Below are 71,458 nucleotides of genomic sequence, written 5' to 3'. Positions count from 1 at the left end.
GCTGCTAGCGATATGGTGTTGGGAGTAAAAACCCAAAAATGAGAGTTCAGGACAATATCCCAACTCTGGGCAGATTTTTAAAGTAGTTATATCTAAAATTAAACCATATTATGTAATATTTATTTCTTTTCCACAGTCTCTGTTCTCATGCCTCGTTCACATTAGCTAATTAAAAGTTCCCTGACTATCATCATAACCCGATTTACAGAAGAAGGCATGGTTGCAATGTAACATAGCTAACAATCACCCTCTTCTGAATGAGACAGTACAGTGTGAAGGACAGCAAAACTCCACCCCCATCCTCTTAGGGCTCTGGCTGGACCAGCAAATTAAATTAATATAAAACAGATTAACAGGAGAAAGGTATATGCATTTATTTAATACAGGTTTTATGTGACACAGGTGCTCTCATAAGGAAATGAAGGCCCAAAAAAGCAGTTAGTTACTTATATAATGAATTGGACAAATAGTAAAAGTGTAAAAATGCGCTAAAGCAAAGGCTAGAATATGTAATTGGGTAGAAAAGCAACCAGCAAGTGCTAGTGCAAGGTTTGTACAGCATTCTCTTGGCCTTAGCCTCCCATCCTTGAGAAGAATGTTGCTTTTTTTAAAGTACAGTGAGAACATCGTTCATATGAGAATCTCAGCTACTGCTTCTAAGAAACAGGTCAGATTTCAAGAAAACAGGAGGCCAGAGTGATCTTTTCACACCTGCTCTTTTAAGTACCTTTAAATAGTCAATATGTCTTCAAGCACTTGAAAGACTTAAAAAGTCTACCACTCTGGCATATTAATGAAAGTTCTTAATATAAGCCCTTATTAAAATTCTCAGTCGAGGGTATAGCTTCAGATTCAAATAGTAGTGTCGTAAACGGGAGTGAAAAACTAAAGGCATTAAAAAGTGAAACTATTGTGTTGTCTCTCACAGTCCTTAGGTCACTGCCCCACGAGGGGCGGAGCAAAGGGTGAGGCAGCAACGCCTCCTTATCCTCGCTCCCGCTTTCAGTTCTCAATAAGGTCCGATGTTCGTGTATAAATGCTCGTAGCTTGCTTTGTTTTTGTACTCTTCTTTCTGTTCAGAGTTGGTTGACAATGTCTGGTCGTGGCAAAGGCGGTAAAGGTTTGGGTAAGGGAGGCGCCAAGCGCCACCGGAAAGTGCTGCGGGATAACATCCAAGGCATCACTAAGCCGGCTATTCGGCGCCTTGCTAGGCGTGGTGGGGTTAAACGGATCTCCGGTTTGATTTACGAGGAGACCCGAGGTGTTCTCAAGGTTTTTCTGGAGAACGTGATCCGGGACGCCGTGACCTATACGGAGCACGCCAAGCGCAAGACTGTCACTGCCATGGATGTGGTTTACGCGCTCAAGCGCCAAGGACGCACTCTATACGGTTTCGGCGGTTAATATTTTAGTCAGTTTTCTGTCCAATGGCCCTTTTCAGGGCCTCCCACTCCCTCTCAGAAAGAGCTGTGATCGTATTCTTTGGGAAAATCTCAGCTTTACTCAATCACTTCGCCTAGTATGAACAACTTATACAGGCCGGTTGGGAGAGACCAGGTTCTTAGGTCTGAGCGGCTGCTAAAACAGAAGTCAGCTGAGCAAACGCGGTCTCTGGGATAAGCGAGCTATGAAGTTTAATGCTATGGTTTTGACACTAAAGGAACTTAACAGTGCAGCGCGAGTCTGATAATGAGTCGTTCAGCTTTTTAGTTTTAAAAACATAGCATTATTTGTATGGGAGTCTAAGATGCCAGCCGGCTGCAAGTGATTAAGTGGATTAAAATATATGTCAGGTGTTTCCCAGGCGTATCTGACTTAAGCAACGTCAGCAAGATCTGTACATTTAGCCTCCCTAGTAACACCTGCCCTCAACCGCCCCCCTGCCCGTAGCGCCAGTAAGCCTTTACTTCCATTTTTAGTTGAGCTTGGCGTCGTGCTGAGTGATGTCACCTACCCTTTCCCCCGAGTAAGACTGGCAGTTAAAGCTGCTTTGCTATTTTCAGTCCTCAGGCTGGAGGCTGTCCTAGGCAGGCTGCCTACGCAGTTTGTAAATTCCCACTTAGTAGACTAAGGGAGTCTGTTTTATAAATAAGGACTCACATTTTCTCTGACTCCGAGGTCCGTGGCAGTAGCTATAAAATGGAAGCCGCTTCTGATACAGGATTCTTCGATGACTCTTGCATATTCACAGTACCTGTCAACCCAACGGTCTTCTATTCCTGCCTTAAATTGGAAATTCCAAAACTGATTTTTTTAATTGTGCAAGTTTCAAACTGTACGACCTAGGAAGTGTTTCAAAGTTAGGTGACCAGATTTAGAAGTCAGCCAAATATTCAGCATCTTTGATTTAATAACAAATACATAGAGGGCTACTTCAGCAAAAAAACAACTTTGTTGTCTGGTTACTTTGCTAACAAGCCTCTCCCCACAGGAGGACATAGTGAATAGATAGTTGAGTAAGTGAGTTCAGGTGAGAGGTCTGAGCTGGAGATAAAAATGTGGGAGACATCAGCAGATAAATGCTGAGACCGGATGAGACGGCTAAAAACTGAAACATAATGTAGTACAGCATTGTTTGCAGTAGTAAATGAGTGGGAACTGTAAAGTTTTCATCAGAAGGGACTAGAGTGTGATCTGTATATCCATAAAATAGAGTATCTCTACATAGCCCTACTAAAGAATGAGAAAACTGTACTCCACTACACACTCTGGTGTATTCTGGCTCAGTTCTTGGACTCCTTTTCTCGGCTAACTCAACTCGCCTCACCACTTACAAGCTCTGTGTTCTGTGAAATAGTTTATGTTCAACAGAACACCAAGGCCTAGCTGTAACTGTCACGTTAAGTTCTAGCAATGCCAAAGCCTGTGATAGTGGCAGCTTCCGGCTGTTTCTCAATCCCAGGTTGCCTAACCACCTCTCCAAATTCTATCAGTTTGCTTCCACCCGCTTCAAGCTTCAGAAGGAAACATAGAGCTTAAGAAAAATAGGCCCGGCACGGTGGCTCACGCCTGTAATTCCAGTACTTTGGAAAGCTGAAGCAGGTGGATCACCTGAAATCACAGGTTCGAGACCAACCTGGCCAACAGTGTGAAACCCCGTCTCTACTTTAAAAAAAATTAGCTCGGCATGGTTGCGGGTGACTGTAATCCCAGCTATTCGGGAGGGCGAGACAGGAGAATAGCTTGAACCCTGGAGGCAGAGGTTGCAGTGAGCTGAGATCGTGCTATTACACTTAGGACTGGGAGACAAGAGTGAAACTGTGTCTCTAAATAAATGTTTGCAATTATAAACCATCTCCCTGACCTTAAATCTCTAGACTTATATACAACTGCATATTTGATGTATCTATTTGAATATCTAATGGGCATCTCAAACTTGTCCAAAATAAATATGTTTATACATAAACACCAAGTCTGTTCTTCCTCTGATATTTGTCACGTCAATCAGTAGAACTCCATTCTTCAAGCAGCTTGGGCCAGGAATTGTGCAATCTTGTTTGTCCTGAGCTGCTTAAAACTTTCATCCAATGCAGTCAGCTCTGTCGAAAATCAATCAGAATACCTTTCATTGTTTCCTCTGCTGCTTCTCTAGGAGCAAGCTGCCATGGCGGTTTGTCTGAACCACCACAGTGAGCCCTGACTGGTCTTTGTTTTCACTTTTAATCCACCTATCATACAATTTTTTCTCTATCCAGCAGCAACAGTGATCCTTTTTAAAGGTATTATGTCCACTGTCTGCTGAAAACATTCCAGTGGCTTTCCATCACCTTCATAATAAAATCCAGCATCCTTATCATAGCCTACAAGTAAGATGACCAATCATTACAGTTTGCCTGACTCTCAGGGGTTTCTCAGGTTGTAGGACTTTCAGTGATGAAACTTAGAAAGTCCCAAGCAAACTAGGATGAGTTTCTCAACCTACTTAGGAGTCCCTACTAGATCTGTACTCTGGCTACCCTCTGACCTCATTCTCTTCCCAATTCTTTCTTTTCACTGACCTCCTAGCTGTTTCTGGAATGGACCAAGCATTTCCAGCAACAGCACCTTTATATTTATTTTTTCTCCCTAGAAGGGTCTTATCCTGGATATCTGAATAGCTCTAGATCTCATCTCATTCAAGCCTCTCCTCAAATACCAACCTTAAGAAAGAGACCTCCCATAATCATCCTTTGTAAAATAATGTGCTTTTCTGCTCATTTAGCATATGGTATATAACTATCCTCAATAGCATATATATATATATATATATATAAAATTTCCCCACCTGTAACTATATATGTAACAATATATTTAACAAACAGAACAGGGCTGACATTTAACAGGTAGTTTATAGAGGTTTGTTGAATGAATGAATGCTTGAATCTTCTATGTAAGTCTCCAGGCTCCCCACTAAGCCCACTAGAATGCTAACACAATCAATTCCCCATCTCTCATTCCTTGACCTGCCACTGCCTGAAGCAATCAATGTGCAGTTTCTCTTTAGAAAATCTGGGGGGTTAGTCTAGGGGCTGCAAATTAAGCAATATTATCTTCGTTCTGAACAAGGACTGCATGAGTGTTAGGATTGAAGAAGGACCAAGGTGGTGGTGAGTATGCCTAAGATGAGTATGACCTATCAGCAATGCTATGAGCTAAAAAGGCCAGGCAAAACATAACAGGAGCTAGTCATGGCTATTGTTACAGCAGCTATAGCTCCCATATCGGTAATCTATATCCACACACCCCTCTACATTGACTCTGGAATTCAGGAAAGGGAATTAAAATTTGCTAACTTATGTACCCCAATGTCTACAACAATATCTGGCATACAAGATCAATAAATATCTTTAAAATACCAGCTAAGAAAGGCATAAAATGACCCACACTCCATACTAGGCTCATTTTTGCTCCTCTGATTCCAGGATGCAGCTATGAATTCTCTCCATTGTCAGTTTTAAATTAAACCAAGCTGGGTACTCAAGAAATGCTGGATGAAAACTGTCAGGTGGAAAACAGGACCTCAAAATACAGAGGAATCCATCACTGAAGCTAACGTAGTGAGGCCGAAATCAGTCCTATAACAATGAGCACAATGAGAGGCATTTGTGAATATTTACTCAGATGAGAGTAAGATATTTCCCTATTAGCTAATCTCAAGTTCACATCTGTTTTCCAGCTGAGTTCTGAAGCTAGATGTACTACTGAACACATAACTGCATCAGGAACATCGTTTAAAACTGTGGCTACAATGACTTAACTGGACAAACCCCAGGCTTCCAGGTTTAGCACAGGTGGCCCTTCACAGACCAACATTGCCTATGCTACCAACCTCATGTCCTGCCACCCTGCCTGCATCATTTCTGTCTCTGCATATATAAAAATATGTATGTATATAAAGAAATCAGCTTTATTGATATTTAATATACCATAAAATTTGCCCACTTTAGGTACAATTCAATGAATTTTACCATGTTTACTTAGTTGTACAACCATCATCACAATTTAATTTCAGAATATTTCTATCACCCAAATTCCAATTTCTACGTAAAGGGGGGGAAAAAGGCTAACTGCTGAAGGCCCGGTAACACTGAAAAAGGTGACTTTTCTCTCTAAAACAGATTTTAATCGCCCCTGAATTTAGTGTCCTGGGTATTCCAGGAGTCTAAATGGGGTTTCAATTTTCAGGATCTTTTAAATCGAGGCAAATTGTATTGGTGGCAATAAATTGAGTATTGCTCTCAGTACATGATTGAGGGATACTTAAAAGTCTCTGTGATTTCATTTCCTAATCGCTAAAAAATAAAAATTAGTAAATATATATATATATATTTTACTAAAACAGGGTTTTGTCCTTTCTCAATAAGCTTTTTAGCTTCCCCTCCGACTCTCTGGCTCGCCTCAGGAAATATTAGCTTATCAGTTCTGATTGGTTGACAGCTACGAATGGCGCTCACTGATTGGGCAGCGCTTCTCTTTTGTCCCTTGGAAACTAACACAAATTTTTAACTCAATGTTTTTCCCACTCACTCTTCAGAGTTGGAATATCTTTGCTCCCCTACCCATATCTAGTGAGTGAAGGGCAAACTTGCAGTTCCAGTAATCTTTCCTTTCTAGTATGTCAGCTCATTATCATTCACATTAACTATACATTGAGCTTCTTGGCTTAATGGATACAGCTCTTCTTTTGTTTAGTTGGGCGGCCCTGAAAAGGGCCTTTGGTTCAGAAACGCAAGCTGGGGAGAAAGCAGCAACCTTAGCCGCCAAAGCCATAAAGGGTGCGTCCCTGGCGCTTGAGCGCGTAGACCACGTCCATAGCAGTGACCGTCTTGCGCTTGGCGTGTTCCGTATAGGTGACAGCGTCACGGATCACGTTCTCCAAAAACACCTTGAGCACCCCGCGAGTCTCCTCGTAGATCAGACCAGAGATCCTCTTGACACCTCCACGCCGGGCCAGACGCCGGATGGCCGGCTTGGTGATGCCCTGGATGTTGTCGCGCAACACCTTGCGGTGGCGCTTGGCACCCCCCTTACCCAAACCCTTCCCGCCCTTACCACGTCCAGACATGACTTTGTAAGAAGTGAACCAAGAGCAAGTGAGAGAGAACAGGGGAACCGATCTTTATATATCTACGTTACCCCTCCCCCATCCCCAGCGGACACAGAATGAAAAGCGCGCAGGCGGGAAATGTGACGCCTACAGTCCCCTCCCTCAACCCCTCCTCCAAGCCCCAGGAAGTGGCGGGAGCAGCGGTTGGGGGAGGGTGGGGAGACGGGGGTGGGACCAAGCTGGCTTGACCAGTGACTTTTATTTTCTTAACAGAACTACAGGCTTTGAGGAACTGGGTTAAGAATTAACCAGAGAGAGAGAATAGGGGAACCGATCTTTACGTTTAGGGGTAACCGAACGTTACCCCTTCCCCCACCCCCAGCGGACACAGAATGAAAAGCGCGCAGGCGGGAAATATGACGCCTACAGTCCCCTCCCTTACTCCTCCTCCAAGCCCCAGGAAGTGGCGGGAGCGGCGGTTGGGGGAGGGTGGGGAGACGGGGGTGGGACCAAGCTGGCTTGACCAATGGCTTTTATTAACAGAGCTACAGGCTTTGAGGAACTGGGTTAAGAAATACAAACCCATTCAGACTCCAGAACTATTTTAAGTCGAATGTTTTTCTTTTGAGACTGAGTCTCGCTGTCGCCCAGGCTGGAGTACATTACCGCGATCTCGACTCCCTGAAACCTGTGCCTCCCAGGTTCAAGCGTTTCTCCTGCCTCAGCCTCCCGAGTGTAGTTGGGATTACAGGCGCTCGCCATCACGCCCATCGTGTTATTGTATTTTTCGTAGACTGGGTTCGGCCATATTGGCCAGGCTGATCCCAAACTCCTGACCTCTGGTGATCCGCCCGCCTCAGCCTCCCAAAGTGCTTGAATCACAGGCGCGTCACAGTGACCAGCCAAAATCGAATGGTTTTGAAGCCTTCAGTGGCAAACATCAAAACGAAAAGTGCTCCCAATGCATTCCCTTTCGTCTTAGATTGGCTTCTTACAGCTACCTTACTTGAAAAGGTGGTGGCTCTGAAAAGAGCCTTTGATTGGACCGTCAGAGCTGCCGGAGTAATCATGCCCGCTCTCCGCGGATGCGGCGAGCGAGCTGGATGTCCTTGGGCATGATAGTGACGCGCTTGGCGTGGATGGCGCACAGGTTAGTGTCCTCAAACAGCCCAACTAAGTAGGCCTCACACGCCTCCTGCAGAGCCATCACAGCAGAGCTCTGGAAGCGCAGGTCTGTTTTAAAGTCCTGCGCAATCTCGCGCACTAGGCGCTGGAAAGGTAGTTTACGAATCAGCAGTTCGGTGGACTTCTGATAACGGCGGATCTCGCGCAGAGCCACAGTACCGGGCCGGTAGCGGTGGGGTTTTTTCACACCGCCGGTGGCCGGAGCACTCTTGCGGGCTGCCTTAGTGGCCAACTGTTTGCGCGGCGCCTTGCCACCAGTAGACTTCCGAGCAGTTTGCTTAGTACGAGCCATGGTAGGAAAACGGCACAACGTAACACCCAACACTAGCGCAAATACATCCGCGAGCTTCTCTGCTATTTATAGTCAGTAAAGTGCAGTGATTGGATGATAGAAGACGCTAAATATGACGTTACAAGCTCTGATTGGTCTATCTTTAAGCCTCAACAATCGTGCAGTTTCACTGGCTGCTATATTCTATTCCAACTCTACAGATTATTATTTTTAAAGTGGTATTATTATTACTATTATTATTATTTTATTTCACTTTTGCTTTGTTCCCCAAGCTGGCTTTAACTTGGGCTCAAAAGATCTTCCCGCCTCAGCGTCCGGAGTAGCTGGGATTACAGGGGAGCGCCACCGCGCCGGCTTGCACTTTAGTTTTTTAATCTGTTGTCCTCTTATACATCTGGTTTTCATAACCTGAAGGCTGTGTTTATTTTCCATAAAACAAGGCATTGATTCCAAAGGTATTATAATTCTCCAATTCTGTATAGCCTTCAGCTCTTTAGGAGAAAAAAAAAGAGGGAATTCTCCTCTCCGGAAATGTACCCTTTACGGGAATTTCTGAAACCTTTCACAAGAATTGCATTCCTTTGTAATGCTTTAATTGACTTAGTAGCGCTATTGAAATCTACAAAGCATCTCAAACATAGTAGGATTACACTATTCCTCATAGAAACATTTTCTATAAGACGTCTTTCTCTTGATTATGCTCTTTGAATCCTAAATTTGCAGTGTTCTGCAGCTTTTGTTTTCTAAGCCTAAGTGTACTCTGCCAGTCAATAAATGGCGTTTCTCCAGCACTGCCGCCAGGTACCACCAGCTGGGAATTGTTGCTCTTGCGGAGCAGGAGGTGGACTTGGCCCAAGAGAAACTGGATGGTAGTCCGCAAGGAACATAATTTAGCACTGCCAAGCGCTAATGTAATCATTTTAAAAGTCTCAAAACACTAAAAAGTGGATTGTGACCTTTTTAAATTCACAGGAGACAGGCCACTTTCTATCTTTTGATTGGTTTACGCTATTTTCTTGAACAGCCATTTAGAAAGCAGATCTATCATCCTTTATTTGCATGGAGCGTTCCCATTTTATTTGAAGCCAGTTTAACCCAATGGAAACAAGGGAGGCAGAACCCATTATTTAAAGTGGAAGCTCCTGAATCAGATAATTCGGAGTATTTCCTTTTTAAAAGTTGCGTTTTTTTCAGATACCTCGCTTATCACATTAAGAAAGGTTTATATCTTTCATAAAGGGTTTACTTACAAAAACCTTCCAATTTTGTATACCTGTGTTTCATAACTGACTAGCCGTCAAACCAAGATGTATAGTTTCCAAATGTTATTTTCCAAATTTTAAGAAATTACGTGAAATATTTGAATGCGTGACTTCTCAATAAAATAGACGTAGGAAACACTGGTAAAGAAGATGGGTACAATAGTTATCTGGGACTACTACATTATTTGGTTGACACATTGTTTGAAGAAAAAGGGAAAAAGCTCAGGTTACTTAGCACAGTTCGGACTTATTTAAAAACTACAACAGCACGAACGGAAATAGACCGCATTCCCTCACTCTCCGCTGTGTTAGGGGGTTATCCAGAATAGGATTGTAGAAGTGGATGTCGATTTAATAGTTTTTTTGTTCTCCCGTTAGCTGAGTCTCTGATTGGCAATGTGAGATCGTTTTAGCTTATTGATAATTTGAAATGCTCTTAACAGCCACAAACAAGCTAAAGAGAGGTTACCATAAAATCTTATCCCCAGGGTGTGCTTACACTTACCGTTTGTTTTCACACTAAGGAGACTTAACTCCCCAGCAGAATGCCTGTCGGGGAACCAGTTTCTTGGACCCAGCATTTAACGCCTTTCGCAGGTTTGTGAGGCCCATAAATCTTTGTTGAATAAAACAATGAGTTGACCATGTCATGGTGCGCTCATTGCATGTGCTGACATGGAACACAGGTTGTAAACCTTAACACCCATTTGGGGCATGTTGTATGGATGAAAAGGGCATTGGAAATTCCTGAAGTGCATCCCACATTGGACTGTGGAAGTAAGTTACAAGTGCAGAAACGTTTCCACACTTGCAGTTTGAGTATTAATTGCAGCGTTAGTGAATTCTGGTGTTGTCTACGATTCATTCTTCTTTGACGTGAAAGGTATTCGCGAGACACATCGCTCTAAAACATTGCCAGAAAATGTAATCGAGTTGATGACTACTAGCCCTAACAAGGCCTAAAACCCGCACTTTCCTCTTCCTCCCCAACTATTCAAACACTGTATTTTACATTTCTTGCAAATTAAAAACTAACATCTCTGGCAACGGACCTCTAAAAATTTCTAATAAAACTCCTTGGATGCTTGTGGGGCTGCATTTGCAAACCGCTCCCCATCAACCTACTCCCTAAAAAAGAGCTGCTTTTTGAGAGACAAGCGGCACCCTCTGATGTTACTGGGCGGCAGTCGGCCTACAATTTCCTTCACAATGAGGCAATCGGAGCGGCTTTTTCGGTGTGTTTGCTTGCGTTGAGGGGAGCGGGACCATAGGCCTTAGAGGCCCCCAGGTGCTCTCTGAGACTGGGGGAAACTCTCTGCAGAGCGCAGGGGGCGCTAGGGTGCGAGGGGCGGGCACTGACGGGCACCAATCACTGCGCAGTCCCACCCTATAAATAGGCTGAGTCGGGGCCTTTTTTTCCGCATCCTGCTTGGTCAGGTTTATACCAGTTTACTTGGTGTGCTGTATTAGTCGCCATGTCCGAAACGGCGCCTCCCGCTCCCGCCGCTTCTGCTGCTCCTGAGAAACCTTCAGCTAGCAGGAAGGCAAAGAAACCTGCTAAGGTTGCGGTGGCCGCTAAGAAAAAGCCTGCTGGCCCTTCCGTGTCAGAGCTGATCGTGCAGGCTGCTTCCTTCTCCAAGGAGCGTGGTGGTGTGTCGTTGGCTGCCCTTAAAAAGGCGCTGGCGGCCGCAGGCTACGATGTGGAGAAGAACAACAGCCGCATTAAGCTGGGTATTAAGAGCCTGGTAAGCAAGGGAACGTTGGTGCAGACGAAGGGCACCGGCGCCTCGGGTTCCTTCAAACTCAACAAGAAGGCATCCTCCGTGGAAACCAAGCCTGGCGCTTCAAGGGTGGCTGCAAAAACCAAGGCAACGGGTGCGTCTAAAAAGCCCAGAAAGGCCACGGGGGTTAGCAAAAAGAACGTCAAGACTCCAAAAAATGCTAAAAAGTCTGCGGCAACAAGGAAATCCTCTAAGAGTCCCAAAAAACCCAAAGCTGTAAAACCCAAGAAAGTAGCTAAAAGCCCTGCTAAAACTAAGGCCATAAAACCCAAGGCGGCCAAGGCTAAGGTGACGAAGCCAAAGACTGCCAAACCCAAGAAAGCGGCACCCAAGAAAAAGTAAATTCGGTTGGAAACTTCTACTAACCCAACGGCTCTTTTAAGAGCCACCTACACTCTTCGGGAAAAGAGCTGTAGTACACAGATGAAATTCCCCAAGCAAATGCAATACGCCCTCATTTATATTAGAATCACTTGGAGAGTCAATAGGAACTTTAACATAGGTTGAGGAGTAAATTCTTGCCAGATGAGGCTATCAACGATAGCAAGGTGAATTCAAATGCACCGAGTTAAAGTCGAATTTTAGATCACCTGTTTTTTGCTTTTTTTTTTTTTTTTAAAGTAGCCCGAAGTCCCGCATCTCACGACCCCAAGCTAATTAGTCATAACTGTAACGAACCAAGGTTGAAGCCTAGTCCCAGGCTTGAGGCTTTTTTATTATGCAAGGTTAAAGTGCGGACATTGCGTTCTTGGGTCAATATTGCTAAAGTAGCCTTTTCCGAAATTGGGTGGTCCTAAGAAATGCTTCTGGGATAGTAGGCAAAATTCATGGCTTAATCACGCCCTCTCCGCAGGAGTGGCTAGAGAGGTGTCTGTCCTTGGGAATGACGGTGACCCTTCTGGCGTGACTGGTGCCCACGTTGGCGTCCTCTGAAAGCCCCACCAGGTAGGCCTAGCTCGCTCGCTTTCTGCAGCGCCATCATGACAAAGCTTTGAAACCCAAAATGCTCTTGCTTTGCGCAGCGCTTTACCATGGGTGCACTTACAGGCTGTCGACTTGGTTTAGGCCCTCATCAGGACAAAGGAGCTTAGTTGCAATGGAGTTTTAGAGCTGCAACTCTAAAGCCCTTGCTCGGTTTCTCTGTTTTTAGAAACAGTAGCGACCTGATTGGATAATATTTGAAAATTACTATGCTTAACTGGATCGTGTTTCATCAATCGTGCAGGATTTTCAACCCTGGTGGAGCCCACACATTCAATACTGAAGATCTTTTTCTGAGAACTGCCCCTTTAAGCTTTTGCAATTTTAATTCTGGGGTTCAATTTTAATAACTGAACTTTTTTGTTTACATCTGACAAAAAGAGTATATGATGAGCCAAGTTTATTCACTTAGTGCAGCTCAATTCTAAAAGTTTATTTTTGCGTGTGTGCATATGAGTTAATAATTAGTTGTATTTTTCAAACGGTCGGTCTTTTTTCAATTGTTTTGCTTAGCTCCTTCCATCGTCTAAAGTTAGGGATACAGGCACATCACATCCCTGTTCCCCCTTCCTCAAACTAATATGTAGCTACCTGTTTTTCTTTAAAAAAAAAAAAAAAAAATTCTCACCTATTTCTGTGAGAAATATACATGTTTTTCTTTGAACTAAGTATTTTACATACACCTATCTATATACATGCATAGTTTTTTGTTTTTTTTTTTTTTTTTTTTTTTTAAATAAACGTTATCTTTTGAGACTGGGTCTCAGTCTGTTGCCCAGGCTGGACTGCAGTGGCATAATCACAGCCCACTGTAACCTCCAACTCCTGGATTCAAGCTATCCTGCAGCCTTGGCATCCAGAGTAACTGGGATTGCATGGACACACCACCACGCTGGGCTAATTTTTTATTTTTATTTTTTGTAGAGATAGTCTCACCATATTGTCCAGGCTGGTCTAGAAATGGCCTCAAGCGATCATCGGCCTCCCAAAGTGTTGGGACTACAGTCACTGTGCCTGGTTCTGTATGCATAATTGTTTTGTCTTTTGATTAGGGTTATTAATTTAAAAAACAAAAAAAGGTTGGGCGCAGTGGCTCACGCCTGTAATCCCAGCACTTTGGGAAGCCGAGTAGGCAGATTGCTTGAGCTCAGGAGTTCAAGACCAGCCTGGGCAACATGGTGAAATCCTGTCTTGACAAAAAATACAAAAAATTAGCCAGGACCGGTGGCACACACCTGTAGTCCCAGCTACTTGGGAGGCTGGGGTGGGAGGATGACTGGAACCTGGGAGGTAGAGGCTGCAGTGAGCAGAGATCGTGCTGCCACTGCACTCAAGCCTGGGTGACAGAATGAGACCCAGTCTCAAAACAAAAATAATAAAAATTTTGTACAATGATGTTATATACACTTCTGCATGTTGCTTTTCTCTTAACCAAACATGTCTAAAACCCTGTCATGAAAAAAGAAATCCTTTACATGGAGTAGCATAAGTTATTCATCCATTTCTTATTGATAAGCATTGATGTTTCCAGTTACCACTGCTGAACATGGTGCAATTGAATAGAATTCCAGGGCTGAGATTGTTAGGTTGTATTTTATTATTTTATTTATTTATTTATTTATACAGAGTCTCGCTCTGTCGCCCATGATGGAGTACAGTGGCATGACCTCAGCTGCAACCTTCGCTTCCTGAGTTCAAGCGATTCTCATGCCTCCGGTCTCCCGAGAAGCTGGGATTACAGGTGCCTGCCACCATGCCCGGCTAATTTTTTATTTTTAGTGGAGATGGGGTTTCACCATGTTGTCCAGACTGGTCTCAAACTCCTGACCTCAAGTGATCTGGCCACCTCGGCCTCCCAAAGTGCTGGGATTACAGGTGTGAGCCATGGCGCCAGACCTGAACTTTGTCTTCTGTTTCATCAGTCTTTCTGTCGGTTCAAGCACCAATATCACACTGAAGACTGATGATTCTATATAAATATGGTAAAGACTGTACACCCTTATTGTTCTTATCTTTTAATTTTAAGGCAATTTTAGATTCCAGCTTTCCAAAGAATTGTGGAATGCTTAGAGCTACAGAAGCCTCGGAAGTCATTTAGTTTTTGTTTTATCAGAGAAAATTCTGTAGAGACCACCTCTGTCCTACTCTGAGTACCATCCATAGTACCCCCCATCAGCTTTAAAGGGCAATAATACCTTATGGACATGATGCTTTTCCTCAAATATATTCTAAGCCATGGTCAATGCAAAAGAGTGAGAAGGAAAGTGGAATAAGTTGTTATCTAAGAATCACTGGGTGCTATCTTTAAACTGATTTATCACTCCCTCTTCCAAACTCTCCTGAAGGTCACTCTGCTTCCCTTACTACATAAGAACTCCTAACTCCAAGGGAGGAGGATAAGTTATTCTTATTCCATGCTTAGAGAAAGAGAAAATGGGTTTGGTAAGCGTCCACTTTCTGCTACTATTCTCTATGTTTCTGTGTTTTTTATAGGATCATTCACTTATTGGTTGGCTCTTGAGAGGGAATGCAAGGTTCAAGGAGACAAGCCTAGATCCTGCCTGTATAGAACCTCATGATGGTATGCTTCTCTAAAATGAGGCCTGAAGGAGACATGTTGAAAGTGACCCATAAATCTGCAGTATCTCATGTCTCTCAATGGGGAGAAGGAGTACCATGGGAAATAGCATTAGGTCAATGACAGTAACAACTCCCAGGTGAGTTGATTTATTCTTTTATTTATAAAGTTGTTAATATGCCACATAGTCCGTAATTTTGCCACAGTCATTATTTTAATTTCATATTTCAATATTGATAAATGAAGGAAAAGTGAGTAGCAGTTAAGCAGTCCATAAACCTACATATAGCAAATTGGAGATTTTAAAATTGATTCCAGGTGCTTAAAATCCTTCTCATGGAAAAAAATTTTTCTTATTAGAAGATTTCAACATTCTTTAAACTGAGAAGCATAACATATAAACAGAAAATCATAGCAAAACAAAAATGCAAAGCTCAATAAATGAACACAAAGTGAACACCATAATAATTGCCACACAAGTAAAAAGAAACAGAAAATCAGCCAATCCTCCCAGAGCCGCTGATGCTTGCTTCCAGTCACATATCACTCCATCTGCCCTAAACATAACCCCTATTTTGATTTCTAATGCTGTAATTTAGTATGCCTGTTTTTGAAACATATAAAATGGAAATAAAACATATGTAATCCTATGTACCTGACATCTTTCACTCCAGAACATTAGGTTTGAACAGATTCATCTGTGTTGCTGTGTATAACTTCAATTCATTTTTATTGTTATATAATATTCCATTTTATGAGTGTGCAACAATTTAGGTGTCTACTGTTGATGCATATTTGCTTCCTTTTTTTCAGCTAACATAAACAATACTGTGAATATTCCTGTGTATGTGTCTTAGTATATATATGAATACATACTTTGTATAGCTAGGAGAGGAATTGTTGGGCCAAATGCTAAACTCTTTTTGAAAGTGGTGATTTAGGTTTACATGCGATGAAATGAAAATTAAAACCACAGTTATAGACATGGATGAACCGCCGGGCGCGGTGGCTCAAGCCTGTAATCCCAGCACTTTGGGAGGCCGAGACGGGCGGATCACGAGGTCGGGAGATCGAGACCATCCTGGCTGACACGGTGAAACCCCGTCTCTACTAAAAAATACAAAAAATTAGCCAGTCGAGGTGGCGGGCGCCTGAAGTCCCAGCTACTCGGGAGGCTGAGGCAGGAGAATGGCGTGAACCCGGGAGGCGGAGCTTGCAGTGAGCCGAGATCCGGTCACTGCACTCCAGCCTGGGCGGCAGAGCCAGACTCCGTCTCAAAAAAAAAAAAAAAAACAAAAAACAAAAAAACATGGATGAACCTCACAAACCTAATGTTGATGGAATCTAGCTGGGAATTCTTATTCTTCCATATACTTTCCAATATTTTTTTTCCAATTAAAATTGTTAGTCTTTTGAAGATGTTATCCATTGTGGCAGATAGATGTGCAGTAGTATCTCATTATGGTTTTATTTTACATCTTTTGCCCATTTTTCTTATTTGGATTGTGTATCTGTCTACTTGGGCTGCCATAACAAAAATACCAGACTAGGTAGCTTAAACAAAAGGAATTTATTATCTCACAGTTCTAGAGGCCAGGCCAGAAATCCTAAATCGAGGCGCCAAGAGATTCAGTTTCTAGTGAGGGCTCTCTTATTGACCTGAAGATAGTTGCTGTCTTAGATTGTTTGGTGCTGAACAGAATACCGGAGACCAAGTAATTTATAAAGAATACAGATTTATTTCTTACAATTCTGGTGGCTATAAAGCCCGTGGTCAAGGGGCCCACCTCTGGCAAGGGCCTTCTTACTATGTCATCTCATGGCAGATGTGAGATGTCATCTCATATTCAAACCACAGCAGTCACCTTTTGTGTCCTCATGTGGCCTCTTCATATGCCCATAAAATGATCTCATGTCTCTTCCTTTTCTTATAAGGACACCAGATCTATCAGACCACTGGTCCACTCTTATGACCTCATTTAACCTTAATTATCTCCATAAAGTCCCCAAATCCCTATCTCCAAATATAGTCACATTGGGTATTAGAGTTTCAACATCAATTTTGGGGGAACACAATTTAGTCCAAACAGATTGTGTTTTTTCTTGCTGGTTTAAGATAGCCGTCTTTTTGTCTTTTTTTTTTTTTTTTTTTTTGAGATGGAGTCTTGCTGTGTCACCCAGGCTGGAGTGCAGTGGCACTGTCTCAGCTCACTGCAACCTCCACCTCATGGGTTCAAGAAATTCTCCTCCTCCCAAGTAGCTGGGACTACAGGTGTATACCACCATGCCCTGCTAATTTTTGTATTTTTGGTAGAGACAGGGTTTCACCATGTTGGCCAGGCTGGTCTCTAACTCCTGACCTCAGGTGATCCACCCGCCTTGGCCTCCCAAAATGCTGAAATTACTGGTGTGAGCCACTGAACCTGGCCTGTCTTTCCTGTTTTAAGTTTTTAAATTTTGCTCACGAGCCCTTTGTCCATTTTATGTGTTGCAGGTGTTTCCTCTGTAACTTGTCTTCACTCTGTCACTGAGGCTGGCGTGCAGTGGCACAATCACAGCTCACTGCAGCCTCCACTTCCCAGAATCAAGCAATCCTCCCACTTCATCCTCCCTAGTAGGTGGGACTATATGTGCGGGCCACCATGCCCAGCTAATAGTCTTTGTATTTTTTTTGTAGAGATGATGCTGTTGCCCAACCTGATCTCAAACTCCTGGGCTCAAGCAATCCATCGACCTTGGCCTCCCAAAGTGCTAGGAGCCACCACTGCATCCAACCAATGATATCTCATGATGCATCAGAGTCATTAATTTAATGTACTCGAATTAATCACAGTGCCCTTTTATGCCCAAGCTTTTTTGTATCTTGTTTAAAAAATCATTTTCTATTTCAAGGTCATGAAGATCTTATTTTATAATACCTTCTTGTGAAATTAGTTCTCAAGACTACTCTCACTTCTAATGCCAATTGTAAGTTGGGAGGTCTGTGGTTCCCAATCAACCTTAGGTTAGTAATTTGCTAAAAGGACTCACAGAACTTGCTGAAGCTGTTAGCCTCATGCTTACAATTTATTATAGGATATATAGCTTATTATATGTCATTCCAATGCATGTAAAATTATACAACTACCTTTAAAAAGATTTTAGCATTTGACCCAACAATTTCACTCTTAGGTATACAAACAGCCAAACAGCAGATATGTGTGCACATATATACCAAGACACATACACAGCAAAATTCATTGTTTGTAATAGTTGAAAAGGGGAAACAAGGAATACAAATTAAAATCAGCTGAGGAAAGAAACACCCAGGGCAGTATTATGGATCGAATTGTATGCAGATCTCCCTTGTCCCCAGAAGATATGTTTAAAGTCCCAACTCCCAGTACCTCAGAATTGTGGCCTTATTTGGAAATAGGATTGTTGCAGATATAATTAGTTAAGATGAGGTTATATTATAGTATGATGGGCTGGTGACTTATAAGAAGTAGTGTGTGTGTGTGTGTGTGTGTGTGTATATATATATATATTTAAATAGAACTAGTATTCTTCTAAGGTGGTCATGTGAAGACAGACAGACACACACAGGCAGAGACTGCAGTTATGCAGCTGCAGGCCAAGGAATGTCAAAGGTTGCCAGCAAGTACGAGAAGCTAGGAAGAGTCAAGGAAGGATTTTCCTACAGACTTCAGAGGAAGCAGAGATCTAATGATACCTTCATGTCAGATTTCTAGCTTCCAGAACTGCAAGAGAATGTATTTGTTGTTTTAAGCCACCCTAGCTTCTGGCTCTTTGTTACAGCAGCCCTAGGAAACTAATATAGGCACAATCCAGGCAAGTTCCAAATATGAGCTTCCAGTTGTCTTCTCCCAGTAATATCATGAACAGTATTACTTTCCCAGCATTAATGTGTGACAATACACATGAAGGACAGAGCAGTCCCCACTTATGCACAAAAGATATGTTCCGGGATCCCCAGTGGATACCTGAAACCATAGATAGTACTGAACTCTATATAACTGTTTTTTTCCTACACATACATAGCTATGATAAAGCTTAATTTATAAATTAGGCACAGTAAGAGATTAATAACAATAAAATAGAATTGTTAATAATATACTGTATAAAAGTTAGGTGAATGTTTATTTCTGAAATTTACCATTTATTATTTTTGGACTGCAGTAGACCACAAGGAACTAAAACCATGTAGAGACTAGATACAGGATAACTGTATCTGCCAGTCAAGGAAGCTCACCCACCTGAGCCTCAGTGTGCAGTTTTAGTGGCCTGCCATGGTTGACTGCTCACATGGCTGATCTTTTAGTCTACCTCCACAGGTAGAGCTGATACTGTGTGGCTGAAAGTTCCTATTATAAATCACATTGTTGACTGTGTGGTAGTCAAAACCTCCAGGTAAACAAAGACACGCTCATCAGGGAGGACATTTCAAGGGTCTAAAATTCATCTCCCAGTAGCTGAGGGCAAAGGCTAGACCTCTTTTTGGGTAAGATTAATTTTTTACCATATACTGTTATAAGCTTTATTTTGCTTTTCATGTTTAGTTCCCCTGGAATTGTTTTTTGTGTATAGTGTGAAGTAGGGGGTCAAGTTTCTTTGGTTTTTTCCTTTTTGTTCTTTTTCTGTTTAAAAGGATATACAATTGTCTCATGCCATTTATTTACAAGAGTCCTTTCACCACGGTTGTATGGTGCCACTTTAGATGTAAATCAATGTCCATATTTGTTTAAGCCTGTTCCATTCATTTGTTTGTCTATTTTTGGACAACACAATCCTGATTATTGTCATTTTATCAGTTTTGATATTTAATAGAGCAGCGGCTCTGTCTTGTTATTTTTAAAGAATGCACTGATTATTCTTGGGTCCTTGGATTTGTATATTAAATTTGAACCCTGTTTGTCAATTTCTATCATAAAGCTTATTGGGAATCTGATTAGGATTACAATGGATTTGTAGCTCAGTTTGGGGACAATTAATACCTTTAAAATATTGACCACTTCAACTGTAAATATACTCCTCCATTAGTTTTCCTGTTTAATTTCTCTGAGTAATACATTATAGTTTTCTTCGTAGAAGTCATATATGTAGAAAATTCAAAGGCCAAGTGCGGTAGCTCACGTCTGTAATACCAGCACTTTGGGAGGCCGAGGTGGGTGGATAACCTGAGGTCAGGAGTTTGAGACCAGCCTGGCCAACATGGCGAAACCTCGTCTCTAGTAAAAATACAAAACTTAGCTGGGTGTGGTGGCGGGCGCCTGTAATTCCAGCTAATCAGGAGGCTGAGGCAGGAGAATCGCTTGAACCCAGGAGGCAGAGGTTGCAGTGAGCCAAGTTCCTGTTACTGCACCCCACCCTGGGCAACAGAGCAAGACTTCGTCTCAAAAACAAACAAAAAAAAAATTCAAATAATCGATGTAGATAATTCAAATAACTGAAAAATGAATAGTTTAGTATCAGGACATAAAAGCAAAAAAATCAATAACCTCCATATATACAAAGTGGCCAGTTAGAGAAAAAAAAAAAGAATAGACAAGACTTAAAAAGGCTGGGAATCTCCCTGAAAATCTTTGAGAGCCCTGGCCCTGCCCTCAGGGATTTCTCTGGCTTCATGCCCAGATATGGGTACAGTTCCTTGTTTAAAAAATATTACCCCATCAATCAAGAAGGGGCTCCTTCCCCAGAGCATAAGGACCTCCTTAACACAGGACACTAGATGTCTAAGGGACACCTCTCAAGGAAGTTAGACTTCCAAGGAATGGTGTTTCCTCTGTCCCCAAACCCTGGAACTCACAGCACAACTGCTCCTTGGAGTTCAGTTTCAAATCTACAAGGCCGTCATGAAGGTTGCAGACCAAGCCCATGGCCTCAGTGTCTGGATGTACAGTGGCCTTGGCACCTGAATGTGAGAACATGACCTCCCTGAAACCACCACAAATATTGTTTCATGTTATATATGTTTTTTCTTATCTCAAATTCCTTTTCTTTAAAAGTTCAATTTACATATTTTTCAAGCCCCTGAACAAGCTTCATGAGCATTTATTGAACCCACAGCTTTTAAAACCTACTGAATACTTTGCTATATGTTGTCATTCACTATCCGCCAATTATTTAATTATTGATCAATATTCTTTCCTCAGTGTTGGGATCATTTATACATGTATTTCTTTTATATTGCATATTTTATATTTCTGCATTACAGTTATTACATATTAGTTTTGCTACAGTAATAGTTCAGAAGTGTACATCGAAAATTTAGCTGTGGAGTGAATGGACTGAGTGAGGCAGAACTGGAGGCAAGAAAATGTCACAGTAATTGTAAAAAAGATAATGTACAATTAGAGCAAGAAAGTAGCAGTGAAATTGAAGAAATATAGATGTGTTTGAGAGAAAATTGGGAGGTAGAATCAACAGCTTAGATGTAAGGATGAGAAGGGTCAAGGATGACACTAGGGTTTTTAACTGGACCAAGTAGGTAGATGGAACATTTCTTCCTGAAAGGGCAGATCAGATCATCTGTTGTCTCAAACGGCATGAAGAGTAGAAAGCCTGGGACAGATCCTGAGATGACCAATACCCATGGTGCAGGGAGAGGGAGAGAGATCTGCTAAAAAGACTGCAAATGCAGGATAGTAGAAAATCATGAGTGTGTGATGTCCTGGAAGTTCATGTTTGAGAACATTTAAATGGTAAGTCTGACAAAAAGCTGGAGGCCAACTGTGGACTCCCATGAGAGTGAGGAGCTCCCACACTTTTGTGGGCATCAGAAAGCCCACTAGGTACTTGCAGTGAAGATCTGAGAAGGATCCTCTTGTGGCTTTGGCAGGGAGAGAAGAATCATTATGAAATACACCCAGAACCTTCTTCAAAACAAAGGCCTACTCTCAAGGGGAAAACCCTTTGCCAGAGTCTTATCCCAGTTGGGAGAAGTTAATTCTTCCCACTGCAGCCTCCTCTAGGCTTTCTGTCTCAGTTAAGGGAGGAAAAATAGTCAACAGGGGTCAGAGCTTCATGAAAATAAATTGGAAATGGTGCGGCCAGGAAAGGAGCAAAGGTCTGAGGAGGAGGAGGAGGAAGAGGAGGAGGAGTTGTACCATTATAAACACTTGTGAAGGTCCCAGCCCCAAGATACAGGTGTGCTAATAAACTGAGGCTTAACATTTTGAGTACAGAATGCTTCCTCTCCCTAACACCATCAAGACTCCAATTGAATAACAATGAATTATGAATGAAAGAGCTGTAAGGAGAGACAAAAATGAGAATGAGACAAGTGTTGATATCTAGAGATGCCAAAAAGGCAAGGAAGATAACTAAAAAGGCACTCTGGATTTAGAAATAGGAAGTCATTAGTGACCTTGTAAATAATGGAGCCAGAGGAATACCAGGGGCAGAAGCCTCACTATAGTGTGTTGCACCTGTCAGAACAGAGGCAGGAGGTGTAACTGACTCTCCCACAGTGTGGCTTTGGAAGACAGAAGTCAGCAGCTGGATGGAGATTTGGGAGAGGGAAAGCTTTTTTTTTTTTTTTTTTTTCTTCCATTGGAAAAGACTGAGCTATGTGTAAATAGAATAAGACGTTAATAGAGGGGAAGGGTATAGTCACAGGAAAGAGGGCAGACAAAAACAAGTGCACAGTTATCTGAGAAGGGAAACAATGGGATCAAGCTGCAAGTATATAAATTTGTCTTGATAGAAGAATCCTTGATGTGGTTTATTCAGTGTTTGGTTCAAACCCAGATCCCTGTTCTGCCTGTCTCTGACTTGCTCTGTGCCCCAGAAGCCCAGCTTCTATAGATGGCATTAGCTGGGCAGCCCTGCCCTCTGGTACCAGCTGGATTTGGCCAGTGATCAGCCCAGCAGGAATGTAGATGGCAAAGGAGAGAGAGGTCAGTGTACTTATTCCCTGCATCACCCCCCTGCTCGGTGCCCACCGAGCTCTTCCTCCACAGTCCTAGCTCTGGTCTGGCTCTGGTTACAGGTTCCCTCCCGTTGCCTCTTCAGATTTAAAGGTGTGTCTGTCAGGGTGTAACTGGGAGCTAGAAATTGCACTGAAATTGAACAAAGAATTTTATGGGAATGGTCGTTAATTGGTTATAAGAGGACTGAAAATGGAAAAGTGGAACTAAAGTATCAGAGACAGTAATGACAGAAAGCAACTACCACCTCCAGGGTTAGGAGAACAAGGAAAAGATTCTTTGAAGACATCCCCAGAACTAGGACCTCTGAGGAGTGGATGCTGGACCACTGATGTTGATGTGTCTGTAGACAGAGGCATGATGAAGCTGATTTTAGGAGCATGGAAGATCTCCAAACTGAAGCCAACTGCTGTTACTGGATTCAACTGCCACTGCCAGGTCGAAGAACCCATTCTGTGAGGATGTCAACAAACAAAGTGGGAAATCTTTTCACATTCTTCTAGTCCTCTAGCCTTTCTCCAGTGCTTCCTATTGGTAGTTTGGGGAGGCGGCTAGCAAAGCGGGATTGGAAAAGATAGAAAGGACTAAATCTTCATAATCAGCACAGGGTGACATTGGATCACCACTGTTGCTGATCTTGGGCTGCCTCATACCCCTTGTTCTTCCCATTAGCCCTGTCACAACTTTGTAGATAACCCTTAATTATATGCCCTTCATATATTCTTTTGGTTTAACTTTTTCTGTTGGAATCCTAATATGGCACTCCTCCATTTTTCAGGACTGAAAGAGTAGAAAAGATTATCTTTTACTAAAAAAAAAAAGACAAAACTGATCTAATTCCTGATCATTACATAATCTATACGTGTATCAAAATATCACATAGTACCCCATAAATATGTACAACTGTGTCATTAAAAATTAAAATTAAAAGATGATAAATATAGCTCTGTCAGGCAGTTGGCATTTTACCACGATGGCTTTTATTTCCCCCATGAAGTGGGGAGTGAGGGAGCAGCTGAAAATAGGTGCTTATAGCGGTTTAGAGGGGCTCAAAGCTTTGAGAGAGGAGAATGTCTGAAAGAGCTGCCAAATAGCATGCAGGTCCCATGAGGACAGAGCCTCTACTCATTCACCAGTGCCTCCTCAATACCTACACTTAAGCCTAACACAAAGTGTGTGCTTAATAAGTATTTGCTCAGTATGTAAAGTGGAGACAGAACCAATGTGGCAAACTTTGTAGGACTGGTGGGCGATGATCAGTCAGGTAAAATCTGTGGATATAAATTTATATTGATCAAAAAATTCAAGGTTAGGTGTTTTTCTTCAGTCATGCTCAACCATGCTTCAGCCATGCTTAACTCTTCCTGTAGCCACAGAAAAAGGTTTACCCATAATTGAGCTGTGGCTGTGTCTGTAAAGACCATGGTGCAAGGGAGTTGGAGACATAGAAACATTTTTGAAGTAATGGGTAATGGAAGCATGCTACCAGGGAAAGGAAAGAATTGGCAATAGGAAGGAACAGAGATCTGTGGTCCTATGTCCCCTGAGCATATTCCCATGTTAAAGCTAATTCAGTTTTCAATCATCATTAAAATTTTCTTCCTAAATGTATGGCCATTCTTTTCCACAACCACACTAAAACTTTATTACCTCTGGCAAGTGACTATGCAAGTAACTAAGAGCAAAAAATCCACAACTACCATTTGAGCTATAAATTTAGGGAAGTCATCTGGATATAATCTAAGTGACCCTCCACTGAATGTCAATATCTTTGCATATGTGATTTAAATCTGGGCCTTCACAACACCATAAACTGTTTTTGTCTTGAATATCCAGATTGAAGGGAATAAACTGAGTAGTTATGAGTCCTGAAGCTAGAAAGATGGAAATCCCATTTGCTCATCAGAAAGCCTTAGAGCTTGGGGGCTGGAGGGTCCTGTCTCACTGGGACAGAGGGGTTCTTTCCTCCCCGTCTGACACAGTCTGATAACTAGAGAAGCCGGCCAACTTATTCTCCAGGAAGGAGCCATCTTAGTTCCTCCTGAAATGTTCATATTTAGAAATTATTGTTTGTCAGTAATTTAACCCCTTATGGGCTTGCCTTATGGTCCATATCACTGAATGCAGAGCTTGCCTGGAAGAATTGTGAGCGCCATTCCATCTTCCAAGCTGTAGAGTTTAGTACTTCTTTAAAATTGCTGCTGGACTCTATATTTGAACACAAAGAATCATTTGGGTGTGGTAGCTCACGCCTGTAATCCTATCGCTTTGGGAGACTGAGGTAGGAGGATCATTTGATGCCAGGAGGACCACTTGAGACCACCCTGGGCAACATAGCAAGACCCTGTCTTTAGAAAAAAAATACAATAAAATAAAATAAAAATAAAAGCGAAAAGAGTCTATCTTAGGGACAGACTGTAACTGCTCACTGGAGCTTACCTTTACATAGTTCAGGATCAATTATAATAAAACACATTTGTGCAGATTCAATAGGATTATTTTAATCCCCATCATCTCTCTGAGTTTCCAGTCAGTTTCTCTCCGTGTAGACCCCTTCTCCAGCCCACCACTGTCTCTCCTCCTATAGCTCCACCAACTAATCAGAGCTTTTTCTAACTGCACCTAGTGCACCTAGAGTCTATCCAGAATGCTCAGGGAGAAAGTTTCTGAAAGGTAAACTCAGAATGATATTTGTAGCTAAAGTGAGACTTGCTAGAGACAATAAGCTGATAGTTGTAGACTTCAGTGGAAGAGGGATGACACTGCAATGTCAGGGTGCAAGACTTCAAGAGGGCAAGAGTATGGAAACCCAGTGGGAAGAACGCTCACCAGGAACATGAAGAGAAGGAATTACATGTAAGGATGTCTCAATGTGTTCCCAAGTTTGCCCAGCAGAGGGAGGCCTCGGGTTGATAGCAGGCTGACCACACAATTAGAGAAGGCTGAACCTGGGGGCTTTTAACAACCATCATGGGCCGGGCGCGGTGGCTCAAGCCTGTAATCCCAGCACTTTGGGAGGCCGAGACGGGCGGATCACGAGGTCAGGAGATCGAGACCATCCTGGCTAACACGGTGAAACCCCGTCTCTACTAAAAAATACAAAAAACTAGCCGGGCGAAGTGGCGGGCGCCTGTGGTCCCAGCTACTCGGGAGGCTGAGGCAGGAGAATGGCGTGAACCCGGGAGGCGGAGCTTGCAGTGAGCTGAGATCCGGCCACCGCACTCCAGCCTGGGCGGCAGAGCCAGACTCAGTCTCAAAAAAAAAAAAAAAAAAAAAAAAAAAAAAAAAAAAAACAACCATCATGGGCTCTATATTGTAAGCATTTATAAAAAGAAGGTTATCCATTCAAAAATATATATTTTTTAAATTTCAGAACAAAATTATGATGAGCTATATTTACTTTTCTACATTCTAATTTTTATACATCTGAGTATATTTTCCATATATTGTTATAGTACATATTCAATTTTACATTTTGCTTTTTTCACGCAACCATTTTTACTAGATTACTATGTGTTCATAATAATCACTTTTTTAAAACTTTTATTTTTATTTATTTATTTATTTATTTTTTTGAGACAGAGTCACATTCTATCGCCCAGGCTGGAGTGTACTGGTGCAATCCTGGCTCACCGCAACCTCCACCTCCTGGATTCAAGCAGTTCTCCTGCCTCTACCTCCTGAGCAGCTGGGATTACAGGCATGCACCACCACGCCCGGCTATTTTTGTATTTTTAGTAGAGATGGGGTTTCAACATGTTGGTCAGGCTGGTCTCCAACTCCTGACCTCATGATCCGCCCACCTCGGCCTCCCAAAGTGCTGGGATAATCACTTTTTATGCTGCATAATTCTTCAAGTTTGTTGGTATGACTGTATTTACAAAGTCACTCGTTTGTTTTATTAGAAGGAATTCTAGAATATTTTGGCTGCCCTAATTAATTTTACAATAAATATGATTTTGAAATTGGGTATTGGCTCCTTCTGAATTGTTTTATTAAAATATATTCTATTGTAATTTATGATATTTTCATCATATTAGCATATTTATTCTGTTAGAATTTCCTAATTTATAAAGCTACAAACTATATATGATATAGATTAGCTCATAACTTTATGCAGTTACAAGTAGAAATAAAATGTTCCCCTCAAGATTGTTTAAAATTTTGTTTGTTATGAACAAGTGTAAAAAACAAAATAACTAAAACACTCCCTCTTTTTTCCCCCAAAATGCATGTTTCCATTTTAATAGAACTCATATTTAATCAGCAGATTTCTATAGTGGCTAGATTTGTAGACTAAATATTAAAAGTCCCAAAGCAAATGTATTTTTCTTTTATATTTTACTGACTTTTATCCAAAGAAAATATAAGAGCTCTTCATCATAACGTATGTTTCTTGCTCTTGTTATTACATATGACACATTTAGGCTTAAACTGATTTGAAGGTTTATGACATTGTTTAAGTTATTACATAATTCATAAAGATAATGACTAGTTTGAACTACTGACAGCTCACACATCATCAGGTGAACAGCTGAAAGCTTATTAAGCTACTTTCTTATGTTTCTGTCTCCCAGCTACTAAAAGAAACGAAGCCCTTCCAAGTGTTAAGGCAAAACTTTCCTCCCCTTTTCTTCCATAAATCTGATTCCATGTTAGTGAAATTTCTACTGATGGCTTTGGTTTCCTCTGTAGTAGGATAGAGATCCTGTGGCAAAAGTCACGTCTGACATGGTGGCAAATAGAAATGGGGAAAAGGAAGGTCTGCAAGAGCCAATATGGGAAACAAGGAGAGGACTGACTACAAAAACCCAGCAGGAATTCCAGAAGAAAACTCAGGCCGGGCACTTTGGCTCACGCCTGTAATCTCAGCACTTTGGGAGGCCGAGGTAGGCAGATTACTTGATTCCTGGAGTTCGAGACCAGCCTTGTCAACATGGCGAAACCTCGTCTCTACAAAAAATAAAAAAATTTGCCAGGCATGGTGGCACGCATCTGTATTCCCAGCTACTCAGGAGACGTAAGCGGGAGAATCACTTGAGCCTGGGAAGTGGATGTTGGTGAGTCGAGATCACGCTACTGCATTCCAGCCTGGGCGACAAAGCGAGACCCCGTCTCAATCAATCAATCAATCAATCAATCTCCTGGAAAAGCAACACTATGGAGAGACAGGATTCCGTCAAGGCCTGGGGCACGCAGGAAAATATTAAGGCAGAAAAGGGTTTCCTTCCCATACCACACTGTATCCCACAGGCACTGTGGATGTGCATATGCAAGAGGGGTTGATCCTAAGAATTTAGAGTCACAGAGGAGGAGGCACCAAGCAGACTGTGGAGAAGATCATGACCAGAAAGGGACAGAAAGTAAAGCTTCACCTGATTATCTGGCCTCAGGGATTCCAGAGGAACTAGTCCCAGTGATGTAGGTTCTTAGGTTTCTTTTATGGGGGTTTTCTGGGAGAACTTTGACCCAGTTAGCATTCAAGCAGCTTCCACCCTGCACTTTCATTCTTTCCCCTTCATCTGCTTAGGTTTTATCTGTGCAGGCAATAATAATAAAATTATTGAGCCCTGGACATGTACCTGTAAAGCTCCTTAAAGATGATGCCTTCTAACTCCTCATTCAACAGATACAAAAACATTACAATAAAATGACTCATGAAAGATGCCCACGTAGTTTATAGCAGCTAATAAAAACAGAGTAACTATAAAATATGATAAGTTTATAAAAGTTACATTGAGTATACTTTATAAGAACTGCTTATTGAGTTTGTCTAATAACCACATAGCACAATAATAATATGTATATATTTTTAAATATGTGTAAATATGTGTAATACAAACTTGTAGAAGGTATATCTGAGTACAACCCTGTTCTCTTTGGTTAGCTTTTCTAGTTCATTATGTAAGTGGCATAGCTACCTAAGGACTTATGCTTATAAATGTTTAAAAACTCAAAAAAATACAGAGGACATATGTGGATAATGGAAGAGATAAGATAGGTAGGTGATGGCCGGAAGGACATGGCAGAAGGCGAAACAAAACAGCGTTGGGAACAAGCTCTGTTTAAAAGGTGACTTGTGAACAGCAAAGAGTAGAAAGGGTTCTCTTATAAGTGAAGCCCACAGGAGACTGATGGAAGACAAATGTGTACTGCGTGAGTTTTAAGGCAATAGGAGTAGTGGGACCTACGGCACACCAGAGAGCATATTAACTTTCAAACTTTTAAAAACATCATATCTGCTGGGCACAGTGGCTCACACCTGTAATCCTACAACTTTGGGAGGCCAAGGTGGGTGGATAGCTTGAGCCCAGGAGTTCGAGACCAACGTGGGCAACATGGCAAAATCCCGTCCCTACAAAACAAACAAACAAACAAAACAAAACAAAATTAGCCAGGCACAGTGATGCGCACCTGTGGCCCCAGCTATTCAGAGGCTGAGGTGGGAGGATCGCTTGAGCCCGGGAGGTTGAGGCTGCCTTGAGCCATGATAATGCCACTGCATCTCAGCCTGGGCAACAGAAGGAGAACCTGTCTCAAAACAAAAACAAAAACACACCATACCCAACCACAATGCATCTATCTTAAGTACCAGTACCACACCCCTCTACTCACTACTAAATAGGTGAGTTTCCAATCCCTGGTAGCAGGTTTAAGCATGTTATATTAAAGGTCTTAGGCTAGTGACTCATTGACTCATTAAATGAGTATTTACTGTGCATCTACTATGAACTAAGTACTGTGCTAGGTACAAAAGCAAATAATCTAAGCTCTATAAACTTTACTTTCTTCATCAACAAAAGGAGATGTTTTAGGCATCTACTGATCGTTCTGAGCTCCATCTTTTGTGACTGTATTTGGCAGAGCTTTTTATCGGTTTCTCTAAATAGCTCTACCGATCCCTGGTGGATGCTGGCATGCCCCAAGGATCCATCCTGACGGCCCTGTCCTCTTACCTTTGCTGCCTGCCAGCACTGCTCTGCTCTTCTGCAGGACTTTCCTTACCCTTTGGGGTCTTGTGCTGTTAGGCTGCCCTGCTTGTTTTGTTCTGCTTTGCATCACATGTATGTAAAGTCCCTTTCCTGATTTACCCATGACCAAGATATTATGAGATTCTGGAATTTCCCCCAAACCACACTGATTGCTGGGAGAGTAAAAGAAGTGGATTACAAGTGGAACTTAGAAGGGGAATATTTGAGAAGACTTCTCTGCAAATCCATTTAGAGAGACCTTTCTCCAGTGCTGACTCAAAGATACAGCTCCTTTCATCCTGTGGCTTGGCCAACTTCAGCACATGACTCCCAAGGATGTCCTCAGGATGGTCTCTAATCCAAGGAGCCTGAAGAGAAAAAAAGGCATGGAGTATTGTGAGTGGTAGGTGGTTATGGACCAGTTATGGAAGAATACACATCACTTTTGCCCACCTTTTACTAACCAGAACTCACAAAGCCATAGACACCGGCAAGTAGGACTTAACAAGTATCTAATTTTTAGTCTATGAATAGGATTGTAGCAAATATTTAACAGCTTCAAACACAGGTGCATTGCTATCACTATGCCTAGCCCAGGCCTGTCTCCCTTTCCTGCCAAGTCCTAGGGGCCAGCATTTATGTCTAGACTGGGTTGGTTGGGATATTAAGATAATAATGAACCAATGCAACATCTTGAGCATAAAACCAACTGATACAATGATGTACAAGTCAGATGATTCTGATGGTTATGAATCATGTCAATAAAAGAAATGTGATAACTAAGGTAATTTTTGTTTTTGCAAATTTTTGTTTGTTCATGACAGGATGAAATCCTGTCACTTGTAGCAACATGGATGGAACTGCAGGATACTACATTAAGTGAAATAAGCCAGAAACAGAAAGTTAAACACCACATGTTCTTACTTATATGCAGAAGCTAGCTAACTAAATAAGTAAGTTTATCTCATTGAAGTAAAAAGTACAACAGAGATTACTAGAGGCTGGGAATGGTAGGGGAAAGAGATGATAAAGAGATTTGTTAAAGAAAATAAGTTACAGCTAGATAAGAGGAATCAGTTCTAGTGTTCTATTTGTACTACAGAATGGCAATAGTTAACAGTAATATATATTTTCAAAGAGCTAGAAAAGAGGACATTGAATGTTTCCAACACAAAGAAATGAGAAATGCTTGAAATAATGGATATTCTAATTAATTACCCTGATCTGATCACTATACACTGTATGTGTGAAAAATACCACTATGGGCTGGGCGCCGTGGCTCACGCCTGTAATCCCAGCACTTTGGGAGGCCAAGGTAGGCAGATCACTTGAGGTCAGGAGTTAGAGACCAGTCTGGCCAACATGGTGAAACCCCATCTCTACTAAAAATACAAAAATCAGTCAGGCATGGTGGCATGTGCCTGTAATCCCAGCTACTCAGGAGGCTGAGGCAAGAGAATTGCTTGAACCCAGGAGGTGGAGGTTGCAGTGAGCCGAGATGGTGCCACTGCATTCCAGCCTGGGTAACAGAGCAAGGCTCCGTCTCAAAAATAAATAAAGAAATACATAAATAAATATTTTTTTAAAAAAGAACATCACTATGCACCCCATATATACATATAATTATTATGTCAATTTGAAACATAATTTTGAAAAATGAAAAAATGAAACACAAACAAATATGAATCAATCTTCTCCAAGTTGATATATTTAAAAGGAAAAAAGTCCAAGGGCTTAAACTATTCAATTTCAAAATTTTATTAAAATGTTATAGTAATCTGGAAAGTATTTCAGAATGAATTGGTATAAGGTTAGACACAAAGATCAGTGAAACAAAATAGAGAACCCAGAAATAGATTCACACATCTATGGACAACTGGTTTTGACAAAGGTGTCAAGGCTATTCAGTAAGTAAAAAAATTGTCTTTTCAATAAATGTTTCTTGAACAAGTAGATATCCTGGTGTGGGGGAGAGGAGCAGGAGCCTTACCTCAAACTTTACGCAAAAATTAACTTAAAATAGACCATAGACTTAAATGTAAAAGCTAAAATTATAAAACTTTGTTAAAAAATAGGAGGAAATCATCAATACCCTAGGGTTAGCAAAGATTTCTTTAAAACCAAACAACAGGTTTATAGTTTATGAAACATAAACAACAAAATGATAAATTAAATTTCATCAAAAGTGAAAATCTGCTTTTCAAAAAACATTATAAAATGAAAAGCAAGAGGCTGAGGCATGAGAATCACTTGAACCCGGGAGGTACAGGTTGCAGTGAGCTGAGATGGCGCCGCTGCACTCCAGCCTGCATGACAAAGTGAGGATCTTTCTAAAAAATAAAATAAATTAAAAGAAAAGAAAAAGAAAAGTCACAGGCTGAGAGAAAATATTTATAATACATGGATCTGACAAAGGATTCGCACCTAGAAAATATAAGGAACCTTATAACTTAGTAAGATGACGAGCCAAAACAAAGAGTAAAAGTTTTCAACAGACATTTCGCAAAAGAAAACAAACAAATGGCCAGTATGCACATGAAAAGGTTTTAAACATCATTAGTTACTAGGGAAATGCAAGTCAAAACCACAATGAGATACTTCACACTCAACAGAATAGCTAATGTTGAAAGGACTGACAATCCCCAGGGTGAGCAAGGGTGTGGAGGAAACTACTCTCATATATTGTGGATGTAAGAGGACAATGTTACAACTACTTTGAAAAAAGTTTGGCTGTTTCTAACATAAAATTAAACACTTATACAGCCCAGCAGTATTTCTGGGTCATTTTTCCCAGATAAATGAACACATGTCCACACTATGACTTATACAAATGTTCATACTGGTTTTGTTTCACAATGATATAAACTGGAAACAATCCACGTGTTCATCAACAGGTGAATGGGTAAATAAACTGTAATATATCGGCCGGACGCGGTGGTTCAAGCCTGTAATCCCAGAACTTTGGGAGGCCAAGATGGGCGGATCACCTGAGATCAGGATTTCGAGACCAGCCTGGCCAACATGGTGAAACCCCGTTTCTACTAAAAATGCAAAAATTAGCCGGGCATGGTCACAGGTGCCTGTAATCCCAGCTACTTGGAAGGCTGAGCAAGAGAATCGCTTGAACCCAGGAAGTGGAGGTTGCAGTAAGCCCAGACCATGCCATTGCACTTCAGCCTGGGCAACAAGATGGAAACTCTGTCTCCAAAAAAAAAAAGAAAAATTGCAATATATCTGTATCTTGGAATATTATAAAGCACTAAAAGGGAATAAACTACTGACACATACAGCAAAATGGATGAATCTCAAAAATGTGAAGGAAAATAAAAAATACATATGATATAAATTCCATTCACATGAAATTTTAGGAATGGGAAAACTAAGCTGTAATTATGGAAAGCACATCAGTGGCTGCCTGGGGCCAAGAGTATGGAAGAGGAGGCACAGGTGATACTACAAATGGAAACTATCTAGGTTGACGGAAGTGTAACTTGATTACAGTAGTAACTGTTTGGGTATATAAAACTCATCAAATTGTATAATTAATACAAGTGTATTTTACTGTGTATAAATTATTCCTCAACAAAGTTGATTTTTCATTAAATATATTATTTGCTAAAATGAGGAGAGACAACAATTATCTTAAAATAGTTAAGCACAATAAAAATTAATACTACAATCAACTCATTATATATGGAAATTAAAGGAGAAAAATAGTGGTATGATTAATTAAAATAAAAAGAAAACCTTCTAAATTTTATCTTAGCTCATAGTTTTAAAAGCTGCCGTCCCTAACCAAGGCCACCCTTGACCCTTTCTCATGTTCCATCATTCTGTTTGTTTCATAGTTTATGTGTCATCAAAATCTATCAGATAAACTTATTCATATGAAGATTTAAAGATATTACATGTTAAGCCTTAGTGAATACTTCAATATCTAAAGAAGGTACAAACAAAACAAAATCAACACTTTATGATAAAAGATTACATACTCTCCAGGGAAGACCTGAAGACTAGCCCCTTTCTGGATCCTCCCTGCATCCCACTCCCAGCCCTCCCCTGCAATCCCATGTGCACTGGGCATTCATACAAATAAGACCATCAGCTCTGGATATCTGTACTAACTGATGCTCCTGCTAACTAGCTGAATGACTGCAATGTAAGGACAGCAGCCTTCCATGCTGATGGTGTGTTTGAGGATCCATAGGGGTCTTTGGTTGGCAGGATTGTTTTACTTCCCCAAGAAGAGAGCTTTGATGCAAAAATAGGTGAAGAAATCAGTACAACAAAACAGCCTAGAAACCACCATGCACACAATAGAGTAGAAGTAGCCTTAAAAATTGGTGGAGAAAGGATGGTCTATTCAATTACTGGGGCTGAGAAACTGGCTTTCATATGGAATAAAAATAAAATTATAGCTATACCCCATATCATACACAAAAGTTTCTACGTCTAACAAAGACACAGATAGAAAATCTTTTAAAATTTTAGAAGAAAATAGGGCAGAATTTTAGTGCAGAATTTCTTAGACTAGATGCAAAAACAAAGATGATTAAGGTGGCCAGACATGGTGGCTTATGCCTGTAATCCCAGCAGTCTGGGAGGCCGAGGTAGGCGGATTAGTGGAGGTCGTGATTTTGAGACCAGCCTGGACAACATAGTGAAACCCCATCTCTACTAAAATACAAAAATTGGTAGGGGTGGTGGCTCACGCTTTTAATCCCAGCTACTTGGGAGTCTGAGGCAGGAGAATCACTTGCACCTGGGAGGCAGAGGTTGCAGTGAGGGGAGATGGCGCCACTGCACTCCAGCCTGAGCAACAGAACGAGACTCTGTCTCAAAAAAATCTAAAAAAAAAAAAAAAAAAAAAAAAGATTATTTTTAAAAGGATAGACTAATTTAAACAAAAAAAAATCGTTTAAATGATGCCATACACACCACCTATATTTGGAAAAGTACTTCTCAATACTTTTAATAAAAACAGGCGCTGAGAGCATACAACCTATCCTCAGAAGTGTGTTTACCTCTAGGAGGGACGCAATTGAGTTCTCCCTTCATTTTAACTTGTCATTTTCATTTATTTCAGGAACATCTGAAGTAAATACAGTCACACGTTAACCTTTAAAAATCTAGGAAGTGCGTACACATAGTTCCATTACTTCACTTTTTGTACTTTTGCATTTTAAAATATCACAGGGAAGCTCGGTACAGTTTCAAGGTTAGGAGGGGTGGCTCTCTCTTAAGCCCTGTCCCCGCCAGCCCCAGACCGCTCGCCCCGCCACCATTGTCCAGTCCCCACCCCCACCTCCCCACTCCCGCGGTCTCTTAATGCACCTCGTTTTTCGTCCCGTGGACTCAGATCTGTAGTCTACCACCAGGATCGGCTCCTTTCCCGGAGCTCTCCCGCTCAGAGGAAATTGAGACAAGCATCAGCGGAGACCCATCTGTGGCTCTCATGAGGGCTCGGCATTCAGACCTTAGACCCAGCTGTGAGAAGGAACCTCAGGCTCACAACAGGCCTGCAGGAGTCCGCCCATCAGAGGCGCTAGAAAACAATACTCGCGGGGAGGCGCGCAGGGCGACTGCAGGCTGTAGGGGGCGCTGGCGCCCGCACAGATCCGGGCAGGGTCGGCGCTGCGGGCTGGGCTCCTGCGGCGTGAGGGGCAGCCCCAGGCTAGCAGCGGGGCCCTGGCTGGGAGCCGCGGAGGGAGCGTTTTCTTCTCTGCCGGACCCCGAGTCCGGCGGCGGGCGGCCTCGTCCCGGCTCCCCGCCCCCGTCCCCGCTCCCCGCCCCCCATCCCCCAACTCCCGATCTCTCTGCTGCGTCTGGCCTTGGGCTGAGACCCAACGAATCATCCCCCGCATCCGAACCCTTTATGATATAACTGAATTAAGTTTCATGTATAACTGAATTACGGATGTGAGAATCGCAAATGAGGACGAATGGTTTTTACGCACAAAACATGACACAAATCTGTAAGAAATATAAAGTCGTGACCACGTCCTTTCAGAACTTTAACCTGTTTTCTGAAGTACGTCAGTGACAATGGCGGGGAAAGGGTATCTTAAATTTCACCACAGCCTCAAAGAGGCCAGTTCGTGGATCTGCTGAGACTTGGAGTCGGCCTTCTGACAGCGAGTCCTACGGCTATTAAGGAGGAAGCCGCGATTCAGGGCGTCCTCGCGAGTCCCCAGCCGCCCTGCTCCAGCTGGGGACCCCCGTGGTCACGGCGCTCTCCAGCCTCAGATCCAGGCGGCAGCCCAAGGTTTGGTCCTGCCGCCAAGGGTGGCTCTCGTAACTGACGGGCGTTGAACGCTCCCAGGACCAACATCTAGAGAGGGAGGTGGGGGTGGGGTGCTGAAGTCATTCTTGGGACCCCAGGGGGCGGGCATGGACCTGGGTAAGGCCAGAGAAATTGACACCTCGTGACATGCCGGGAAGAGAAGTACGTTCAGTGTCACTCCAGAGCTGTAAGATACTGCCTTCTGGCTGGTCCTTTCTCACCTACATACTTTTCTAATTTGTCTGGAGCAGGTCGGGCATGTGTATTATCCGGTTATTTAAATATCTAGTTATTTAAAAGCTCTCCATTAAATTCACATACACAAAGATAAAAATTTTAAAAAATTAAAAAAAAAAAAGCTCTCTAATGACCAAGTCCTGCACAATAGTGAATACATTTTTTTGTGTGGTCCCTAAAATTGAATTCATGCCTTTTCTGAAGTAATAGACGCCCAGAGAAGGGATTGACTTACCCATCATGCCACAGAGATTAACTGGCCCCAGAATTCTTTGCAGACTGTGTATATAAACGTCCTTTGCAATCATATAAATTAACGGTAAAAATCTCATTTAGTATGTTACATGCCTCGCGTTTTGTGCCTGAATACCTTACCAGAACCAGGGACTATTGCCTCAAAATTATATTTCAGGAAAGGAAGGCCCAGACAGATGGTGTCACTGGTCCACTTTCACCCAGTTGGTAAATGAAACCGGAAATTATAGCTGTACCACAGAAAGGTGAAAACGTTTCTTTTATAATTTCAGATACAATCTTTAATGGACCCAGTGTCCAACACATTAAAGCAAGTGCTCAGGAGTGGTATCAAGATGTAAAAAAGTAGTCCTGTCCTGAGGGAGTTTAGGTCTTGGAGAAAAGAGATGCAAGGGGACACAAGACAGAGGGGAAAGAGAAGGAGCGCTGAAGACTGAGGACCCTGCCTGTGGACTAGAGTGAGGATGAGGACACCCGATGCTCGGAATATGACAGTTTGGAGGGGCCTGAAGAACTCTTCCATTCTTTATCAAAAAAACAGAATTACTCTTCTAACTAGAAAGGGTATTTCAATTTATATTTTCCATCACAGCACTTTTCTGGTGATAATGTGTTTTGAAAAATGTATCACAGTGATGACCTGGTGTGAAATACATAACTAATACAATTTTAAAAATTAAAAAATATAAACATCTTTTATACAGACATTAGGAGTTACAAGGATACCTATGTGAATTATAATTAGTAATTAAATTGAAATACTTATTATTTTCAGTTTTATTTATTTAATAAAAACCTATTTAGCATTTAATATTTATCAGTAATTAAATCTAATTGTTAATATTTATTATAAATTATTTTAGAATTAAAAATAAGGGCAGAAGCGAGGCATGGTGGCTCCAGCCTGTAATCCCAGCACTTTGGGAGGCTAAGGTGGGAGGATTGCTTGAGCCCAGCAGTTCAAGACCAGCCTGGGCAACATGGAGAAACCCTGTCTCAATACAAAAAAATGAACCATGTGTGGTGGTGCGTGCCTGTAGTCCCAGCCATTCTGGAGGCTGGAGTGGGAGGATCACTTGAGCCTAGGCAGTCAAGGCTGCAGTGAACCCTGAGCTTGCCACTGCACTCGAGCCTGGGCAACAGAGCAAGACCCTGTCTCAATATACATACAGACAAACTTAAAATTTAAAATAAAAGCATACTACTGATGTAGAATTAAGTGGAGATGCAAAGCTAGTCCTATAACTGGAACAATAAAGACAAAAAGGAGAGTGGAAGAAGGTATCTCATGAATTTTATGATAAATGGCAATTGCAAATATCCTGTAGCAGAACAAAACAACAAAGTTGTAGATAAAACATATCCAACACTTTGGAAGGCCAAGGAGGGAGGATTGCTTGAGCGCAGAAGTTGGAGACCAGCCTGGGCAACATAGTGAGACCCTGTGTCTAAAAAGGAAGAAAGAAAGAAAAAAAAAGGATGATAAAGTAGACAATATTAAAAGCCATTTTCTGCAAATACATAGTGAATTTGATCAGTAATTTTCTTCCAACAGTGCAAATGAATAGATATTAAATGAATAGATATTATTTAATATCTATTAATATCTATTTAATATAGATATTAAAAATGAATAGATATTAGTTGCCTGAAATACAAATCAAATATCCAACAAAAAATATTGACTATCTAATAGTATCTAAACTAGTAAGTTTGGCCAGTTATAAAATGTCTTAGATTTTTATATAAAAAGAAGAAAACCATATTTATAAGAAGAGGTGATAAAGAAAAAGTATTTCAGTTATGAAGGTTTTGTAAGAAAACTATGAGAAAAAAACTTTTTTTTCCAAAAAGTGAAAGATTAAGTTACCAAACAGTTGCTAAAGAATACCGGATGGCTGAGTATGGCGGCTCATGCCTGTAATTCCAGTACTTTGGAAGGCCAAGGCAGGAGGATCATTTTAGGCCAGGAGTTTGAGACCAGCCTGGGCAATGTAGCAAGAGCCCTGTCTCTATTAAAAAAGAAAAAGAAAAAAAAAAAAAAAGAATACAAGACCTTGTTGACCTTGCTAACAATAGCAAAGATCAATTAATTCAAAATTTGAAAAACTGTAATTTATTTAGCTTTAGAGTACTCTTGTGATATGAGACTGCCAAATTAATACTTTGGATACATTTCTTTTCTCAAAGGACTTGCAAATTTACAAAGAAGTGTTGAAAAAATGCCACATATTGGCAGATAATGTTTGCAAAAGACAGATTTGATGAAGAACAATATTTTTAGAATATACAAAGAATACTTAAAACTCAAGAGTAAGAAAATAACCTGATTTAAAGCAGGCCAATGACCTGAACATCTGTTCACCAAAGAAGATACACAGATGCAAGTATGCATATGAAAAGATGCTTGACATCATGTCATTAGGGAATTGCAAATTAAAACAACAAGTAGCTACCACTACATACCTAGTAGAATGACCAAAATTTAGAACACTGTCAGCACCAAAGTTTGCAAAGACATGGAGCAATAGTAACTTGTTCATTACTGGTGAGAATACAAAATGTGCAATCAGTTTGGAAGACAGTTTGGTGGTTTCTTACAAAAGTAACCATACTTTTGCCATAGGATCCACCAATCACACTCCTTAGTATTTATCCAAAGGAGGTGAAAATTTATCTCCACACAAAAACCTGCACACAGATGTTTATAGCAGCTTTATTCATAATTTATCCAAAACTTGGAAACAAGATGTCTTTCAGTAGGTAAGTGGATAACTGTGTTACATCTGAATAATGGAATATTATTTAGAGTTAAAAAGAAAGGCATTGACTTTGGGAGGCCGAAGCAGGTGGACTGCTTGAGGCCAGGAGTTTGAGACCAGCCTGGTCAACATGGGGAAACCCCAATTAGCCGGGCATAGTGGCGTGTGCCTGTAATCCCAGTTACTGGGGAGGCTGAGATATGAGAATCGATTGAACCTGGGAGACGGAGGTTGCAGTGAGCCAGTGCCACTGCACTTCAGCCTGGGCAACAGAGCAAGACTCCTCTGTCTCAAAAAAAAAGAAAAAGAAAAAAAAGAAAAGAAATGATCAAGCCATGAAAAGACGTGAAGGAAACTTAAATGTATGTTACTAAAAAGCCAACCTGAAAATAATACATACTGTATGATTCCAACTGATGCAAGGCAAGCAAGCCAAAAATTAGGGCTTAGCCCAGGAAAGAATTCAAGCGTGAAGTGGTGGTGGTAGCAACTTTTATTGAAGCGGCAGTGTACAGCAGCAGCACGGGTAACTGCTCCTTGCTGAGCAAGGCTAACCCATAAGTAATGTGCCCAGAGTAGCAGCTCAGGGGCAGTTCAGCAGTCACATACCTATTTTTAGTTACGTACAAATTAAGGGGGATTATGCAGAAATTTCTAGAAAATGATTGGTAACTTCGGAGTAGGTGCAGAGGAAAGAGGTCGATAATGTCCCGTCGTTGCCATGGCAACGAAAAACTGACATGGCGCTGATGGGCGTCTCTTATGAAGAGGTGCTTTAACCTCCTCCCTGTTTCTGCTAGTCTTCAATCTGGTCCGGAGTAAAGTCCCTGCTTCCGGAGTTCACTCCTGCCCCCTGCCTCACAACTAACTATATGACACTCTAGAAAAGGCAGTAACTATGGACACAATCAAAAGATTAGCAGTTGATAGAAATTGGGTGGCAGGAAGGGTTGAAAAGGCAGAGCACAGAGGATTTTTAGGGCAGTGAATTTCTGTGATACTATAATGGTGAATACATGACATTATACATTAGTCAAAACCCATAGAATGCACAACACCAAGAATAAACCCTAATGTAAATTATAGACTGTCATTGATAATGACGTGTCAATGTAAGTTCAATTGTAATAAATATACTACTTTGGTGCTGGATGTCTATGGTAGGGGGACATTTTTGCCTCAATAGTTACAGTTGAAGTAAATGTTTGTGTTTCCCACATTTCATATGTAGAAGCTCTCATTCTCAATGTGATGGTCTTTGGAGGTGGGCTCTTTGGGTGATAATTAGGTTTAGTTGAGATCCTAGCAGATGGGAGTCTTCATAGTGGGCATGATGGAACTGGTCCCTTATAAGAAAAGACCGGAGAGCTAGCTCTCTCTTTGCCATGTGAGGACATAGCAGGAAGGTAGCCATCTGTAAACTAGGAAAGGGCCTTCACAAAGAATCAACTCAGACCTCAGAACAGCGAGAGATAAATTGTTGTTGTTTAAGTCACTCAGGCTGTGGTGTTTTGTTTCAGCAGCCCAAACTAAGACTGTTAATTAGATTAGAAATTTCCTTTTGGGAATGGTGTGTGTGGGGGAGTACCTTTGTTAAATTTTTATATCAATGAGTTTGTAGGCTTTTCTTTTTTGCTCATTGACTAGGACAGTTTAAATAGTATGAGTGTGAAGGAGATTGTTGGTCATCTATTCAATGTCTATTCTCTGTTTTTTAATATGAGAACTCCTGATTTTCAGCTAACTACCCTGGAAAAAAAGCTAATATTTCTGACTTCTTAGGTGTGGCCATGGACTAAATTCTGGCTAATGCAAGGCAAGCCAAAGGTTTTATGATAGGTTTTAGGACACTAGAGTAAAAGAGAGCTGTTGTACATATGCTCTTTACCCTACTTTGGTGTCCTTTTTTTCCATCCTACACCTTGGGTTGTGAGTATGATAGCTGGAACTTTAGTGGCTCTCTTGGATCCCAGGGGTAATTGAGGGGTGGCTGGAAGGAATCTGTGATTTTCTGGAGTTTCCATACACAAACAAGACCCGGATTTTCTGGGCCTCCCAGACTTCCACATCTTGACTTGCTTTAAATGGGAGAGAAATAAACTTGTTTCAGCCACTGTCATTTTGGGCTATTGTATACAACGTAATCTAATCTTCAAGGGTACATGAATTGCTTTTCCTTAAAAAAAAAAAAAAAAAAAAATCAGCCATAAAATCATCTTCTTTTTTCTTTTTCTCCCCATTATTTAGTTGGAGCTGTGTAACTTTTTTTTTTGAGAAAAGGTCTTGCTCTGTCACTTAGGCTGGAATTCAGTGGCGTGACCATGACTCACTGCACCCTTGCCCTCCTAGGCTCAAGCAATCCTTGTGTCTCAGCCTCCTGAGTAGCTGAGACTAAGGCACATGCCACCATGCCCACCTAATTTATTTTCTTTTAGAGATGGGGGCCTTGCCCAGGCTAGTCTCAAAGTCCTAGCCTCAAGTGATCCTCCCATCTCAGCCTCCCAAAGTGACAGGATTACAGGTGTGAGCCACCATGCCTGGCCGCTCTGTGTCTGACTTTCATTTTGTATTTATTAGTCTGTTTATATTTTCTTTCCCTTCTTGGGTCAGTTAGGCCATTTGTTTCTTTTTAAAAAGTATTCTAATCAAAAGTTTTCAAATTTATTTGCATCTAATTCTGCAAATTACTCTCAAAATTATTCTAGTATATATTCTTTTGTTCCTTTTTTTTCTGTATTTTTATTAGAATAGCTAATGATTTATCTAGCAGTACTTATATTCTTTCCATAGCTTTCCTGCACCCCAATTAATGTCCAATTTGTCCAATTTTATCTTTATTCTGGCCTTCTTTATGGGTTCCACAGGTTTTTTAAAACATTTATTTAATTAAATGTTTATTTTGTTATCATCCTTTCTTATTCAGCAATCTAAGTGCTTAGTGACATAGAATTTCCTCTGAGTAGCATATGCTAGACTTTGACAATGTTAGGGAGGCCTCCCCTTTCTGGGGAAGACCACACTTAGATAACACAGGACTGTGGGACGCCAAGAGGTAGAGAAGAGCTTATGAATATCCAGATTACATCTTCCCTGATCCTGCACAAAGTTGGGGTTCCTTGGTTACCCACTGGGTCCTATTCCCCAAGTCTGCGGCAGCATACTCAGACTACAGGGATATAGAACAAGTAAGACTGGGGGATAATCCTTCTGTTGGGGAGAAAAATCTTTTTCTTCTATTCATCTTAGGTTCTCCATCATTGGCCCTATAAAGTAGTCTAACAAAAGACAGATTGACAAGACAGAAACAAAGAGAAGTTTATTAACATGTGCATTGCACAAACACAGGGGAATACTGAGATGAATACTCAAAAGAGGATTTAGAACTTGGGCCTATATAGCATTTTAACAAAACAATACATTTTTTAAGTGACAAGGAAGAGGAAAAGGACTTTGAGTTACTAGCGCAGTAAATTGTGGGAAGGCAACTTTTTCTTTCCCTTTTTTTTTTTTAAAAATAAGACTTCTCTGGTACTATGTCCAGGCTGAGAAGAGTCTAAAGTCTCTGGTGACTAACCTTTGTTCTTCCTGGAGTAGGAGGATGGCTTCACAATTTCATATCCTGCTTTTAGGCAAATAGGGAGAGCGCAGAGGTGTTTGTTTGTTTTTAATCTATTTTTTTCTCAATTGTCTTCAGCTCAAAATACTTATGCCAAAGATGGCATATTCTGCTACCCTTCATTTGCGAGTTACAACCCGGCCTCTATCATCATCATTAGAACTTCTGACCCTGGGGAACATGGGCAATAGTCTGAACTCTTTTATGTCTTCCCTTAGGCAGAGATGGAGGCCCAGCCATGCCTCTGACATCTAGACACAACTGTTGCTTCATTTCTCCTATTCTCAGAGGTGATGTCATAGGACCTCAACAAATATCAATAAACATTAATTTTTTTTTTTTCCTTGAGGCACAGCACAATCTTGGCTTACTGCAACCGCTGCCTCCCAGGCTTAAGCCATTCTCCTCCGTCAGCCTCCCGAGTAGCTGGGATTACAGGCGCCTGCCACCATGCCTGGCTAATTTTTGTATTTTTAGTAAAGACGGGGGTTTCACCATGTTGGCCAGGCTGGTCTTGAACTCCTGACCTCAAGTGATCCCCGTGCCTCAGCTTCCTGTAGTGCTGGGATTACAGGCGTGAGCCACCGCACCTGGCCATCAATTTTTATATCAACTCTAAATTATAACATTTAGCAACTTTGTGACTTTTTATGGTCATCACTAATGTTGTTTATGTTTTAGTTGTAGTCCTGTCATTACCCACTCAGGTATGGTAATTTGGTCTTTTTCAAAATGAAGTTAAGGTCTATTTGATCTTCTCTGAATCATAATGAGAACTACCAACAGTCATTTCAGCAATAACTATTTACTGAGATTTTAAAATATTTCAAGGTAACTGGTCCTAGCAGACTGGAAAATACCAACTTCTTTTCCAGAACTGAATCCCCCTTCCAAGTTCAGTTTTACTCATAATTCCCTTTTCATTTGAAGCATCTCATTGTAAGCCATTCTTAACCCTTGTCTCACACTTTGCTTGGCTATTTCTCAGGTAGAACTCGGTAAGTCTGGTAGCCTCCAGGACTGCTGCTTAGATTATTAAACAACACGTCAGTGGTTGGAAGAGTCAACGTTATTTTGATTTTCCTGTTTGGTTTGGTTTGGTTTTAAATGCAGTTGGCGGATAATTGCAGCTTTCTTTCATTCCCCACATGAGTTCAAATGGCAGCAAACAAATTAGGAGAACGCAGACCTTCTGACCTGTGGGTACCACTACTCATCACCTGAAGACCCTTGGAAATCAAAGCCCTGACCCATTAAAGACGGATAGAGACAGCAATGTATGATCATTGCTATTCTCTTGCTTTGCCCCAGTCCAGGTTAACCATCTGTGGTATTTTTAGTTTCTAAGTCCATATATTCAACATAAATCAATTATATATCCACTAAAATCCCAGCACTATTCTAAGTACTAAGGAAGTGACAGCGAAGAAAACAGACCAAACATCTGCCCTTATGGGATTTATATTATTTTCTCTGTGCTGGTTAAACCAAGGAGCTTCTGCTCTTTTCCTTAGTCATCTGGGAGAGGCAGAAACAAAGGAGAATATTGATAAACCTGGAAATAGGGCCGGAGAGTATCAGAGAAGGAAGCCTTTGGGAAGGTAAAGATGTGGCAGCCAGTAGTGCCATTGTAAAAGGATACAACTCCGGCCTCATAGTCCAGAAAAACTCCCACAAGCAGGGGATGCTCATGCAGATGAAGGGAAGTTGGGGGAGAAGTAAGTGCTACATAGCCTTTCTTTCTGCACAGCCTGAGGGTCCAGAATCCAGACTGAGGCTCTTGCTTCATGCCAGTGCCCCTCTGCACATTTTCCATACAAACTCCTAAATCCCACCCAGTTCCTTCGCCAACATCCACTTCAAAGTAGCGTCTCCCTGAGGTGAAGCCTTCAGAACCCAAGACACAGGGGAAGGCAGTAAATCTCCTGGAAGATATGTTCTGATTCTCCTGGGTGTATCCACGAGTCACTTGTCTCCGATCCTCAGAGAGAATTAGTTCATGATGAGCTGTATCTGGATCCAGAGTCACATTAACTGCAAAACAAAACAAAACAAAACAAACAAACAAAAATACTTTTGTTGGTGTGAAGAACACAAGTTATTTTAGTTTATTTTTTATTTTTTTGAGACAGAGTGTTGCTCTGTCACCCAAGCTGGAGTATACTGGCACTATCTCAACTCACTGTAACCTCCACCTCCCAGATTCAGGCAGTTTTCCTGCCTCAGCCATCTGAGTAGCTGGGACTACAGGTGCGCACCACCACAACTGGCTAATTTTTAAAAATTTTCTGTAGAAATGGGGTTTCGCCATGTTGACCAGGCTGGTCTCAAACTCCTGACCTCAAGTGATCCACCCGCCTCAGCCTCCCAAAGTGCTGGGATTACACAGGTGTGAGCCACCATGCCCAGCCACAAGTTATTTTCAATAAAACCAGCCTGTGTTCAAACCCAAGTATTGTTTCTTATAAACTGTGTGAGCTTAGGCAAATCATTTAACTCTCTGAGCCTCAGTTTGTTAACTATAAAGTAGAAATTACCATAGTTGTTCCAGAGAATGGTGGGTAGGATTGAACAAGCTTATGTTTGCTTAATGCTTGGTAAAATTCCTGGTACATGGTAAGCACCTAATAAGTGGTAGTTGTTGGGGTGATTGGACCCGACACCAGGCCGTGGGGGCTACAAAGTCCAGCAAGGTCAAAGGTATGAGAAAAGACAAGCTAAGAGTGCATACAGTGGGTCCAGCAGGCCAGCGCTAGATTGGAGGCTGTGAAGGCCCCGAGCTCTGGGAGTCCACACTATTTATTGGGGATCAAACAAAGAAGCAGGTGGTGAGGATGTGAGGGTAAACAGGTGAGGGCATGAGGACATGGGGGTAGAAAGGTAGTGGTGCATTAAGCGTAGCTGTGATGGTTTAGCATTTTCTTTGACACGTATAGAATATGGTCTGCTGCTTGAGATAATGGAGGACATGTTTATGAGTAAGAAGCAAGGAACCAACAAGTCTGTGCACATTCCAGAGGCTATGAGGGGTTTTATGCCCTGAGCCCTGGGTTCCATCCAAGTCACAAGGGGTTTTAGGCCCTGGGCTTAGATTTGTGGTGCGGCAGGGCAGCCTTCCAACTTTTGGCACAGAGTTTGGTGTTCCAAAGGCCACGAGGGATTCTGGACCCTGGATCCCAGACACCTTCCAAGACTCTTTTACATTATGACAGAGAACCAGTCCTACCTCAGCTCTTCTAGCAACATGCAGTAATAATGATATCGACATCATCTTTGTCTTAGTTATTCAGGGATGCCAAGGTACAGAACTAACCAGTTGATATGGTTACCATCCTGTCCAAAGTTCTTCTCCCATGCAGGACTTCCAGGAATCATGAAACAGTTGAGCAGAAAGATACCTTTTCCTTTCTCTACTGAATAACCACCAACATTGGGAATCAGAGAAGGAAAATGACTCAGCTAATGTCTTAGCTTGTTATTGGAAGACCCAGGTCTCATGACACACGCCTAGTCCCATGACTTTTAATTGTAAGCTCTTCTCTTTCCCCTCAGATAATGTTCCATAAGCATTAGTATGAGATAATAATACACTGAGGACCAATATACATGAAAAATATCAGACTAGAATCAAACAAGACAGAAAAAAACTCTGATAACCTAAAGTGAGATACTGGACAGTATGCAGTTTTAAAAATAAAAAATGGTAATAGGATGTTCTAACAAGAGAGTTAAGAAACCACCGTGCTACTGAGTTAAATATTGCTCAGTTGGTCTGTGACAATTAAGGAATTCAAGTATTCAGAAACATCTCCTGTGCTGGATGCTCTGTTTGTTCTTCCAAATCATTCCCTCACTTTTCCCTGTCGTGCTCTGTGCCCGGGAAGGCTGACGTGGACACATTAACCAGGCTTTCTGCCCTCTGGCTTCTGCTTGGTTCAGCCAATGGGAAGCACCAGAGGAGACCATAGGGCACAAAGCAGCAGCCTTGGGAGTATTCAGTACCCCAGTCCCATGCCACTGGCTATGATTTGGAGGGTCTGCATTCCTCTGCCTCTGGGCATGCTCTTGTATAGTTACAGCTCCCTACACCTGCCACTTGAGGCCCAGAGGAGGTGATGGTTCTCTAACTGTTCCTAGCTCGATGGCTCTCTAACTGGTTCCTAGCCCTGGGTGCTTCCTGTTCCTTGTGGATTTCCCAACTCCTCACCTTTGTAAATACCCTCTTTTTCAAACTCTATTCAGTCAGCTCTTAATCAGCCTGACTCACAGAAGTTTGGGGTTTCAATTCATATTACCTGAATGACCCAGGAAAACCCATGTTGAGAAATTAAAATGTTTACAGGGTGGTAATACCACTTAAGAGAAAAAATATCAATTGGGTTTTTAAAATTCCACCTATCTATTGGTGTGACACATAAACAAAAACATATAGAAAGATTGGAAGTTAAAAGATAGATAATATAGTCATATACTGTTGTAGTTATGTAAGTATATCAAAAGATACTACGTCAGAGCATTATTAAGAATGGAAGGAGGGCCGGGTGTGGTGGCTCATGCCTGTGATCCCAGCACTTTGGGAGGCCAAGGCAGGAGGATCACTTGAAGCCAGGAGTTCAAGACCAGCCTGCCCAACATGGTGAAACTCTGGCTCTACTAAAAATACAACAATTAGCTGCGCATTGTGGCACATGCCTGTAATCCCAGCTACTTGGAAGGCTGAAGCACAAGAATCACCTGAACCGGGGAGGCAGAGGTTGCAGTGAGCTGAGATTTCGCCACTACACTACAGCCTGGGTGACAGAGCAAGATTCTGTCTCAAAAAAAAAAAAAAAGGGAAGAATGAAAGGAGTCACCTAAAAAAGATAACACAATTCTAAACGTGAATGCACTAGTAATATAGTGTATTCATGCTTAAAATTGTGTTAATATACAAAGCAAAAACTGTAGAATTATAGGAGAAATTGACAAATCTACAATCATCATCGGATATTTTAACATTCTTCTTTCCATAATTGATAGATCAGGCAGATCAAAAGAAAAAATTAAGGGAAGATATGGAACGGCTGAACAATCTAAGAAGCCCAATCTCATAGTCAATACATAAAGCTCAGTAATTGTTTAATAATAGTAAGCAGAGAATATGCAGTTTTCTCAGGTACAGATGGAACACGTGCTAACTGAGTAAATAATAGTCAAAAAACAGTCTGAACAAATTTCAATAAATCTGTATTACACAGATCATTTTCTCTAGTCTCAATATAAGATTATAAACCAATAATAAAAAGACAACTAAAAAGATTCTAAATATTAGGAAATGTAAACTACTAATAAATCATTAGAAGACATATAGAATGGAACAATAATAAAATGTTATTTATAAAAATATACAATGGAGCTAAAGCAGAATTTTAAGGAAAATTTGTAGGCTTTAAATGCTTATCTTAGAAAAATTTAAAAACTGAACATGAATGAGCTAAGCATCTAATTTAAATGTTCAGAAGAACATAGAAAACCCAAATATAATTTTTTAAAAAGAAAAAATAGATACTAAACAATGTAACAGTGAAGTTAAAACCAGAATGCAATAAAGAGGAAAAAAAAAAAAAGCAGCATCTTTTAAAAAAAGTAAATAAAATAGACATACCTCTAATGAGATTTATCAAAGTAAGAAGGCACAAATGGAATGAATACAGAAAATTTTTAAATACTACAGAACTTTATACTAAATCTTATGCTACTAATAAAATTGAAAGCATTGACAAAATTAATACTTCCTAGAAAAAATATTTCTGAGTAAAACTCGTTCAAAAAACAAAGAAAACATGGGCAGACCTAACATTAAAGAAATGAAATCACTACTTTAAATTTTACCAGCAGATAATAAAACATGCATCTTTATCAAGCAAAAATGGATTTTGTCAGTTTTATAGGAAATTTAGAAGTCAAGGCATGAGTAATGACAATCTCATACCAAATCCTCCAAAGAATAAAAAATTATGGCACCAGCTTATAGACAGATATAGAACTCCTGCACAAAATAATATAAATAATAACAAATCAAATTTTATATATGCATCTATACATATTATATGTATATGTATTATATATGTTAACATATACATATATGTATAGCATATGTTCTACATATTATATATGTATAGTATATGTATTTTACAATATATAAATGAAAACTGAATGTTTAATATATTCATTTATATTGTCATATATGACATATATAATACGTTACATCAAAAACATGTACAATAATCAGGCCAGGCACAGTGGCTTATGCCTGTAATCCCAGCATATTGGGAGGCTGAGGCGGGTGAATCACTTGAGTCCAAGAGTTTGAGACCAGCCTAGTCAATATGGCCAAACTCCATCTCTACAAAAAATATGAAAAATTATCCTGGCATTGTGGTGCACACCTATAGTCCCAGCTACTCAGGAGGCTGAGGTGGGAGGATCACTTGAGCCCGGGAGGTGGAGGTTGCAGTGAGTCGAGATTGCACCACTACACTCCATCCTGGGTGGCAAAGGGAGACCCTGTCTCAAAAAAAAATTAAAAATTAGCCAGGTTTTGTGGCCTGTGCCTGTAGTCCCAGCAACTGGGGAGGCTGAGGTGTGAAGATCACTTTAGCCCAGGTGGTCGAGCCATGATCGCACCACTGTACCACTTGGCTTGGACAACACAGTGACAGCCTGTCTTGAAAAAAAAAAGAAAAAGAATATATATATATATATATATATATATATAAACACACACACATACAGTAATCTATATATATATTATATGTACAAATCAATGCTTGACTTTTTATATATAATATATATTACATATTATTAGATATATAGTATTCATTCTCTATAGAAAGATAGATAGATACAGATATAGACATAGTATCCTCTCTCTATCTATATTAGAAAGAGGATACTATATATATATCTATAGTATATAGAGACTTGCTGTCTCAAAAAAATTTAAAAATCAGCCAGATATGGTGGCCCATGCCTATAGTCCCAGTTACTGGGGAGGCTGAAATGAGAGGATCGCCATTGATCCTCTCATTGGTTGAGCCATAATCGCACTGCTGCACCACTCAGGCTGGGAGATGGAGCGAGAGCTGAGGTGGGAGGATATAGATATAAACATATAAATATATATAGAGAGAATACTATATGTGTGTGTGTATATATATATTATGAAGACACTGGTGGGATGATTTCATTACCAATTGGACCAAAAATCCAGGTGTGGAGTCAACATGCGATGTTGTTGTTGACTGAGCTGGCAGAGCACTGGTCATAGTTACGGGAAAAGAAGGTCTCCAATGAAACATACTTAATAAAATATATGAACTTGCTTTCCACGTAGAGAGTTCTGGTGTGTATGTAGCCTCCTCTCACTAACCTAGCAATTGTCTTCATCATCATTATAATGCTATCAAAGCATAGATGACAGCTAAATTTTTTTGTCTTTTTCTTCTTCTTCCTCTTCCTCCCCCTCCTCCACCTCCTTCTTTTCCTCCTCCTCCTTCATCTCCTTTTTTTTTTTTGAGATGGAGTCTCACTCTGTCACTCAAGCTAGAGTCCAGTGGCACAATCTCAGCTCACTGCAACCTCTGCCTTCTGGGTTCAAGCAATTCTGCCTAAGCCTCCTGAGTAGCTGGGACTACAGGTACATACCACCACGCCTGGCTAATTTTTGTGTTTTTAGTAGAGATGGGGTTTCACTATGTTGACCAGGCTGGTCTCGAACCCCTGCCCTCAAGTGATCCTCCTGCCTCGGCCTCCCAATGTGCTGGGATTACAGGCGTGAGCAACTATACCTGGCCCCCTCCTTTAAGAGACAGGGTCTAGCTCTGTTGCCCAGGCTGGGTACAGTGGTGTGATCATAGCTTACCGTAGCCTTGAACTCCTGGGCTCAGGAGATCCTCCTGCCCTAGTCTCCCCAGTAGATGGAACTACAGGTATAACACATGGGGCTAATAAAATTAATTAGGTGATAAAATTCACTGCCCACTGATGACTAAGCTCTTTGGAAACAGAAGACACAGACTTTGAAGGAAAATGTGTCTACTTAATTTTGAAACCCTATTTATCATAAAACAGGATGAAAATGCAAAATGCCATCCACATGCCAGAAGACATCAGCCATAATAAGTTCCCATAAATCAATAAGGAAAATAACCCAATAAAAATTATTAAACCACAGTAAATCATGGGTAAATCACAGAAGCCTGAAGGGCTAATGGACAAAAAGAATCTCAGTCTCACTACTGAAATCAGAAAAGCACAAATTAAGTACACAATTAGGTACCCTTTTAAATCCGTAAGACTATCAAAATCATAAATTATATAAGTAAAGACTCAGGGAGTTTTGGAGGAGTGAGAGCTCTTATATTGCTGGTGGGGTAGAATTGGAACAATTTCAAGATCTGTAGTATCTGGTAAAATTATGATGTGCATCCCCCACACCAGCATGTCACTCCAAGGTATCTCCCTGGAGGAAACATTCACAGGACACAAAGAAGCATGGATAAGAATGTTCACAGTAGTATTGTTTGCAACAGCAACAACAAAAAAACCCAACTCTACACACAGCCTCAATGCCCAGTCCACAAGGCAGTGGATTAAATACACTTCAGGCTGGAGATGGTGGTTTGTGCCTGTAATCCCAACACTTCGGGAGGCCGAGGTGAGAGGATTGCTTGAGCCTGGGAGTTCAAGACCAGCCTGGACAAAATAAAGAGGTATTGTTTCTACAAAAAGAAAAAAAAAAATTAAAATTAGCCAGATGTGGTGGTGCTTGCCTGTGGTCCCTGCCTGTTGTCCCAGCTACTGGGGAAGCTGATGTGGGAAGATTGCTTAAGCCCAGGAATTTAAGGCTGCAGGGAGCCATGATGGGGCCATTGCACTCCAGCCTGGGTGACAGAGTAAGAACCTGTCTAAAAGAGATAAGTAAATAACACTTTGTATTTTCTGCCACATTGCAGAATGGTAAGAGAGTGCTTTCTAGACTCTAGACTCTTTCTACGCCTACCTTCTAGTTATGAGATCCTACAACACTCACTTAACCTCTCTCTGTCATATTTCCTTATCTATAAAGCAAAAATGCCCCATATAGAGAGGACTGTGATATAATAAAACAAAAACCAAGAAAAGTAAAGCTTTTCTAATCCGTCACAGACTAAAAAAGTGTTCAGTATATGTGGGTCATTATTCCCGGTGCTGGTAGGAGTTACGTTACAACTTTGAGTCAAGTAATATGGTACCATATATTAAGATTAACAACAACCTCAGCAATCCCGGTTTGGGGTATGTTCCCAAAAGAAATGAAAGTACCAGGATAAAAGGGTGCATGGACTAGAAAGTTTTTATAGCAACGTTGTAATAACTAAGTTCTAAAAACAGCCTGAAGCTCCATCAGTAGGGATATGGTTACATATATTTATTATATACTTATGGAATATTAGACATAAAAAGTAATGAGTAACATAGAAGAGACAGATTATATATATTACATGTTTGTACAAACTTAGGGAAAGATATAGGTTACCCTACCTAGAGAAGTCAGATTGGAGAGGGGTGGGAGAAACCTTGAACTTTCTGTTTATATTCTTTATATTGTTTCACTGATTAAAATTTATTTGTTGCATCTGCTTGAAGGCAATGTAAAATAAAATAAATAAACATACATTTAAAAATAAAAATAAAATTTATTCATATCACTTTTGTAATAAGAGAAATTTTAGGCCAGGTGCAGTGGCTCACACTTGTAATCCTAGCACTTTGGGAGGCTGAGGTGGGCAGATCACGTGAGGTCAGGAGTTCAAGACCAGCCTAGCCAACACTGTGAAACCTCATCTCTACTAAAAATACAAAAATCAGCCAGGAGTGGTGGTACGTACCTGTAATCCCAGCTACCCTGGAGGCTGAGGCACTGGAACCCGGGAGGCAGAGGATGCAGTGAGCTGAGACTGTGCCACTGCAAGCCAGCCTGGGCAACAGAGCGAGACTCCATCTCAAAAAAAATTTTAAAAAAAGAAAAATTTTAATAAACAGTGTTTAAGAGGGGAGAAATATTTAGTTAAAAGATAAGCCCATTTAAGAAATAGTTTCACTTGACCCGGAAGATGGAGCTTGCAGTGAGCCGAGATCACGCCTCTGCACTCCAGTCTGGGCGACAGAGTGAGACTCTGTCTCAAAAAAAAAAAAAAAAAAGTTTCACTTGAACGGTATTATGATTCCTTCTGTAAAAGATGAGAGGAGGCAAATTAACTCAGTGAAATCCCAGCAAAACTTACACAAAGTCTTGTTCTTCCTTCCTGTCATCTGTATAGGATGAAATACAGAGTGCTTTTGGGTTTTTTTGTTGTTTGTTGTTGTGTATTTGAGGGGAACACAGGTCTATAATTCCTTATCTGAAATCCCTGGAACAAAATGGGCTTTGCAATTCAAATTAGTTTAGAAGTTATAAAGGCAAAAAAAAAAAAAATGCATATACTCTAAATTTCAACCCCATCAGGGCCTAAGGCAGAGCCTTGTAATCAAATTCATCAATATATCTGCAGCAAAACATTTATTCAAATTAAGTGGGATAAATAAAGACTTTTAAATAGTCTCATCTCAGTGCAGTTCAGGGTTGGCCACTGTGGAAGACAGACTCAAGGGTGGCCTTCTATGATTTCTGCCTCTTAGTGTTCACACTCTCATAAAATTCCTTGTCTTTGAGTGTGAGAAGGGCTTATGAATTGCTTTTGACCAATAGGATATGGCAAAGATGATGGAATATAATTTCTAAGATTACATTTCATTATGTAAGACTCCATCTTGCTATCAGATTTTCTCTAAAGAGTCTGTCTCCTGAGCTCTCTCTGAAGAAATAACTGGCCATGTTAGACGCCCGTGTGCAAAGAGCTGAGGGGTGGCCTGTAGAAGCTGAGGGCAACCTCCAGCCAATAGCCAGAAATAACCAGGGCCCAAAGTCTTGCAACCATCAGGAAAGAAATTCTGCCTGCTACCTCAGTGAGCTTGGAAGTGGATCCTTCCTCAGCCTAGCCTCCAGGTAAGAACACAGCCTGACCAGTATCTTAATTGCAGCCTTGTCAGACCCTAAGCAGTGGGCCCAACTAAGCTGTGCCCAGATTCCTGAACCACAAAAATTGAGATAATATATGGGTGTTGTATTAAGGTTCTAAATTATGGTAATTTGTTTGTACTAACAGATAACTAATATAACCACCAAATCATTTCAGGTTAGGCCACATTTTTGCAGCCCAATGAATCATGATAAAACTTTCCATTTTCAGGGATTTTTTGATTTTGTACTTATGAATACAAATTTGTGAAAGTATGGTCAGTACTGATTTAAAAAAATCAAGGGAGCAGGAAACTCAGTAAATGGTTCTAACATTTCGGAATCTGTAAATTGGTTGTAACATTTATCATCTGTGTTATCTAAGTCAAGTTCCTAAAATATGTGAATGATAGGCTGTCATACTCACCTACCTTTCTTGCATTGCTCTAAGAGTTGGCTGATCTATTAATAAGAAACACTATGATCAGATCTAATACCAGGATGTGGTATTATGATCATCTATCAGTTACGGTGCTAAGCACTTTGTACATGTTGATGCATTTAATTTTGATGACAACTCAATGAAGTGGGGGCTGTTAATATTTTCATTTTTCAGAGGGGAAAACCAAGTCACTTGGAGTAACATGGGTAATAAGTGAAAGAATAAGAATTTGAAAGGTTTGTGCAGATAACCAGAATGCAATGCTCACTCACATCTAAGCAGTGAATCATACGAACTAGAGAAGGTATGAAGGTGCTACTGAAATTAACTAAACAACCTCTCTGGCTGTGAGCCTGCTGAGGGACAGGTGGTAAACTTGGTTACTGCATAAGGCCCCTTCCATCCACAGTATTTAGGAATTCTTTAGTGCACATACCTCGATGACTGCTTAACATTTTCTTCACATCAAAGTAAAGTTCAGAAACATTGCACATAGTATGAAGTTCCAAGGAGACGGCCTCTGATGTTTCCAGTTTCACAGCCCAACTCCTAGAACAACCAGAGGCCAGAGATTTCTTCAGAGGTGCATTCCATCCAGTTCTATATACACATGCCCCTCCCCTCCTGCATTCATACAGGACTTACCTGCTCAAAGTGTCATTCACATTCTATAAAGAAACAAAAAGAAAAGGTGAGCATGGGAACATCAGTATTTCATGGGGCTTGTCATGCAGGGCTATTCTTCTTTGCTTTTCCCAGAGAAGTAAAGAGAGTTACCCTGGTCTTAGATATTGATGGATACCCAAATAGAGTAATTCCCACAAGTCTTAGATGTTGATGGATACCCAGATGGAATAATTCCTACCAGCTTCTGGGAGATTCAGCATGGCAGGATGTTTATCAACATTTGCATCTATTCTCATCCTTGCTGAAGCATGAGGGCCAGGAGCTTTGTCCATGCTCCCTCTGTCAAGACTAGCTTTTGGTGATCGGATTTCCTTCACAGTGAGCCCAGATTAGAGAACACATATCATAAAGGTCCTTAGCAATGAATCTGTGCACAGCCCTGAGACTGGGCCACTAAGATGGTGGCAACAGGTATCACACAGTGGTAAAGCAATCATGCTATACACTCAACCTTACAGTATAGTCACCAATCCTGTTAGTTAGAACCAGAATTAATGGCTCCAGATGTTTATCTTCATACAGATAGAGCTGTAGATTGTACCATAACAGCTCTGGAGCAAGGGTTCTACAAGCAAATCAGGGAACAGGTTATCACTCATTTTGGCTGCCCCACTTCATCACCCATCAGTCACCTAGCAGAGTATTTCAGGAGAGAGTTGACAGCCAGGTTCTGTGCACATGGGCCAAGGAGACAAACAGTGGTGGATGTTATCCCATGGTTCCATTTGGCCAAGCTATGTTCCCTCAGAAGTTTATTTTTCTAATTGACATAAAGGTACCCCATAGATTAGTGAAGGCCAGCCTGATGGCACTGATGTATATCTAAAAGAAACATTACTCTATCTTCCCATGCTTCATTATCATTCTCCTTTAATAGCACAATAATATACCTTTTTTCCCTACTCCAAATAAACAGCCTCACCTGCAGCAATTTCTGGGCTGAGCCCTGACATTTTTCCTCCAGTTCCTGAATATGGCTCTTGAGTTCATTGCTCTTCAGCCCCAGACCAACCTCATAGTCCCTCAGTCTACTCAGAGTCTGTTGTTCTTCTTTCTCCAGTCTCCAGAGATAAGACTTCTCTTCCTCATGTAGGAAACACTGGAGATTCTTAAAGTCAGACTGGATTTTTTGTCTCTGAATCTGTACCTTCTCCTAGAGTCAAGAAAGTATGGTCAAAAGGTGGAAATAAACCAAATGTCCATCTATGGATTAATGGATAAACAAGAATGAAAGTCTGACACACGCTACTACATGATAAGCTTTGAAGACGTTCAAGCAAAATAAGCCAGAAACAAAAGGGCAAATATTGTAAGACTTTGCTTATACAAGGTATATAGAATAGTTAAGTTCATAAAGACAGGAAGTAAAATAGTGGTTACAAGGTGTTGACAAGATGGAAAAACGAGTTATTGTTTAATGGGTAGTGAGTTTCAGTTTAGAAGATGAAAGATGAAACTGAGCTGCAGTTTGGAAATGGGAATGGTGATAGTTGCACAACAATATAACAATGTAAAAGCACTTAATTCTACTGAACTGTATACTTAAAAGTGGTTAAATGCTTAAGTGTTATATATATTTTCACACACAGACACACACACACACAATCAGCCACTGGGACATTATTTTCTCATGAGTCACTGAAGCTGGAAGAATGTCCCCAGTTTCCTGCTGCAGGGTCACGTGTGGGAGGCAGGCACTCAGACGTGGAAGAGGTTGTCTCAGATTCCTTATAGTCACCCAATTAATTTCCTTATTCCTCAGCCAAGACACAGGAGAAAGCTGGGTTAGGAGTGCTAGATAACTTAATTATGAAACTAGGGCCAAGTTCAAACACTTTATCAGTTACAAGGATAAAAATAAATTTTTACTTATGATTTAAGAAGTTAGATTTCTGAGTCTGAGTGATTTTCTTGAAGTAAAAGCTTATAATGAACATTACCAAGACTGGATTTTAAGACAACCAGGCTGGTAAGAGGGTCCATAATTCTTGGCAGGGGGAGCTCTGAGTTTGGCAGGTATTTATTATGGTTAACAGAGAAATATTTTTCTACTACCCTAGGGTCATCTTAAGCATTCCTATATGTAAGACTGACAGAAATCAAGTGAAAGTCTCATCTGAGGAGATGTAAAGTTGCAATTTCCATTAATGCTGTCTAAATTAATGCAGTGGGAGTGTGTATTCAGGGCAACTTGAATCTATGTTCTCGGACTGCAGTCTTCAAACATGGCCCAAATAAACTCTCTACTTATCTTAAAAATATAAAAATTAAAAAATAAAAATAAATCCACACAGTGTTTCGATGACTACGATGTAGAAGAAGGGTCTTTGACTTAGGATGAGGTGGAATTTTTGTGTAGGAGACAGGTACAGCTTTAACTCTTGTATAGACGGGTTTTCATATATGTTAGTTACAATCAAGGTCTTCCCCATTGCCCAAGATCCTAGAAATGAGGGAACTAAGAGTGTACTCAGGAGCTCAAGAGCAACATCCACAAACAAAGATCAGGGTAGAAGTTAGAAAGGACCCCTGAAAGAGGGAAAATCGGTAATCAGCTTTGTGGGATTTTACTGCAAGCTAGTGAATTATATAAATATAAAGGTTGGTGCAAAAGTAATTGTGGTTTTTGCCTTTACTTTAATGGCAAAAACTGCAATTACTTTTGCATGAACCTAAATATTTTCATGAAAGTATGTGGCTCTGATAATGTGGAGGTTGGTCAGCCATGGAAATAGTCTGAGAGACGCTGCAGTTTGTAGTTGCAAGTGTGTAGGTTGTTGCATTACTTATGATGTACTTATAAATCAAGTATAGGCCGGGTGCAATGGCTCACACCTGTAATCCCAGCACTTTGGGAGGCTGAGGTGGGTGAATCACGAGGTCAGGAGATCGAGACTATCCTGGCCAACATGGTGAAACCCTGTCTCTACTAAAATACAAAAAATTAGCCAGGCATGGTAGCGCATGCCTGTAATCCCAGCTACTCAGGAGGCTGAGGCAGGGGAGTTGCTTGAACCTGGGAGGTGGAGGTTGCAGTGAGCTGAGATCGCACCACTGCACTCCAGCAAGACTCCATCTCAAAAAATAATAATAATTAAAAAAGAAAGAAATAAAGTATATTTCCTTCATCAGCCTCATGAGCTTGAGTAGTATGAATTTCAATCTGGAGTGATCCTGTTTTCTAAGTGTCCACAAAGGTTGGTTTCTGTACCTGTAAAGTTGAGAGCCAGATGCTCCGCTGTGGTAGAAGTGCCAGGGTAATGAGTTGAGGCCTGCAAACCAGGTTTATTTTGAGGTATTTAAAGTTTGAGACCCAGTCAATGCTTTTTTAGGTAAATAGGCATACTAATTCTGCTTCTTCTGACTGAAGTATCAGGAATCCCAGCCAACTACGGTTTAAAGATGGAAGGGGTTGGCGCTAAATTCTCATGGATGTAAACCTGGAGTCAGGGGCATAAATACAAATAATGGTTTCTCCCTTGGGTTTCATTTTTTTGATCTGGTTCCGTGAGAATAAATCATCATTGTGATTTTCCTCAATCATCCCCTATGCCTAAGCTCTAGAATGGAAAATAGCTTGAGATCAATGAAGTCAGATTCTTACTTTCCATTTAGTTATTCGTATTGCTGTGGACAGCCTCTGCTCCGTACATCTGTCTTCAAGTTGCCTCAATTTTGTCACAGCTTTCTGGAGCTTTTCCTGAAGGAAAAATTTGATCAGTGAAGGCTATTCAATTTGACTCTTCATTAGGGACCTAGGGGGAATCCCAGTTTTCTAAGATATATTTGAATAATAGTGAATATTTATTGAGTCCTCCTTGTTTTTTGCTAGAGAGCATGCTAAAGGCTATATGTGCAGGAACATACTGATCCCCTTGGCAACCCTGAATAGTTGGTAGGATTTTAAACATCATTTCTGTGCTGTAGAAAATGAGACTAAGAAAGGGGTAAAATAACTTGCCCAAAGGGCTATGGTTGCCAGCTGGTGGAGCATTGCACCCTCATCTGCTGACCCAGAGCCTGAGCTACACCCTCCACTAGAGTCCTGCCAGGAAAAAGTTATATATAGAACAAGGTAATCATCATCTAAAAGATTTTGTAAAATAACATGCTGAACCAAGCAAAACCAATACCAGCGTTTGGCACACATGAAATTTTGTGTCTTATGAGTCATGAAAAATCAGGATGCCAAGTGATTTGAAGCTGACCCAAATTACTAATTGTAATCAAGGCTAAAAGAATTGTCTCCTGTCCTCTCTAAACCCAACAAGTATACTCATTAATTCTCGAGCATTCTCAGGAAAGGGCTCTATGTAACTGTTTTAGCAAAAGATGACATTGTCCTTGCTATATGCCAAGTGCTATTCTATGCATTCTATATTTTAATGTCCTCAAAGCTTATAACCACCTCCTGTGTGTGTGTTTTAGGGAGGGAGGACACTGCTATTATCCCCATTTACAGATGGGGAAACCAAGGTGTCAAGACATTAAATAACGTGCCCAAAATTGCCCATCTAGTAAGTGACCAAACTCAATTTCAACATAAGCAGCCTCCTTTTCTTACTACTTGGTGGAAAAGTAATTCAAATTGGAATATCATCATTGCAGTTATTAGCTGTTCCATGGAGTTTAAGGAAGAGCTGCCATGAGCTGAGTGGGGGTCAGGATTGACATGTCCTTAGAAGGACTTAGAGCCTTCATACAAGACCACCTCTGTCTCGTGGAGGACAGAATAAGGAGCCTGACACAGGGGGCAACATTTTCCTGAAATCTAGGCAGGACAGAAAAGGAAAAAGGACATCAGGACTATGCCCATTCCTCCATGCTGCCAACAGCAAAGTCCCTCCTTCCTTAATATGCTTTCTGGCAAGAAGCCTGGATGGTACACAAAACCTCTCCCTCTGCTTCACCTTCCACAACCAAGCATTTCCAAATCTTTTACTCTTCTTCCTGAATCTTGCTTAAAATCTGCCCTCTCCTCCCTTTCTTATATGGATAGTTTGAATTTTACTCCTTGATATTCCTTTTATTATAAACATGCCAGAGTAGCTGGGCACTGTGGTTCATGCCTCTAATCCCAGCATTTTGGGAGGCTGAGATGGGAGGGAGACCAGGGGTTTGAGGCCAGTATAAGCAAGAAAGCCAGACCATGTCTGTACAAAAAATAAAAAAATTATCCGGGTATAGTGGTGCATTCCTGTAGTCCTAGCTACTTGGGAGGCTGAGGTGGGAGGATTGCTTGAGCCCCAGGAGGTTGAAGCTGCAGTGAGCCGAGACTGCACCATTGCACTCCAACCTGGGACACAGAGCAAGACCCTATCTCAAAAAAAAAAAAAGTATAGGTACCAGAGTGATATTTTCAATGTCACTGACCCTTCATTCCCCAAATGAAAATCCCCCAATAGGTGTTCAATTTTTACGTGTCCTTCAAGAGTTACTTCTGAGATGAACCACTCCCTACCCTAAATGTCCCTCCCCACCACCAAAACCAGGGACCTCCAGGCAGACATTTTTGATGGTTTATCTTCTTTACTAGACTGTAGATACCTAAAAGGTAATGGGTCTTTCTTCCCTGTTTGCAGGCCCTACTGCATGGTTTTACATATTGTGGTTTTTCAAATGATATTCATAGTGTGAAGCAAGAAAAAATGCGGGTGTTTGGTTTGAGAACAACCTGTTCTAAAGCAAGGAGAAATTCATCATAACACAGATGGATAGAGATGAGTCCAACCATCCCATTGAAGGTCAGAACGGACAGTCTAGATAATTTAGCAAGAAATCATCATAAACTATTTTTCAGAAGAATGACATGATGAAAGCTGTATTTCCAAACCATAATATTAGGTTTCAGGCTAAATCATCTCAGCTCCTGGGAGCAGGATAAGATTTGGTACTTACCAAGGCCCCCTGACCCACACACTCACCTTGTAGCCCTGGCATACATCTTCAACAAGAGCTGTGGTGTGCCCTTTGTGCTGTGGTGCCCGCTCACAGCGCCAGCAGATGAGCTGCCCCTCGTCTTCGCAGAACAGGTGGAGCTGCTCTCCGTGTTCCTCACATGACATCTCTTGATCCATCTCTTTGAGGGCTTCAATGAGGCTTCCCAGCTGCCTGTTCGGTCGGAGGCTATTCATGTGAAATGGAGCCCGACACTGGGGACAGCAGAACGTCTCCTGCCTCAGTCGCTTTTGGCTTGGGTTTTTAAAGAAGTCCGTTATACACAAGTGGCAGTAGCTGTGTCCACAGTTGATGCTTACTGGGTTCGTCATCAGGCTCAGGCAGATGGAGCAGGTGGCTTCCTCCATCATCTTCTTGGTGCTGGTGGTTGAGGTCATAGCTTTCATTGAAAAGCTCCAATATTGGCTCTAGAGATGGAGATGAAGCAGCCAGAATTTTTACCATGATGAAAATACACCTCACCTGCACCTCTATGTGATGAGCTGGCTGCTACTGACTTCCATAGGTCTTGAAGGTTTTCCTTCCAACCCCTATTATCTCATTTTGTATTGAAGAAAAGAGGACTTAAAAGGAAGAAGCTGAGGCTCAGTTTGTTTGGGCCACGATTGAGAACTGCAACCCAGATGCAGAGTTTCAAGTTGTCCTCGTTAGCAAGCAGTTGCAAGTGGTTATTTAAAGGAAAAAAAAAAGCAGTTTTAAAGCCGTTTTTAAAATTGTTTACCAAGAATTTACATTAAAATAGCATAAGCTTTTGATTGGCTATACATTGTTCTTTTTATTACAAATCTCAGGAACATGTAGGTAATAGATGAGGCAGCCAGTCAGGAACAAAATGCTTTTAAACATGGGGTCTTAACTGAAGACCCATACTCCTGTCTCACTGGTCCTGATAAATTTTGCATACCTCACATAGCTCAGACTGCTCTAAACTATTTTTCTTTTCTCAGTCTTCTAATTTTTTTTTTTTTTTTTTTCTAATGAGCCAGAGTCTCACTCTGTCGCTCAGACTGGAGTGCAGTGGTGTGATCTCGGCTCACTGTAACCTCCGCCTCCCGGGTTGAAGTGATTCTCCTGCCTCAGCCTCCCGAACAGCTGGGTCTACAGTGGTGCGCCACTACGCCCAGCTAATTTTTGTATTTTTTAGTAGAGACGGGGTTTCACCATGTTGGTTGGCCAGGATGGTCTCGATCTCTTGACCTTGTGATCCACCTGCCTCAGTCTCCCAAAGTGCCGAGATTACAGGAATGAGCCACTGCACCCGGGCTCTTTTTCTTTTCTTTTTTTTTTTTTTTTTTTTTTTGAGACGGAGTCTCGCTCTGTCACCCAGGCTGGAGTACAGTGGCGCGATCTCCGCTCACTGCAAGCTCCGCCTCCCATGAGACAAGTTCTCGCTCTCTTGCAGTGCAGTGGCATGACCACCGCTCACTGCAGCCTCGACCTCCTGGGTTCAAGCAATCCTCCTGCCTCACCCTGGCAGAGTGGCTGGGACTACAGGCATGTGCCACCATGTCCAGCTAAAGTCTTCTCTCCAGAAAGAAGAAATGCATTAGAATTTAGAGGACACATAAACGTCTAGCTGTGTAGCTAATACAGTAGCCACTATCATGAATGGGAATTTAAATTTAACTTAATAAAAATTAAAATGAAAACATTTAGTTTTTCTGTTCCACTTGCCACATTTTGATTGCTTAATAGTTGCATGTGACTAGTGGCTACATAACAGCCTCAATATACAACATTCCGTTATCACAGAAAGTTACCTTGGACCAAGTGCTGGGAGAAACAATGCAGGCTTCCTCACAAAAGCTGTAAAAGAGAGAACTCAGGGAGTGTGAAACTCTTTCCTATTCTAGTCAACTTCAAGAATAATTGGTACCAGGCCGGCACGGTGGGTCACACCTGTAATCCCAGCACTTTGGGAAGCCAAGGCAGGCGGATCACCTGAGATCAGGAGTTTGAGACCAGCCTGACCAACATGGCAAAACCTCATCTCTACTAAAAATACAAAAAGTTAGCTGGGCATGGTGGTGCACACCTGTAATCCCAGTTGCTCAGGAGGCTGAGGAAGGAGAATCACTTGAGCTCTGGAGTGGGAGGTTGCAGTGAGCCCAGATTACACCACTGCACTCCAGCCTGGGTGAAAGGACAAGAATCTGTCTTAAAATAAAAAAGAATAATTGGTACCAGAATTACTCTTTGTAATTGGTAGTAACACTCATGCAATTGGGTGATCTGTGACAGATCCCACTGAAGGAGTATGGGGAGCTTCACCCCAATATATGACTCCCTGGTGTAATGAGTATTTTGAATTAAAGGCCCTTAGAGATCAGCAGATGCTGGAAGAGACTTTTCCCCTATCTACATAAAGGCCAGTCAGACTAGACAAAAAGAACACTTGTTTTTCCTTCCAACCCCTGTTATCACATTTTGTACTGAAGAAAAGAGGACTAAGAATGTAACCAGACCTAATCAGACACTTTCACAAAATAATGTCTGTCTCTCAGGCTCATTCATTTTCCAAAGAGAACCGTTTACAAGTTAAACTCTGTTCCTCCATTCATTCATTCATCCTCCTGAATATTCATTTATTATCCCTAATAATCATTTACTGCCCCTCAACAGAATTACCTATATTCTCCTGATATCACCCTTCCCCTCTGAAATAAGGCTATATAAGTATTTGTATTTACAGATATATAAATATTTAAGGCTATATACTTATATAAGTCTATATAAGTATTTGTATTTATACATATATAAATATGTATACATATATAAATATTATTTATACATATATAAATATATTTATACATATTTTATACTTATATATTTATACATATATAAAAATAACATTTTTATATTATATACATACATATTTATACTTATGTATTTATACATAAGTATTTATAAATATTTATACATAAGTATTTAGAATACATAAGTATTTATAAATAATTTAGAATACATAAGTATAATACATAAGTATTTATAAATAAGACTATATAAGTATCTACGCCCATTGGAAGAGGGGGTAATCACTCTGTGATTCTAGCCCATGTACATGTTAATAAATTTGTATGCCTTTTCTCCAATTAGCCTTCCTTTTGTGAGTTGATTTTTCAGTGAACTTTCAGAAGGCAAAGAGGAAGTGTTCCCTTGGCTTCTACACCATCATGACGATCAAATTTGACTCCACCTCGATCCCCCCCACCCCCCACAAAGAACAAAAACCAACACTGGTTAATAAGGTCGGTTGTTTTTGGTTTTTTTTGTTTGCTTGTTTGTTTGTTTTTTTTTTTTTTTTGCTTTTAGGAGCAGAGGTATAATAGGCAAAAGAAAGAGAAAGGAGAATAGTGAATACCTCTCTCTCCTGCAGAGAGAGAGGGGTGCCTAAGTGGGACTTCCCTCGTTAATAAGATCTTTCTAGAGACCCAACCAGGAAGGTAATGGAAGCAATCAAGGCAACCAGAACAACCAGAAGAACTAGTTTATCCTTTTTGTGCCCTCTCCCTAAACTGAGGGAATAAGAATTGGAAAGAAGGCTGCAGAGCAGAGGGTTTGGTCCTAAGGAGCAGTTATTTCTATGGGATCAGAGCTCCTGTAGAACTGAGGAGTTCACTACTAATATCTCTTCTCCAGGACAGGACCTATCTCAAGAGACATGTTCAGAGTGATTGCAACATAAAGAGTTTGCAGACCCAAGGAGGTAGGGAAGACAGAAAGAAAATGGGGGAGGCCAGGGATAGGCAACAGAGGGGTGGCCAGGAGCAAAAAAGCCTGCCTCTTCTGAGAACCTAGCTGGGCTCTCCCTGTACCCCCCATCTCTCCCCCTGCCCGTCCCCACACCCCTACTCCTGAGAGCTGCTCTAGGACAGGGCAGAGTCAGGAAGAAGTTTGAAGAGTAATTCTTCTTTTAAATGACAGTGCCTAGAATAAAAAACAGTAATTTAATTACAGTTACCGGGTAGGCTGATTTCCTGTCACAACCAGATCAGTCTCTTGAAGCCACACAGAATTTCTTCTGATGACGTGTATTCCTTGGCGGGCTACTATACACCAGGCCCCTCTCTGCTAGGGTCACTGCGCTCCTGGGGAGAAGGGGCTCCCCTGCTTCCAAGGCTCCAGGGTTCCTGTCCTCTGCCCCACTCACCTAAGTTCTGAATCTTCTGAGATTTGGTGTAAAGTCTGGTGAAAGAAAGAGCAGGAAAGAAGCGAGAGCTGTAAAACAAAGAAAGTCCTGACCATTTTCAGAGTTGGAGTGGCCCTGCTGTCAGGAAATATATTCCCCACCCCACCTGCCACCAGTACACACTCACATATCCACTGAGAAAACCTTAGCCTGGACCTTTTCCATAACCTTCACTGCTCAGACACTTACATATTCGCTGCTGGTCCCCTCTGTAGCTGCCACTTCCTGGGTCAGGAAGTTAACTCAGACTGGATTAAACTGAGAAGTGAAACTACTGTGGGAGGCGGGGCTTTTTTAGGAGAAAACTAGGGACGTTGCTCATATCATTTGCACTCAGCCTCTCCGATAAAGGAGGGGAAACGTAGGGAAAAAAATCCTTCTTTTACAGCAATAAAAAGAAGGAACCAATTAATAACCCAGTAAACTATCATGTGACCCCAACACAGAGTACCTAAAAACAGGAAGCCTGCAGAGGATCAGTTCACAGACTCTGATTTGAGATCTTTCTACTTTTGCCACCAACTCCCTTGGGAGTCCTTAAGCCTTCCTAGCTGATGTTACTTTTTTGCTATTTCTGGGTCGCTTGTGGTTCTGTAACTGCTCTGAAGGGTGTGGTGGAAAAAGGGGTGGTAACAGCAGTAGGACTCACTGGCATCACAAAATTCATCTGAGTCAGCTTTCTATTCTTCTCTGTCCTGTTCTGTGTCTTGTTTTTCTCCTTACTGTCCTTCTGCAGGACTCAGATCTTCTTCAATAGCTGGGGTCAGCCAGGACAGAAAATGGGAGTCACTAATGGCCCAGCAGTGAGTGCCCCCAGCTTAGAGCTGTGTGGGATCCCTGGGACAATCACTCTGCTTTGTGCTCTGGGGAGAAAAGGCTGTGGGGTCCAGGGCCAAGTCCTTAATGACTCAGCTCCAGCTTCTCCACTTCAAAATGAAAAGAAAAGTACTATCACTACCCAAGTTAGAATTATTATTTCATGGGGAAAAAAGATGGATTACTATCTTACAATAAGAGCTTGTCACATTTATAAGTCTCAGGTGTAAGAGGCATTTATGATAAGAACATAGTAAATGCTGGCCTAAGTAGATGCGGCTCCTCTAATAAGAGGAGCTCAGGACACAGGTGGGAGGAGAAATTAAACTTGAATTCTGGGCGCCACTGGCCTATCTGGGCCCCTGGCCTGTCTGCTGACCCTGATAGCCAAGGGAACATGGAGTTTGGCCCACCTGCAATCCCTCTGGTCCAACTACTCAAAATAAAGGCAAGATTGGAAAATATGTTCCTTTCTTCCTATACCAAGCAGAAGACGCTTCAGCACTGCACCCTCCTGGATGCTCACAGAGCCATCTGTCATTTTGCCACCTACGATTCATCATGTCCTGGCATGATAGTAGCAGACCCCATGCATAGCATGGGACATTCTACTCCTGAGGCAACCAGCACACACAAAGAGGAGAAAGAATGAGCCCCTGAATCCTTGGTCCCACAATGAGTCCTTGCAGATATCTACGACTTTCATTGCTGTGGATGTGACTCTGTACCCAGGCATGGCTCATTCCAGATCTGTCCTATTGTCAGAAATGTTCAAACCAGAATGACTCCATTTTGAGTGGGGACTAGGTAAAATAAGGCTGAGACCTACCGGGCTACATTCCCAGGAGGTTAGGCATTGTAAGTCACAGGATGAAATAGGCAGTTGGTACAAGACGCAGGTCATAAAGACCTTGCTGATAAAACAGGTTGCAGTAAAGAAGCTGGTCAAAACCCACCAAAACCAAGATGGCAACAAGAGTGGCCTCTAGTTGTTCTTATTGCTCATTATACGCTAATTATAATGTGTTAGCATGCAAAAAGCACTCCCACCAGCTCCATGGTGGTTTATAAATACCATGGCAATGTCAGGAAGTTACCCTATATGGTCTAAAAAGAGGAAGAACCCTCGGTTCTGGCAACTGCCCACATCTTTCCTGGAAAACATGAATAATCTACCCCTTATTTAGTACATAATCAAGAAATAATTGTAAGTATCTGTATTAGTCCATTTTCACACTGCTGAGCAAGATATACCTGAGACTGAGTAATTTATACCAGGAAAAATTGTTTCATTCTCTTACAGTCCCATGTGGCTGGGGAGACCTCACAACCATGGTAGAAGGCAAAGAGGAGCAAGTCAGGTCTTACATAGATGGCAGCAGGCAAAGAAAGAGCTTGTGCAGGGAAACTCCTTCCTATAAAACCATCAGGTCTCATGAAACTTATTGACTATCATGAGAACAGCAGTATAAATTACTCAGGGAAAGACCTGCCCCCATGATTCAGTTACCTCCCACCAGGTCCCTCCCACAATATGTGGGAATTTAAGATGAGAGTTAGGTGGGGACACAGTCAAACCATGTCAGTATCCTTAGTCCAGCAGCTCAAGCTGCTGCTCTGCCTATAGAGTAGACATTCTTTTATTCCTTTACTTTCCGAATAAACTTGCTTTCACTTTACTGTGTAGACTTGCCCTAAATTCTTTCTCACACGAGTTCTAAGAACCTTCTCTTAGGGTCTGGGCAGGGAGCCCCTTTCTGATAACACTATCAAAGGATCAGGAAAAGGAAGCTAGTGAATGCTAAAAAGGAAACAAACTACCATTACCAATAATACCAACAGCAAAACAAAAGCAAAATGGATTGTGACAGCTGTCCCCTCTCACACCTGTTTCCCATTGCAGGAAGGAGGGGCTGGTTCATGCAGAGAGTGGCAAATATTAGAAGCAGAGAGGGGGTACAGATGAGACTTCAGGAATATGCTGCCAAAGGCAGGCCTAGGGAGAATTCAACATGATTTCTATGGAGGAATGATTCCTATGGAGGAATACATTATCTCCAATATGTAAAACTAGGCCTTTTCTGTGATTATGGGATACAGGAGTCCAAAGACTCACAGTGGGAAGTAGGTCACTAGAGTCTCCTTCAGAAGCTCTGGACTGTGCGTTCCCACTGTGGGGAAGAGTCAGCACTCGGCTATCCCTAGAATGCCTTTCCTCAACTTCTTCAGATTTTGCCTCTCAACCAACCTTATCCTGACCACTTGTTAGCAAGTGTACCCCTCTCTCCCTCCCAAACCTTCTCAAATCTATTTTGTTCCCATGACACTTATCACTGAATATTTTACTAATTTATTTTGTTTATTATTTGCCTCCCCCATGAGAATGCAAATTCCATAAGGGATGGATTTTTTTCAATATTGTTCACTGATGAATCCCAGTGACTAGAATATTTCTAAGCATAGTGATGTGCATTAAATGAAAGAGTAACTTTCTGAGTTGCACTATACACACATCATAGGAGGTATATGCACACTTGTGCATGATGTATATGGTGTGGTGTAGGTGATGCGTGGGGTATGTGGTACTGTGTGTGCTGTGTGTGGTATGTGATACATAGTGTGTGTTAGTGCGATGTATGTGATGTGGTGTGTGTGTGTGTGTGTCCATGCATATTAGGGGTGGCAGGGATGTTAATATGTCAAATGGTACTAGAAAGTATCAGAACCCATGGTGCTTACTGGTTTCCCAGAGAGCTGCTTCTCTCCCTCCTGTAGGATATACTGATGGTTTGGACAGGGAAGAAATAAAAAGAAGGCTGTGACCTACTGGGCTGAGGAAATAAAAAGGAAAGTAAAAGAAGAGCTGGGAAAAGAGAGTGTAGGGGCCAAGGGAAATTTCCCCTTCTGCTTCTGGGGAAACTTTGCTGAAAAATCAACTCACAAATTTGTTAACACATACACAGGGAGAACCATAGAATGATTATCCGCTTCCCAAGAGGGCCTAAAAGCTTATATATCATCCTGGCAAAACAGATTATGGGAGGAGAAGAGGATAAATTCTGTTGATGGGATTACTGTTGTGGATTTTTGCTCCTTAGCTCAGCTAGGTCCGGGTTCTCATCTCACAACCAGGAAGAATTAGGCACGCGACCATCAAAGAATGAGTGAAGTAGAATTTATTAAGTCAAAGGAAAGCTCTCAGCAAAGAGAAGGGTCCTGAAAGCAGATTTCTGGTTTGCTGTTCACAGTTGAATGCCAGGGCTTAAGGCTCAAATTCCTGGCAACTCCACCCCATCCTCCCAGTGCATGCAGGCCTTTAGACTGAGCTGCTTCATATTGATTAATTTCCTGAACTGCGCATGTGTTAAGGAAAGGAATCTTCCACTGTGGGCATGTTTAGGCAAGCCCCCTGTGCAAGTTCCCTTATCTGCACAAAACATTCGGTGTAAGCACTTGTGGGGCAGGTCAGGGGTTCTCTGGGGACCATTCCCTTACTGTCTGCCTAAAGCAAGCTGGCCAACTCCTTTCATTACTAAGGAGAGTAAGTAGATCAGGGAACAAATATTAACTTGAACATTATCTTGTGAAAGTCTGTTCAGGCATAGTTACATTCTTGGCCTTACAGGAAGGGGAAATAAAAATAATTGTTCTTTTTGGTGGATCTGGATCTTAGGTAGATAAAGAAACTTTAATTCTATGATGTGTTTTGGGAGAGATAGTTGGTGGCAGGGATGTCAGAGAGACTTTTAGGCTTCTTCAGTTCAATATGACCAAGTGCCATATTTTAGGGTATCAATTTCTGAGCCCCAACAAAAGCTTAGAAGAGATGTGATAGCATCACAGTGTTAAAGCAATTTTTTGTTTGTTTGTTTTTAGAAACAGGCTCTTGCACTGTCACCCTGGCTGAAGTACAATGGTACGATCACAGCTCACTGTAATCTTGAACTGGGCTCAAATGATCCTCCCATCTAAGCATTTCAAAGTGTTGGGATTACAGGCATGAGCTGCGGTAGCCAGCCTGAAACTACACCCTCGTGCCGATAAACTTTTCAAATGACTAAAGGGGAGAGAGTAAGCACTACTCAGAGGTAGGAAGAAAGGGCACAGAATTATAGGATTAAAACAATCACCACCACCAAAAAAACCAGGCGGGGTGTGCTGGCTCACACAGCACTTGGGGAGACTGAGGTGGGGAGAATCACTGCAAGCTAGGAGTTTGCGACCAGCCTGGCCAATATAGCAAGATCCTGTCACTATTAAAAACAAAACAAAACAAAAAAAACACCTGCCTTGAGCTAATCAGAATGATGGGCCTGACAAAGGACGTCCCAAAGTAAGTCTTAGCATTCTTTTTTTTTGAGACAGTCTCGCTGTGTTGCCCAGGCTGAAGTGAGGCAGCACGATCTCGGCTCACTGCAACCACTTCCTCCCAGGTTCAAGCAATTCTCCCTGCCTTCAGCCTCCCGAGTAGCTGGGATTACAGACGCCCACCACCACACCTGACTAATTTTTGTATTTTTTAACAGAGATAGGGTTTTGCCATGTTAACCAGGCTGGTCTTGAACTCCTGACCTCAAGTGATCTGCCTGCCTCGGCCCCTCCAAAGTGCTGGGATTACAGGTGTGAGTCACTGCACCCGGCAAAGTCTTATCATTCTTTTCAAAGAGTTTGTACCCATATCTCTGAAAGAGAGTAGTGAATTTCACCCCAAAATATGGCTTCCTGATATAATGAGTATTTCGAATGAAAGACTCTCAGAGATCAACAGACACTAAGGAGAATTTTCCTTATGTACATAAAAATAGTATGGCCCCACCAGTGAGAACAACTGTTCTTTTCTCCCTCCCTGTTATCTCATTATGCATTATAGGAAAGGCCAAGAATGTAACCACACCTGAACAGACCCTTTTATAAGATTATCAGTCTCCAAGCATCATTTAAATTCCAAGGAGAACTATTTACAAATTTATCTCTGTTCTTTGATCCAATTAGTCTCTCCTGGTAGTTATGTATTGCCCTCAACAGAATTCTCTTCTTCTATTTCCCATAACCTATTTTGCAAGGATCAAGGCCCTGTTCTTTCTGCAACTTCAAGTTGGCACATAAGCTTCTAAATCCCACTGGGATATTGGTACATAAGCTTCTAAATCCCACTGGGATATTGGTACATAAGCTTCTAAATCCCACTGGGATATTGGTACTATGTGCATGAGGAGAACCACAGAGTGATTAAATTATAAAGTCTTTTCTCTCATGAATCTGCCTTTTTATGTGTTCATTTTTCAGCAAAACTTCCAAGGGCAAAGAAAGGTGTAGAACAAAAACAAAATTCTAAAGCCCCCCAACCATCTGAATAGACTTTCTCTTCAGTCAGGCCTCTTAAAATGTAACCTGAAAGACTGGCTCAGGCCATTAAGGGAAGTGGGGGTTGAACATGCCTCATTATTCCTCTCCAGCATTAACATCAACACAGCTTTTAAGTCTGATAAGAAACATTTTACAACCTATTCTTTCTGAAGCCTGCTAGCTAAAAATTTCATCCCGTAGTACGACTTTGGTCTTCACAACCTGTTACCACAACCTAGTGCTCCTGTCTATTAATCCCAAATCTTTATAAAAACTCAACCAA

At 41.4% G+C, this 71,458-nt stretch overlaps 5 protein-coding genes across 6 annotated transcripts in view; 2 read left to right on the top strand and 3 right to left on the bottom strand.

Moving 5' to 3' along the window:
• Positions 1-1,525, top strand: part of LOC112623623 — a 163,209-nt gene extending 161,684 nt beyond the window's left edge. Inside the window, exon 5 of the mRNA XM_025384175.1 lies at positions 1,081-1,525. Within this exon, the coding sequence (XP_025239960.1) occupies positions 1,081-1,404 (324 nt within the window). The 3' untranslated portion in view covers positions 1,405-1,525. The remainder of the gene's footprint in view (positions 1-1,080) is intronic.
• Positions 1,526-6,178: 4,653 nt separating this feature from the next.
• On the bottom strand, positions 6,179-6,564 carry LOC112623644 (histone H4). The gene has a single exon (XM_025384201.1). It carries the CDS (start codon positions 6,542-6,544, stop codon positions 6,233-6,235), a length of 312 nt encoding a protein of 103 aa, XP_025239986.1. The 5' UTR covers positions 6,545-6,564; the 3' UTR covers positions 6,179-6,232.
• A 732-nt stretch (positions 6,565-7,296) lies between these two features.
• On the bottom strand, positions 7,297-8,257 carry LOC112623631 (histone H3.1). Its single transcript, XM_025384188.1, has one exon. It carries the CDS (start codon positions 8,001-8,003, stop codon positions 7,593-7,595), a length of 411 nt encoding a protein of 136 aa, XP_025239973.1. The 5' UTR covers positions 8,004-8,257; the 3' UTR covers positions 7,297-7,592.
• A 2,249-nt stretch (positions 8,258-10,506) lies between these two features.
• LOC112623504 (histone H1.1) lies at positions 10,507-11,444 on the top strand. The gene has a single exon (XM_025384008.1). It carries the CDS (start codon positions 10,741-10,743, stop codon positions 11,386-11,388), a length of 648 nt encoding a protein of 215 aa, XP_025239793.1. The 5' UTR covers positions 10,507-10,740; the 3' UTR covers positions 11,389-11,444.
• A 30,462-nt stretch (positions 11,445-41,906) lies between these two features.
• TRIM38 (tripartite motif containing 38) lies at positions 41,907-65,262 on the bottom strand. Of its 2 annotated transcripts, none has more exons than XM_025384131.1 (8): positions 65,203-65,262; positions 64,786-65,009; positions 60,791-61,231; positions 58,471-58,566; positions 55,789-56,019; positions 54,825-54,847; positions 54,616-54,728; positions 41,907-44,691 (listed from the first exon to the last, which is right to left on the bottom strand). In XM_025384131.1, exons 3-8 carry the CDS (start codon positions 61,208-61,210, stop codon positions 44,168-44,170), a joined length of 1,407 nt encoding a protein of 468 aa, XP_025239916.1. In that variant the 5' UTR covers positions 61,211-61,231; positions 64,786-65,009; positions 65,203-65,262; the 3' UTR covers positions 41,907-44,167. The 2 variants fall into 2 exon arrangements, with proteins under 2 accessions (XP_025239916.1, XP_025239917.1); XM_025384132.1 differs by having other exon boundaries at positions 65,141-65,211.
• Positions 65,263-71,458: the final 6,196 nt, after the last annotated feature.

This window comes from Theropithecus gelada, chromosome 4 (assembly GCF_003255815.1).
Source record: "Theropithecus gelada isolate Dixy chromosome 4, Tgel_1.0, whole genome shotgun sequence".
Taxonomy (NCBI): Eukaryota; Metazoa; Chordata; class Mammalia; order Primates; family Cercopithecidae; genus Theropithecus; species Theropithecus gelada.
The sequence above is the reverse complement of the archived record's forward strand: the minus strand, read 5'-3'. Positions and strand labels throughout refer to the sequence as shown.

What these genes read in the sequence shown, in the direction of transcription:
- LOC112623631 (XM_025384188.1), bottom strand. Translation starts at nt 8,003, where the DNA reads ATGGCTCGTACTAAGCAAACTGCTCGGAAGTCTACTGGTGGCAAGGCG.
- LOC112623644 (XM_025384201.1), bottom strand. Translation starts at nt 6,544, where the DNA reads ATGTCTGGACGTGGTAAGGGCGGGAAGGGTTTGGGTAAGGGGGGTGCC.
- LOC112623504 (XM_025384008.1), top strand. Translation starts at nt 10,741, where the DNA reads ATGTCCGAAACGGCGCCTCCCGCTCCCGCCGCTTCTGCTGCTCCTGAG.
- TRIM38 (XM_025384131.1), bottom strand. Translation starts at nt 61,210, where the DNA reads ATGAAAGCTATGACCTCAACCACCAGCACCAAGAAGATGATGGAGGAA. An exon ending in ATGTATGCCAGGGCTACAAG is followed by an intron (nt 58,567 to 60,790) that starts GTGAGTGTGTGG and finishes TTTTTCCTTCAG; the next exon opens with GAAAAGCTCCAGAAAGCTGT. An exon ending in AATGTTAAGCAGTCATCGAG is followed by an intron (nt 44,692 to 54,615) that starts GTATGTGCACTA and finishes TTTGTTTTGCAG; the next exon opens with TTAATGTGACTCTGGATCCA.